This window comes from Amborella trichopoda, chromosome 6, assembly GCF_054954075.1.
Source record: "Amborella trichopoda isolate Santa Cruz 75 chromosome 6, AtrichopodaSantaCruz75HAP2 v2.0, whole genome shotgun sequence".
NCBI lineage: Eukaryota > Viridiplantae > Streptophyta > Magnoliopsida > Amborellales > Amborellaceae > Amborella > Amborella trichopoda.
The window spans coordinates 28404945-28477033 of record NC_142341.1 but is presented as its reverse complement, the minus strand read 5'-3'; the positions used below and the strand labels follow the sequence as shown (position 1 = coordinate 28477033).

Sequence of the window (72089 nt, the reverse complement as noted above, 5' to 3'; positions counted from 1 at the left end):
CAATGGACTCAACTATTCTATAAGACTGTATGCCTGTAACCATAAGAAACCAACACTTGACTTCATTCTTCCACTGAATCAAATTAGGAGGAAAATAAAAAAATATTTTTTCTGGTTTACACAAAGAAACAATTAAAAATGCAGAATTTATATGATATGATCATCTAAATATCAGCACAGATTGAACCAACAAAGAGAAAATGGAAAAAAAATTATTTTAATAATCCTGAACTTGTGAAGAACTGAAAAGAAAGAAAGCATGATTAGAGAGAGAACCACCCCAAGAAACAACAATGGCAGAACTCACCTTGATACAAGCAAAGAATTCTTCTATCTCTCCCTCTACTGGTTTCTCTCTTTGGATTCAACTCTTCGTATGTTTGTCTCTCTCTACTGGTTGTTCTTTCTGTAAATTCTCGTGTATATATATATATATATATATATATATATAAAATAGAGAGATAATTGAAAATTTGAAAACTTAAATTGAAATTTGAAAACCTAATCGTGCGATAGAATCCCTAATTAATTTCTTGATTGGATAAACGAAATTCATCTGATAGAATCCCCATATATAGAAAAAAAAGGAAAGCAGGATAGAGGGATAATTGAAATTTGAAATTTGAAAACTTAATCGTGCAATAGAATCCCCTAATTAATTTCTTGATTGCAAGATAGAGAGATAATTGAAATTCATTTAATTAATCCATATAGAGACGGTCATATGCCATTTTCTGAAACTATACTATGCTCCAACAGGTGCAATACTATACGTCTACTCCATCGGGCAAAAGAGAGCTTTTCTTTTTTTTTTAATCCGAAATTTCATAAAGCACCAAAAGCAAGAAAACTAGGAATTTTAAGTTTACAAAAAGCCAAAAAATATGAATTTTAAGTTTTCCAACACTTTGATATCAGCCTAAAAGAAGGTGGGCAATTCCTCTTTAAGCTTGAAGGATTATTTTTTTAAAGTGCATAGGGTGTATTCAAACTTTATTTATTTAATTATTACATATATATATATATATATATATATTTCGTTTATTTTTTTCTTTTTTTTTTCCTTTTTTTTTTTTTTTGAGGTTAAATTATAGATTTAAGAGCTCGGATCTACAAATTTTGGTTCCTAAAATTAATCCTAAATTGGATTTTACCGGAATAAGTAAATAGACCATATGCTCTGGCAAACGAAATCTTTTGGCTTCATTTGTCTACCCAACTCTCTCTCGTCCTGTTATTGTTGCTAAAAGTTTTTTAACATTTTGCATTTTCTGAAGGCACTATCATTACACGAAATAGGGCTTATTTTTTGTGATCCAATGAGTGTCAAATGGCTAAGATTGAATACCAGAAAGCAAGATTAGAGTTTTAATCAATGATTTTTTTTGTTTTTTTATAAACGCTTTCATATCTAAAAGGTTGGCATTGTTTTAAGAGAAAATTACATACATATTTATTATACTTTGCGTTTTTACGGATGTACCAAATAGTTTCTGTTATTACATGTATATCCGGTTTTTACCTTTTATCACTCAAATTTTTTAAAAAAGATGAGTTTACCCTTTTTGGGATGTTGAATAATTGAATTGGAAGGTTTTTGGGATGTTCAACATCTGAAAATAAGCTGAAAGTTTAACGTTCACATTCCCATTTTCGGGTGTTGAACATCTGAATTGAAGGATTTTTTGGATGTTCAATATCCGAACATGGTTTCGGATGTTAAACATCCGAAAATATCATATTTTCAGAATTTTCAGATGTTCAACATCCGAAAATATGACTTTGAATATTTAGAAAGTCTCTGGAATTTCACAGTCATTTTCGGATGATGAACATCCGAAAATATGACATTTTCGGATGTCGAACATCCGAAACCATTTTTGGATGTTCAACATCCGAAAATGTCATATTTTCGGATGTTGAACATTGTCCAACATCCGAAACCATTTTCACAAGGAATACAATGTATCGACATAACCCTTTAATTAGGATGTTCAACACCCGAACATGGGAATGTGAACGTTAAACTTTCGGAGTATTTTCGAATGTTGAACATCTCGAAAAACCCTCTAATTTGGTTGTTCAATATCCGAAAAAGGGTAAAGTCGTATTTTTTAAAAATTAACGTTATAAAAGGTAAAAAACGGACATATATGTAATAACGGAAACTATTTGGTAAATCCGTAATAATGCAAAGTATAACGGATATTTATGTAATTTTCTCTTGTTGTAAACTAGATATCTGAATTTTTCAATGATATTTGCATTACTTTTATTTATTTTGCTATTTTAAGGGTTTTCATTTTTAGTTAGGAAGTTCTTACATAATTTTTCTATTGATCTTTTCTCTAGTTCTTAATGAAATCAAAATCTATTGATCTTTTCTCTAGTTCTTAAAGAAATCAATATTTGTTTTTTTGGGTTGGTTCTCTAGTTTAGTAGACTTTATTAAGAAAAAATTATTTTTTATAAATATTATGTTTAGGTTACACTAGAAAACTTAGATTTTTTTTTTTTTTGGTTGGTTTTTGCCTATTTTCTCAACTTTGTATTTTTGAAAACAAAACTCGATCTTCTTAAGCAACGACATAATGTTTGGGTCACAATCGTCATGATTCGAATAAGACACCACATTGTTCTAATTGGTTCTAGATTTTATATATTGACTCGTTTTAATAGAGAGCAAGCTTTCCACGCTTCCCATGTAGTACAAAGCTTATATATTTTCCCTTATCCAACCGTTCATTCTAAATGGATGGCTGAGATCGTCCCAATCACAATGTCACGTCTCTATAATATTTAATTTTATTTTTTACAAACTATTTTGACACCAAATTTTGTGCGTCCACTCCTCTCTTAAACTCGTACTTGTAAAAAATATATAAAAAAACATCCTAATAAAAAAAATACCCTTGAAAGTTTCAAGGGGCATTTTGATTATTTCATTTTCTCTAAAAATTCTTTTTAATATTATTTTGTGCCCCATTGAGAAGATGGCACAAACCAAATTTCATATTCCTACAATTTATAAAAAATTAAAAATAAAATACTCTGAGGCGTCGAAACTGATCAAACGATGAGTGGCTCACTAGATCTAAATTGGATGGCTGTATCGGGAGGGAGGTGGGGGAGTATATATCTTCTATATTATAGAGGAAGTGTAGAAACCTCTTAAATATTCATATTTAATAGATAATATGGATGTCATTACTGAGTTCAAGTTATATTATAGTGGAGTGACCATGAAGTAATAGAAATAAAGTTTGTAAACCCTACTGTATGATTAGAAAACCAGTCCCTTTATGAGACATTGTGTATTCTCCTCTCCTGCTCGTATATTTGATTTTCATTGTTGTTTATTATCCTAAAATAAAATAGAGTCATCTTCTCTGATGTTTCATAATCTATGAATCTTTTTTGTATTTCACTGAGGCTTAATCCATATTTTTTTCCCCTAAATATAGAGAGAGAAAATAATCTACTTGAACACCATATGTTGTTGTTGTTAGCAATTTGGGTTTTTTTTTTTTCTGATGCGAAGGTTGGATGAATTATTGATTGAGTTGGATTCACATCGAGGTTTCTTCATTTCACCAGTTGTTGCATATTTTTCTTGAGCTTTATTCTTGATAGTCTATACTGTCGCCCAGTGAGATCACATCTATAACTAGATTTATTTTTTTTCGTCTGTGTGCGTTGTTATTCATGGATCCTAAGCAAGAATTGAAGATAGAAAGACTAAATGGGCCGAATTATAATACATGGAAAAGAAGATTAGCTTTGATTTTAGAGCATAAAAATTTAGATCACATTATTTCAACTGTAGTTCCTACTGAACCTACTGATGTTAGCAATAGAGCAGGAAGATCAGCTTATGCTAATTGGGAAAAAGAAAATAAGAGGTGTAGGAACATAATTTTGAGAAATATGGATGATGAATTATTATTGAGTTTTGATGACTTTAAAAATGCCAAAGATACTTATGATGAATTGGATAATACAATTTGTGGTGACTTCTATTAGTAATTTAAGAGTTTTGACTCAAGAGTACTACTCTTTTATGATGAAAGAAAATGACTTTGTGGTTGAACATGTTAGGAAAGTGATTTTGCTGGGCAAACAACTTATAAGTGCTGGTTATGCTTTTAATGATCAACAACAAGTTTTAACTATTTTGAATAGCTTGCCTAATTCTTGAAAATCTGCTCTGACTACTTTATTTTTAAACCGTAAGGATCTTACGCTTCAAAATCTTGCTGTTGAATTAAAATTTGGAGGGGATCGTATATCTTCAAGGAGGGCTGATGCACTTCGCATTACTCAATCTCAAAACCCTCAAATTGGAGAATCCTCAAGTAAAAGAAAAAATGACTAACCTTAAAACAATAATAAACGGTAAAATGTTGAAAATAAAAACAAGAAGCCTATGCACAATAGACTCAAGGGGGCATGTTTTATTTGTGGGAAGATGTGACACTTTAAATCCCAATGCCCAAACAAAAGGGAACCCAATACACCCAACTAAGGTCGTGGCTACTTGTGTATAGTAGTTGATTGTTTAATAGCTAATGTGTTTATTGATGATTGGTAGGTGGACTCTGGGGCCACTAAACACATATCCAAGTCTAGAGAGGGCTTTGTGGAACTTAAAGAGCTTAAAGTTGGTGAACATGTCATCTCTATGGGCAATGATGCTAAGTCTGATGTATTGGGTATTGGCACTTATAAAGTAGTCATCCTAAAGGGGAATTTCTTGCTCCTTTCTGATACTCTTTATGCTCATTCCATAGGTTGTAACTTGTTCTCAATTAGGAGACTTGATGCCAAGGGATATGAAGTTTGTTTCAAGGATGAGAAAGCTTCAATTGAGATTAATAAGAAAATCATTGTATGGGGGAAAACTCGAGAGGATATGCATTTATTTGATAAAATAAATGAAATTTCATCTTCTTCTGCTTACTTGAATGTGTGTGATGATGAAACTTTTTTTTTGTGGCATATGCGTTTGGGTCATATTAGTTGAAATAGAATTTCTAGACTTGTTAATGATAGCTTGATTCCTAAAATGATGAATTTAGATTTTAAAAATGTGAATTATGTTTATCTGGTAAAATGAGTAGAAAACCCTTTGGTAAGGCAATTAAATCTTATAATTTATTATCTATTATTCAATCTGATATTTGTAGGCCACTTAATGTAAAAACATATCAGGGTATGAAGTATTTTATTTCATTCATTGATGATTATTCGAGATTTGGTTATATTTATATGATTAGTAGAAAATCTGATGCACTTGAAATATTTAAAAAATTTAAATTAGAAGTTGAAAACCAATTAGATAAAAGAATGAAAATCCTTAGAACATAGCAAGGACGGGAATATTGTTCTAATTTGTTTGATATTTTTTATAAGGAAAATGACATAATACACCATAAGACCATGCCCTACACACCTCAACAAAAGGGTGTTGCTGAAAGATGTAACCGAACTCTTATAGATATGGTGCGGTCAATGATGAGACATGCTAACTTGTCTTCAATTTTTTGGGGCGAACCATTGCATATTGCTATGTATATTTTAAACCAAGTTCCCTCAAAATCCATAGAGAAAACACCAAATGAGTTATGGATTGGAAGTAAACCTCGATTGGAACATTTAAAAATTTGGGGTTGTGATGCTCATGTACTTATCTCGAACCATGAGAGATCTAAGTTGCATGCTAAAACTAGAAAATGCTCATTATAAGGTACTCTGATACTTCTAAGGGTAATAGGTTTTATGACCATGAGACCAAATCTTTTATTGAATTTAGAGATGCACATTTCTTAGAAGAACATATGAAAATATGCCAATTCTCTCTTATAGATATACATGAATTAGACAATAACAAAAGAGTAAATAAAAACATAGAACATTATGAATCTAATGTAGAAAACCTTGATATCTACATAGATAGTGGGAGTGATACATTTAGACTTAGTAATGCAGATGACAGTGAACCTATGAGAAGTTTTAAGAACAGAAGAGCACCATATTATTTAGAACCATATCAAAGTTTTGTTTGCATGGACACTTTTAACCAATACTATAATTTTGCTTGTCAAGATATTCTTGAACCTTCCAATTATAAAGAAGCTATTAATTCTGATGAATCTGATTTTTGGAATAATGCTATGAATGAAGAAATGGATTCTATAACTAAAAACCATGTATGGGAGTTGGTAGATTTGCCTAATAGTAGAAAACTCATTGGTTGCAAATGAATATTAAAAATAAAACTCAAGGTTGATGATAGTATAGATAAATATAAAACACGACTTGTTGCTAAAGGGTATAACCAAAAGGAAGGTATAGATTTTGTTGATACTTTTTCTCCAGTAGTAAGATTTCCTTTTGTTAGAATTTTGATGTCTATTGTGGCCAACCTTGACTTAGAATTACTTCAAATGGATGTTAAAACTACATTTCTCCATGAAAATTTAAATGAAGAGATATACATGTTACAACCTGAAGGATATATTGTTGAAGGCAATGAAAATAAAGTGTGCAAACTGTTTAAATCACTATATGGATTGAAGCAATCTTCTAGACAATGGTATTTAAAATTTCATGATGCCATTATGAAACTTGATTTTGTTTCTAATGAAAGTGATCATTGTATTTACATTAAGACTAGTGAGAGTAAGATAGTGATATTGTCTTTATATGTGGATGATATTTTGATTGCTGGAAATGATATAGATATGATTAATGAAACAAAATCATAGTTGAAATATAAGTTTGAAATAAAAGATATGGGGGTTGCATCATATGTTTTAGGAATTGAAATTACAAGAGATAGATAAAAATGATGCTCATCTTATCTCAAAAGCATTATTTAGAATCTGTTCTTAAAAAGTTAAAAATAGATTTATGCAAGCTGGTCTCCACCCTTGTTGATAAAGAAATTAAATTATCCATTGATTTATGTCCTACTAATGATAATGATGATATGAAAAATATTTCATATGCTCAAGCAATTGAGTGCATTAATTATGTTGTGTCATGCACTAGGCCAGATCTATATTTTGTTGTTGGACTTGTTAGCATATATCAAAGAAACCCTAGAATGATACACTAACAAACGGTAAAAAAGATATTAAGATATATCTAAAGAACAAAGAAATACAAGTTGCATTATCAAGGTTCTTCCCTTAGGCCTCAAGGTTACTCTGATGCAGATTGGAGTGGTGACTATGATGATAGTAAATCGACTTCGGGTTTCATTTTCACGTTTGGTAGAGGTGTTGTATCATGGTGCAGTGAAAAACAAGATTGTGCATGGAAGCAGAATATGTAGCTTGCAGTTTAGGATCACAAGAGGCTGTTTGGTTGAGAAATTTTCTCATGGATTTAAAATTGGAATGCATTAAAAATGGGCCTATAAACATGTTATGTAATAATCAAGCAGCCATTTTCGTTCTAGGATTCGAAAATAAACTCTAAATTTAAGCACATTCGCATGAGGTACCACCACTATGGGACTGAGATAAGTCCAAATAGGAATCCAATAATGATTCATAAATTCATATTGGTGGGTATATGAAAATCTCATGTGAAAAACATGAGGTAATGCCATATATAAGATGTCAAAGACACTTCAAGCTAGGTATATGGAATTCTCATGTAAAAGTATGAGGCAATGCCATGTACAAGAAGTTAAAGGGCCTTCAGGCCAAGTGGGAGATGTTGGAAATATGGCCTATCAGGCACTTTTATCCTGGGAATTTAATTTTTTAATAATGGTACAAAAGCCATATTGAATAGTATATGTGAAATCCCATGTGGTTGACATGAGGCAAAGCCATATACTAGGATCCATTTTGGAGCTTTTATATGATGTTGCACTGGAGGGAAAACCCAATGTCCCTGGAGGGAAAACTCAGTGATGTATTTAAATTTTTTGTAAGAATTTTTTTTATATTATAGATATACCAAATTATCTAATTTCTAAATATCTTTTATCAAGTTGTAGGAATGCTTGGCTGACGTTCTATTATGAGAGTCATTAGTGTACTAATGGCGGATTTAGCTCATTACATAGGATTAATAGTTTGGTGACAACTTGTTAATCCTAATTGACTACACTTAAGGAAATTAAGGCATGAGTTAAACTTGGATCTCAACTCCTATATACCAAGAATGTGAAAGTTACAAAAATATGGTTCTATATAAAAAGAGGTTAACCCCTTAAGTAAGATAGAGATGGATGGAAAATTGGTGATGGAGATTCACCAAGAGGACAGTCAAGGTAGCCTGTCACCGGAGGGCTTGGTATATAGGATTTGGTATGGAATCTTAAGTCCCTCGTGTGATTTAAGGATAGATCCGAGTAAGTTGTTTATCGATTTGAATTTTATTTATTTGTTATTATTTCTTTATTGGGACTAACAACTTCTTGTTATTTTGATGAATATCCAATAATCTGATAAATTTCCTACAAAGTTTTCAAGCCCTTCAGATCAAGAATAGAGATTAATGATGTTCTATTTGTTGAAGATGATGAACAAGCATGTATAGGCTTTGAAACGTGTATTACACATACTATGGAGTTACCGTCGAATCAATAGATCAAACTACTTGGATAAGATTTGTGACTAACATGTTCAACTAGTGAGTGTTGCCAAGACATCCAATCAATTTAGGTTTGGTTCAGTAAGGTAAGTTAGGAATAAGAATTAAACTTGAGATATAGCATTACTAACTTCAACTGCTAACCAGTCAAGTTGAAGCCTGATTTTTGAATTGCCAAGCTATGTTAAGATGTAGGTTCAACCAGCAATTAATGAAAGTAATTTTGATTTTTTTCCTTCTATGCTCAACGAGTTGGGATAAGACTCTAATGATGATGATGTTCTTTTGTATGATGAACTAGCAAAAGTATAAAAGAAATGCAACCAAATTTACCCTTTTTATAGTGTAAGGCCCCATTTGGGCATCTTAAAAATCATTCCAAATCATGTGCTTTTGTTGTCAATAGTAAAAATAAGCATTCTTCAACATCTACAATTTTTATATATTCTATTTCTTTTTTTCTTTATTCTTAAGGTCAAAATAGCAAAATTTTCTAAATAATTAAGATTCCAAATTTGAACATCAAGCATGAATGGTTTACATTCACCACTTCTGCCAACTTCTAGGGTTCACAACATTCTTTACTATTAAGTATGCTAATGGACTTGAATTAGCAAAAATTAAGACCTCAAAGTTATTGGAATAAGCCCCTTTGTAGCTGAGTCATACTTCAACTATGATTGTAATTGTAAAGTATGACATCTTCCATAGGCCACAAGGGTTATCAAAGTAATAGGAAGTTGTTTGAAGCATACAATTAGCAAGACCCCTTTTTACTGTGATCGTTTTGAAAATTTACAGCTTTTAAAAAATAATTAAAATTTCACCTTTTATAGGAAATCACCAAAAAAAGTGATAAAAATGCTCATCCTAACTTCTTTTTTCTTCTTTTTCTTATAAAAACCTTGGAAAAGAACCTCCCTATGTTCATGTTCTTGCAAATTCAAAATTGAAACTTCCATCCTTATTCATAGTATTTGTACCTATCTAGATATTTGTTATTACTTTAATTTTAGCTATCTTTTTTTTTCAATGATATTTTTGGCTCTGGCATTTGAACCAAAAGCAATAAATTACCAACCCTTTTGATTAGCCAATATATTGTTATTCCCCTATTTGCTATGTGGAATAAGGTGAGTAAGACTAAACATAATATTAACATGTTTGGTAGGTTCCTATATTCCCCTATTTACTATGTGGAATAAGGTGAGTAAGACTAAACATGATATTAACATGTTTGGTGGGTTCCTATCCATCACTCTGGGACATTGATAACCCTCATGGCAACCATTTCCTCATCATAACATGATATGCAACTGCTGTTTGTTCAATATTCTTTTGTTCCAAAATTTGAATATCATCATCCATTAACATTCAAACCTTATTCCAACTATTTAAGTTTAGTTTATACTTACCAAAATAGCAAGCATCTTAACCTCATTTTCCATTGGTTAATTGTTCATGCAGGCATGGCCAGCATTTGCCCGCATATTCTCTCTGTTGTCCATCTAACTTGAACAGTGGTCATCACTGTTGTCCAAGTGAGATGGGCAATAGAGAGAGAACATACATACCCACATGAAAATCGTGTCCTTTATTTTCTTAAAATAAAAAAGAAAATGAATATTATAAAAGAATAATTTAAACATAAAATCATTAAAATTGACAGTTAAGGATTGGATTGACTTTTAACAAAAATAGGAATCCTCAAAACAAGACTTGATATCTTCATACATAGGCCTATCCCAATATGTACTCTCAAAATTTAGATAACATAAATTTCCTCAAAAGAGTGTTTCCCTTCCTCAAAAATAGGAAGTGTATGTAGTGATAAAAATTGAATTAGGATGAATCATGGATAGCTACTCCAAACTCATATTTTTCCTCTCCATGGCAATTAACTAGAATGTGTGCTTATTTATATTATTTAAGGAAAAAGCTTATATAGAGCCGAGACTCTAAACAATCAAATTTGAGCCTACCTCAAAATTTTACTAGAAGAGGTTGTTTTAGAGTCCAAATATCCTCAAATTGATCATCTTGAAATCAAGATTCAAGGACATGAGAAAAAAATGGATTTCAAGTTTTGGAAAGAGTGTATTTTGTAAAGCATTTTTGGACCATCAATTTACAAGATTTTCAAGATTTCATCGATCTATCAATCTACAATATTTTTGAAGCTTCAAACTTTATAAATAAAGATGAAAATATATTTTAAGGCGATCACAAATATTTTCAGTATTGAAACTATATTTTTTGACACTATTTGAAGGTAGGCTCTAATTTGATTGTTTAGAGCCTAGGCTCTATACAAACCACACCCATTACTTAATAGTAATATATTATGTTATGAAGAATACTGACGCAATATAAACTTTACTCTCAAATAACACTTGACAAAATAACCGCGTATTAGAGAGAAAATAAAAACCATTAAAGAAAGTGCAAGCAGAAAGAACAAACTTGTAGATCCGAATATTCCACTATAGTCCTATAAGCACTAGTGAAAAAAAAATACCCACAAAAAGACCTCTCTCCTCTCTCTCTCTACACGATCTATAAAGATCAATTTATTTTTTATTAACCAAAAATCAAGCCCGTATTGCAATGTACGTACACCTTTTAAAGGAGTTTGCCTTCACCAAAATGATAACTCCATAAACTTGCTCCTTATCTAACAGTATCCAACGCTCCTTATCATATAGTTTTTCTTTTACTTCCTAAAAACCTTCTTAACTCAACCATATAAATTCAATTTCACGTACCACCTAATGATAAACCGTACTAAATGACCAAAAATGATACCTAACTAAACTAAATCTATCTTTAAGGCTCGTTTGGATCCTAGGGTAAACAAAACTTGATTTTGTATCATAACACTGCTATACAAACCCTGGTTATGCCAAAACCTGGTTTGGATAGCTAGTAGATAATACCCAAGTTATGTAAATCTCTCGTTGGGATCTTCTATTTGCATAGCATGGGTTTATGCTATTTAGGACCCATTTGGTAGGTATGAATTATACACATCTGGTATGCAACAAATATATAGAAAAAATTCCCTATTGTAAAAACATTTACCAAAATTTTAGAGAAAGAAACTATGTCCAATTTTAGAGAGAGACAAACTATCTTAAAATTTTTAGAGATTGAAAAACTATCTAAATCTTTAAATTTTAAAAAGAGAGTACTTGGAAATTTTTTAGAAAAACTATATCAAAACTTTTAGAGAGAATATCCAAATTTTTACAGAGAGAAACTATTTCAAATTTTAAGTTTTAGAAAGTATTTTAAAATTTTAGAGAGAAATAATATCAAATTTTAGAGACATAAACTCTTTAAAAATTTTTAAAGAGGAAAAGTATTTCAAAAATTTTAGAGAGAAAAACTACATCAAATTTTATAGAGGAAAATTACCTAAAAGTTTATAAATTCTCAAAGTTTTTAGATAGAGAAGCTATCTCAAATATCAAACTTTTAGAGAGAGAAATTTTCTCAAAATTTTTAAAGAGCGAATCTTAAAAATGATGTTTTAGAGAGAAACTGTCTCAAATTTTGTAGAGAGAGAAACTATATCAAATTTTAATTCTAGAGAAACTAATTTAAAAATTAGAGAGATGAATCATTCCACTATTACATTAATAGATTTTGCTAGGGGAGAAATACAGGGCAACATAATTATAAATTACAATTCATAGGAGGATTAACATGATAACACTATCTCGGGAGAGAGAACTACATCTTCATGCTTAAAAAAACGAAATACAAGCCACGGCTCATAAGAGCAGCATTCATCTCCAAGAAGCATCAAATGACTACATGAAAAACTAATGAACAATTGTTTCATGTGGGCTGGATCACATTTCTACAATGTACGGTCGAGAGGTATAAAGAGTCCATCGTAAAGAAGGATGCAAATAGGCGGTCCATCTAAAAACAATTGTAACTAATGGTCCAAATGTTTCTAAATATAATTATAATTTTAAGATTTCAAAATTTCTTTATTTTTTCATATGCATGATCTTCATGTTATAGATTATATACTCTCTAAAAATAAGGACAAATTATATTTAAAAAATATATTTATTGCCAAGCCCGCATTTCTACAATATGCAGGCTGGCCGCATGCTAACCGTGTCCAAAACTAATTGAGAAATAAGAAGACGATAAATGTAAACAAGAAGTCCAAAAAAGAGATAGAGTCCATTCAAAATGAAGATAAGTCCTCAAAGTTCTAGGTATAGCCAAGCCAAAACAAACAAACAAGTATCCAATATAAAAGAAAGTCAAGTCCACAAATGTTAAAAAGCATATGACAAATCCTCAATATCTCATATGCCATATTTCTTGTAAATCCAACCAATCATTTCTTCCTCGTCCATAGTAAAAAAACATGTCACTCATAGTGACATCGTAAGTGATTGCTTATAAAGCTTCTAATTTCAATTTTGCATTAAGCATTGGTATCTTACCCAATGCATCATAAACACTCTTGACATATGACCCTTTCTCGTCGCTCAATCGGTCCATAACATCTCCCAATCTTTCACCCATTCTATCCAGATGTTGCCGCAGTAGTTTTCTTCCTTTTTTGCCCTTCTTTGCTGTTGATCATGCCTTAGAAGTTGTAGCACCCCTTCCAATTGACGTCCTAGAAATCGAGGGCTCCTTTACCCCCATCATCTTCTTCATCAACCTCCTCATTCACTCCTACATCATTTTCCACATCAAATCCAACATTACGAGTAGCATCAGCTTCAACACAGATCTTATCCCCGATACCATCAGCAACATCATCCCCAATGATAATACATAAGTCCTTCAAATGTGTTACTAGTTTGCCTTGGAAAGGTTTCGCAACTGCGTGACTCTTTGGGATATGTAGGAAACATTATAATATACCACTCATTACGCATGGAAAACAAATTAATAAAAAATGCTTCAAAAGGAAGATGTATACCTTCCAGTAATCATCCAAAAAACAGATCTTCAGCATAAAACATTTATTGTGTTTTGTTCCTTGTAACTCCACTTTGGTTCTTCAGGTTTATATTTGTCTTTCAAGTTTCAATACTTGTATTCGAATTGTTCTTTCTGGACATTCATCCCAATCTCTTTATTGAATTTAACCTGAATTTCTTTCCATGCCTCTTTTCTAAAACCATTTTCTGTTTTTTTTCCTAGTTTTGGTTGCTCAATGAGCAAGTCCACAAAAAAGCATTCCATCCGTTGAGTCCACGCTAACTTTTTCGACCCGTGCATTGATTGGCTGCTCACCTCTTCAATATCCATCCCTAATAGAGCATGAAAAAAAAAAAGGAAACCATAACAACGTCCATAATAAGCCAATACGAAACCATAACAACTACCATAATAAATCACTATGTAATCATTAAAAGATAATACTAAAAATAAATAAAAAACAAAAAATAATAGAAACCCATACGGCAATAATTGAAGTCCATTCCATAAACATTTGATATGATATCGTCATTATCCTACATAATTGTTTATGAATTACATACACTTGAACCGATTTCTTATGCATTAAGGCCAAAAAGTACTTTTCCCACATTTTATTCGCAACATCAGCTCGGAATTTGTCTCACTTATCTCTCTCTTTGTGGCCCCTCCCATAGTTTTCAAGATTGGTGTTCCAACCGATTCATCAGAATCATCATCCTCACTACCATCATCACTGTCTTCTTCCTCAATACCCTCTTCGTCCATAATGAAATTATGGAGGATGCAGCATGCGAGAACTATCTTCATTTGTGTTTCAATTGGGAAAGTAGATGTTGTTCTCAATATGGGGCATCATGCTTTCAGAACTCCAAAGGAATGTCCTATAGCATTACGTAACAATAAATGCCCAGTGGTTGAACATTTCTTGTGCAGTATTAATGGGACTTCCTCGTTGGGCCTCGATCTAGTTCGGTCTTGTGACCTTGCGGGGAACCAAGTTCGGGTTCGGCCCAAGATTGCTCTCTCGAGAACCGTGATTCGTGGGGTACACGTGCGGATAGGTACCAACTAGTGAGAGAGGATTATGAGGTATGAGGTGGGACGTACCTCACGGTAGGTTCATGACACACTCGGACATGTGCAGGCACTCTCTTAGATCATAACGAAGAGGCCCCTAGCCTGAGGTTGATTCGGCATTGGCGTCCTTGCCTTGCACTTTGCGGTTCATGAACACACACACATAAGGTTGCCATAAATGGGTTAGAAGGCCATGACATGCCATTAGATATATATATATATATATATATATATATATATATATATATAGAAAGGTGGAATGATATGAGCCTATTTGTCAATTCGACAGCTTTTCGATGTTGTCTTGTCAAACATCATCGTTGCATATGAATATCGCCGAAAAATACCCTTTCTTTCAACCTCGAAATACAGTCTCTTTGGTCACTTATCACGTATGATGTTTACTTTGGATCGAAGCCCTAGACGTCACGGCCCCAACAGACCCATTTTCAAGTTGACCCAAGGTCGAAGCTTCATGATATGACCGTTTTATTGAAGGAATCTCCTCTTTACAAAAAATTGTAAAGCATGAGTTTTCTTAAGTGGTTTCTCTCTAAGATTTCTTCCGTCTCGGGTCACATCATGCGTTGTGCCATATATCAAAACGTGTGCGGCGACGAGACGAAGATCCTCCTAAAATTTGAGCTCGATCTGACTTAAGATGAAGAAATTATGACCTTTCAAAGTTGATCTCGAAATCATATTACATAGTTTCCATAAATGAAAACTGGTTCACTAAGAGTGCATCAGAATAGTGTGTAACCCACCCTTTTGGGTAAGTTGGCCACTGGATGGTTTAGAAGTTTTCGAATAAGTTGAAATTTGGTATCTGAACGTTTTCAGATCTTCTAAATCTAATGGAAATAGTTTGGTGTTCATCTGAAGCTCTGGTGATAAGGCTGCAGTTATGATGTGCATTTTCAGCATGCTTTAGGCTGAACTTGAAAACTGGTTTTATCTTTGATCTACCTTAACGTCTTCGGATTGCGACGAAACTTGGCGAGTGTCTTTAGGGAGTCAAGTGCTACCTCTTCATGATTTTTGGGGCCCATCTATTGCCTTCAAAAAATTTGCTTTGGATATGGGTTTATTTCAACAGCGCTTCCATGATCCGCAGGCATTTAGGCGCCCGCAGGCCTAGGTCACGATTGGCTTCCTCCTTATACACATCGGGGATACAAGTGTCGAAAACTGCCTTAAAAAAGCTTGCCTCTCCCAATGTTGTGCTTCAAGAGAAGTGAGAAGGACAACATTCAGAATCAAAATTAGTCCTTCAGCTTTCATTTTTCCTCTCGCCCACTGGCATCAGCATGACCGAAAAAGGGGAATCATGCTAAGCTTCTTCCTTGGGGGATGATCGAGGTGCTTCGATGATTGGGGGCCTTAGTGAAGGGCTTGTAGACCCAATGGTATCAAGACTTTTGGGGGGATAAGAGACTTGAATTACTGGTGGGGGCCTTGCTTAAGGGCTTTCTTCCCACTTCAGGAGTCCTTTTTGGTTCCAGCAAATGGGGGCCTTGCTTAAGGGCTTGTAGACCCAATCAATCAGAATCAGGGTTTGTCTATCAGTTGGTGTAACAATCCTAAACTTTCAAAAAAAAAAAAAAAAAAGCCATTAATACATGACAATTCATTTAAACATGATGGTCCTTAGGGACCATCGTTACTTTTAAAAAATTGTTTAAAAAGCTTTGTGTTTCCTTGCTTGCCACGTCCACTAAAGTACGTGGGCTTTAGGTGTTTAAAGCGTAAACTAACGTTCACACCTGTAACGTAATAAAAGCTTTAAATGTTTAAAGCGTAAACTAACGCTCACACCTGTAACGTAATAAAAGAATAAAATAATATGTTAATAGAATTTAAATTCAGAGAGGTGAAGACTCCTACCTTAGAAAACTTATGAGATTTTTCTCTCTGGTCAAAACACAGTGAACTCCTCTCTCGAGCCGAATTTTTATCGGAAGCTCCCTCTCAAATATTTGTGTGTAAGTGACATCATCTTCCTGAAAAATAGTCTGTTTATAATAAATAGTGATATTTCCATCCAGGATCTTTATTTTATAAGTTTTGTGTGTAAGTGACCTCATTGTCTCGAAAAATAATCCATTCTTTTTAAAAATCAAATGAAATAATTATTTCTGCTTATTATCATGAATTTTAGGCGCGATAAATTTTATGCGCACGTGACCTCATTATCTTGAAAAATAATCTTTTTAATAAAAATTGTGATATTTAATCTATGTTAGAAATTTTCAATGCTGTAAATTATGAAAAATAAATTTATTTATTTTTCTTGTCTATTGTTAAAAATAAATGTGATATTTCTGCTTTTAGTAAAATTGTGATATTTCTTTCTACTGTTTTGAATATTTAGACATTGTAAAATTCATGTGCAAATGACTTCCTTATTATTTAAAAATTGACATTTTTGCAATTGATTATAGTATTGTTGTGAAATGTTTATTTGTGAATTGATATCCCATAAATTGTGATAATTCCGTATTCCTGAACGTCTATAAGAGTTTTTCTATACATATTAAATTGGCAATTGTGCTAGAATTCCTTTACAAACAGCTACCTTTCTAAATTTGAGCCCAAAATATTTGATTGGTTATTTTTGAAATGTTATAGAGACTGACTGTTATTAATGGTTTAAGTGAAATTCATATTAATGATTTCAGTGATATGTTGAGTACATGATCTTGCTGCTTTTGAATGTTTAAAGAGATTAAGAAATAATTTAAGTATGCAAGTGGACTCATCCGGTTCGCCGGTGAGGTATAAGTGGACCTATCTGGGACGCCGGTAGGGATTAAGTGGACTCATCCGGTACGCCGGTGAGGTATAAGTGGACCTGCAAGGATTAAGTGGACCTATCTGGGACATCGATAGGGATTAAGTGGACCCATCAGGACGCTGATGGGGTATATAGGTGACCTACTTGGGACGCCAGTACGGTATTTTGTGAAATCCTTTGAATTATGCACTGTCGTTAAAAGTGTTATAAGCATTTCAATTTCTCGGATTATACTTAATTATGCATTTATTGAAAGAGAAACTGTTGATGCATTTCTGTTAATAGATCTCATTTTGGAAAATATTGATATGTTTCAATCATGATTATTTTTAGGATGATGATGATCACTTACTGAGTAGCCAAACTCATCAAACTATGGTAAACATTTTTTCAGGATAATTGCGGATTCATTTTGAGTGCTAGTTAAGATCAACCTTGGAAGATATTGTTGTTGTGCTAGCTTTCTTTTGTTACTTTGCAAGACCTCGCCACTGTAAATTTGTCCTATCAATAGATGTATATATGTTTTGTCTGTCACATCTCAGGAATAACAGTATTGTAAATTCTTGGGGTGTGACCATTATGGTATCAAAGCAATAGGTTTAAGACTCTTAGGAAATTTAAAAAAATGTACTTAAAATCACTTTTATTGTGTGTACAGACCGGGACAAAGTCAATATCCAGAATAGCTGAGGCTAATATGGAAGGAATTCACAAAGTTTTGGAAAATATGGTTACTCTAAGGCAACATCAGATGGAAAACAACAATCCACCCAGGCAGTCAGTTACAGGAAATGGTGTGAGTAATATCAAACAATTTAAGAAATTGAACCCACCTTCTTTTAAGGGTGCTGTTAACCCACTGGAAGCCGAGGGATGGATTATGCAATTGGAGAAAATATTCGAGGTAATGGAATGTCCTGATGATAGGAATGTGGCCCCGGCAGTCTTTATGTTAGAAGGTGAAGCGCAACACTGGTGGCGAATGGAAAAAGGAGTATTGGTCAAAGAAAATAAACCCTTGACCTGGGAAGTATTTCGAGAGGCATTTAATAAGAAATATTTCCCATATTTTAATCGAGACCAAAAAGAAATTGAATTTTTGGAATTAATTCAAGGAAACCGGACAATAGCACAGTACGAGGCCAAGTTTACTGAATTGGCCAGGTTTGCACTACATATGATTAACAATGAGGTAAGAAAGGTGAAAAAATTTGAATGGGGTCTCAGGCATGTTATCAGAAGCATGATATCAGTCTTGAAATTGAGAACTTATGCTGAAATAGTGGATCGAGCCCAAATTGTCGAAAAAAGATCTTGAAGATTACCAAAAGATGAAAAATCAAAAAAGTCATGTTAGACCTACATCATCTAATCGACAACAATTTGAAAGGCCAAACAAGATGCCAAGGCCCTCGCCATTTCAAAACCCAATAAAACCATGTAGAAAATGTGGAAAAAACCATGGATCAAGCCCTTGTTATTGAAATACGGGAGCTTGTTTTAAATGTGAAAAATTGGGACACCAGATTAGATAATGTCCTAGCTTACAGACACAATAGCTTTCAAAGCAGGGAGAGATAGCTCCAAAGCCTCAGATGAAAGGAAGAGTATTTGTGATTACCGAGCAAGACGCTCAGGCCTCAAAATCAGTGATCCAAGGTACTCTTACTATCTTCTAAAAAATAGCTCATGTTTTGATTGATCCTGGATCTACTCATTCATTTGTGTCACAACACTTTGCATGCCACTTAAAGGTAGAACCAGAACAATTAGAATATATTCTAGAGGTAGCCACAACGATGGGAAATTCAAATAACACCAATATAGTGTACAAATCTTGTGTAATAAAGATAGAAGAAAACGAACTGTTGGTTGATTTAATAATCCTGGAAATTCAAAATTTTGATGTAATCTTAAGCATGGATTGGCTTTCTACATACCATGCAAGTATTAATTGTTATAAGAAAATTGTTACCTTTAGTATTCCGAATCAACCAGTATTTTACTTCAATGGTGTCAAAGAAGACTCCCCATCATATTTAATCTCTTGTATTCGAGCTAATCGCCTCCTTCGAAAAGGGTGTCAAGGCTTTCTTGCCTATATCAAAGAAGATAGGAAGGAAGAAATAAATTTGGATACCACTCCGGTTATTCGAGAATTTCTCGACGTTTTTCCAGAAGAATTGCCAGGATTACCGCCTGACAGGGAAATTGAATTCTCCATTGAATTATTGCCAGGGGTAGCACCAATTTCTATGGCACCTTACAGAATGGCTCCTGCAGAACTTAAGGAACTGAAACAACAATTGGAAGAATTATTCGATAAAAGTTTTATTAGGCCGAGTGTGTCACCTTGGGGTGCTCCAGTACTGTTTGTCAAAAAGAAAGATGGGACTATGAGACTGTGTATTGATTATAGATAGTTGAACCAAGTGACATTGAAAAATGCGTATCCATTACCTAGAATTGATGATTTATTTGATCAATTACAAGGATCACAAGTGTTTTAAAAAATTGATCTTAGATCTGGATACCATCAGCTTAAGATTAAAAGTGAAGATGTACTCAAGACAGCTTTCAGAACAAGGTATGGCCATTATGAATTTTTAGTCATGCCTTTTGGATTAACCAATGCACCGGCTGCATTTATGGATTTGACGAATCGGATCTTTAAGCCCTTTTTGGATAAATTTATTGTGGTATTCATCGATGATATTTTAATTTATTCCAAGAATCAGAAGGAACATGAGCAGCATGTAAGAATGGTATTGCAAATATTAAGAGAGAAGAAATTGTATGCCAAACTTAGTAAATGTGAATTTTAGCTTGAACAAGTGACATTTTTAGGACATGTCATATCAAAGGAAAATCTATCAGTTGAACCTTCAAAGGTTGAAGCCATTGTTAATTGGAAACAACCAAATAATGTGACTGAAGTTCGAAACTTTTTGGGATTGGCAGGATATTACAGAAAATTTGTAGAAGGATTTTCTCGAATCGCAACCTCATTGACTCGATTGACACAGAAGAATGTCAAATTTGAGTGGACAAGTGAATGTGATGAGAGTTTTCAAGAACTAAAAGTTCGATTAACTTCAGCACCTATTTTAACTATTCCTAAGGGGAGTGGGGGATTTGTGATTTATAGTGATGCTTCACATAAAGGCTTGGGCTGTGTATTAATGCAATATGGGAAAGTAGTGGCATATGCATCCACACAGTTGAAAGAATATGAGAAAAAATATCTAATTCATGATTTGGAGCTAGCTGCAATAGTATTCGCTTTGAAAATATGGAGGCATTATCTATATGGTGAGCAATTCGAAATATACACGGATCATAAGAGTTTGAAATACCTCTTCTCTCAGAAGGATTTAAATATGCGGCAGATAAGATGGATGGATTTCTTGAAAGATTATGATTGTACAATCCATTATCATTCAGGAAAAGCTAACGTTGTGGCCGACGCTCTAAGTAGAAAATCTACGGGAGTCTTAGCTCATCTAATGATCCAAGAAATGAGATTGTTAGAAGAAATAGTGGATTGGCATCCAACTCTGTCCATTAATGGTGTGGTAAGTATGATTGCCAATATTAAGGCAGAACCCCAATTAATCCAACAGATTCGATTGGCACAAAAGAAAGACCCTCAGCTTATAACAATTATAAAAGAGGTGAAGTAAGGAAAGAGAGATGAATTCTCTATATGTAGTGAGGATTTGCTAAGATTCAAAGGTCGGGTTTGTGTTCCGAATGATGAGAGTATGAAGAAAGCTATCTTGGAAGAAACACATCATTCTCGTTATACGATATATCCCGGAAGTATTAAAATGTATCAGGACTTGAAGAAAATCTTTTGGTGGAATAATATGAAAAAGAGGTAGCATTATTTGTGTCTAAATGCCTAACATGCCAGCAAGTAAAAGCTGAACATCAAAGGCCCGCTGGGTTGTTGCAGCCTTTACCCATGCCAGAATGGAAGTGGGAGCACATCTCTATGGATTTTGTCTCTGGCTTGCCTAGAACAATTTCAGGACATGATAGCATTTGGGTCATTGTGGATCGGTTGACCAAAGCTACCCACTTTCTATCGATTCGCACGACGTACACTTTGGATCGACTGACCCAATTGTACATTAAGGAAATAGTGCGGTTGCATGGAGTTCCGGTCAGTATTGTATCGGACAGGAATACTCGGTTTACTTCTAAATTTTGGGCTAGACTACAGTCAGCCATGGGGACAAGATTCACCTTTAGTACTGTCTTTCACCCCCAAACTGATGGACAATCAGAGAGGACCATCCAAACCTTGGAAGATATGCTGAGGACCTGTGTTATTGACTTTACAAGAAGCTGGGATGACCATTTACCACTGATTGAGTTTGCTTATAATAATAGCTTCCAAGCCAGTATTCAGATGGCACCACATGAAGCCCTGTATGGAAGGAAATGCAGGTCACCCATATGTTGGGACGAGGTTGATGAAAGAAAGCTTTTGGGGCCAGAAATTGTCCAGATAACCACAGATAAAATAGCATTAGTTCGTGAAAGGCTCAAGACAGCTCAGTATCGGCAAAAAAGTTATGCCGATAACCGAAGGAGAGATCTTGAATTTGAGGAAGGTGATCAAGTTTTCCTAAAAATCTCACCAATAAAGGGCATTATGAGATTCGGCAAGAAAGGAAAGTTTAGCCCACATTACATCGGACCATTTGAAATCTTGGAAAGAATCGGAGGTGTCGCTTATAGACTTGCCTTACCACCCGAATTGGCAAATGTCCATAATGTCTTTCATGTATCTTCACTACGAAAATATCAGCCCGACCCATCTCATATCTTGAAATATGAACCTTTACCGATCAGGAAGGACCTATCCTTCATTAAGCAGCCAATTTTGATATCGGATAGAAGGGTGCAAGTGTTGTGCAAGAAGGAGATTCCTTTAGTCAGTGTATTATGGTAGTATCATTTAAGAGAAGAGTCGACTTGGGAACGAGAAGACGATATTAGAGAAAAATATCCCAATCTTTTTCAGTAATCAGGTACACAAATTAAGAGGACTAAATTCTTTAAGGGGAGAAGAATGTAACAATCCTAAACTTTCAAAAAAAAAAAAAAAAACCTATTAATACATGACAATTCGTTTAAACATGATGGTCCTTAGGTACCATCGTTACTTTTAAAAGCTTTTGTTTTAAAAGCTTTGTGTTTCCTTGTTCTTGCCACGTCCACTAAAAGACGTGGGCTTTAAGTGTTTAAAGCGTAAACTAACGCTTACACCTGTAACGTAATAAAAGCTTTAGGTGTTTAAAGCGTAAACTAACGCTCACACCTGTAACGTAATAAAACAATAAAATAATATGCTAGTAGAATTTAAATTCAGAGAGGTGAAGACTCCTACCTTAGAAAACTTATGAGATTTTTCTCTCTGGTCGAAACACAGTGAACTCCTCTCTCGAGCCGAATTTTTATCGGAAGCTCCCTCTCAAATATTTGTGTGTAAGTGACATCATCTTCCTGAAAAATAGTCTGTTTTTAATAAATAGTGATATTTCCGTCCAGGATCTTTATTTTATAAGTTTTGTGTGCAAGTGACCTCATTGTCTCGAAAAATAATCCATTCTTTTTAAAAATCAAATGAAATAATTATTTCTGCTTATTATCATGAATTTTAGGCGCGATAAATTTTATGCGCACGTGACCTCATTATCTTGAAAAATAATCTTTTTAATAAAAATTGTGATATTTTATCTATGTTAGAAATTTTGAATGCTATAAATTATGAAAAATAAATTTATTTATTTTTCTTGTCTATTGTTAGAAATAAATGTGATATTTCTTCTTTTAGTAAAATTGTGATATTTCTTTCTACTGTTTTGAATATTTAGACATTGTAAAATTCATGTGCAAATGACTGCCTTATTATTTAAAAATTGACATTTTGCAATTGATTATAGTATTGTTGTGAAATGTTTATTTGTGGATTGATATCCCATAAATTGTGATAATTCTGTATTCCTGAATGTCTATAAGAGTTTTTCTATACATATTAAATTGGCAATTATGCTAGAATGCCTTTACAAACTGCTACCTTTCTAAATTTGAGCCCAAAATATTTGATTAGCTATTTTCGAAATGTTATAGAGACTGACTATTATTAATGGTTTAAGTGAAATTCATATTAATGATGTCAGTGATATGTTGAGTACATGATCTTGCTCTTTCGAATGTTTAAAGAGATTTAGAAATAATTTAAGTATGCAAGTGGACTCATCCCGTTCGCCTGTGAGGTATAAGTGGACCTATCTGGGACGCCGGTAGGGATTAAGTGGACTCATCCGGTACGCCGGTGAGGTATAAGTGGACCTGTAGGGATTAAGTGGACCTATCTGGGACGTCGATAGGGATTAAATGGACCCATCAGGATGCTGATGGGGTATATAGGTGACCTACTTGGGACGCCAGTAGGGTATTTTGTGAAATCCTTTGAATTATGCACTGTCGTTAAAAGTGTTATAAGCATTTCAATTACTCGGATTATACTTAATTATGCATTTATTGAAAGTGAAACTGTTGATGCATTTCTGTTAATAGATCTCATTTTGGAAAATATTGATATGTTTCAATCATGATTATTTTTAGGATTATGATGATCACTTACTGAGTAGCCAAACTCATCAAACTATGGTAAACATTTTTTCAAGATAACTGCGGATTCATTTTGAGTGCTAGTCAAGATCAACCTTGGAAGATAATGTTGTTGTGCTAGCTTGCTTTTGTTACTTTGTAAGACCTCGCCACTGTAAATTTGTCCTATCAATAGATGTATATATGTTTTGTCTGTCACATCTCAGGAATAACAGTATTGTAAATTCTTGGGGTGTGACAGTTGGGGACTTTGCTTATGGACTTGTCTACCCAATCAGTCAAAATCGAGGTTTGTCTGGCAATCGGGGGCCTTGCTTAAGGGCTTCATTCCCAATCAGTCAGGCTTTCTTTTTAGCCTTCTTGTGGGGGGCTTGTTTAAGGGCTTTCTTCCTATTTTAGGAGATGTTTGTACTTTGGATAGATAGTCGAGGGCCCTTAATGAGGTGTATGAATGCTACGCTAGGGTTTAGAGTGCCTCTTTGGGCCCCAGTCTACTGGATCCAATCAAGGGTTTTTTGTTGGCCATCCTAAAAAGTCTAGACCATCGATAGGTGAGAATCTTGGCAATGCGGCCTCTTTGGGGTTTGAAGCCCCAGTCTTACTTGGTCTAGTCAGGGGTTTTTTGTTGGCTATCTTGGAAAGTCTAGACCATCAACAACTAGGAACCTTAGGGAAATTGCTACCTTGGTTGTCGATGGAGGTATTGGTCTTGCTTGATAGTCAATTTCCGTTTGGGAGCATCTTCGGCTGGTCGACATGACTTTCTTGTTTTTGGTGACTTATGGAAAATGAACTCTTTCAGCATGGAGTTCCGGCTTGCCATCTTGTTGATTCTTATGACTTTTGGATTCTTCTCATGGATTGACCCAGACCGTTGGAATTTTCTTAAGTTTATTTTGGTTTTAGTAGAAAGGTACCCTCTTATAAGGGTTATTGATTCCCAAGCTATTGGGATTTTCTTCTGGATTGCTGGCTGACGCCGCCTGTGGGGGTGAGCGCTACATCAACCTGCTTATTGGTTCATATGCCCTTTTGGGTTTTCACCTAAACAAAGAGGGAAGCGGTGCCGTAGAATGGTTTTCACCAACTTCCTTATTTTATTGAGCTCTTTTACCCGTGACTTCATGGTCACGTCCGCCTCCTTTTCCGTTTCTACTCATGGTGCCCTTTCAGGTTTCACCATGCCTGTTTTTTCTTTGCCGAACACTCTAAATATGGTTTCATCACCATGCCCGTCTGCCATTTTTACTTACGGTTCCCTTTTAGGTTTTCACCATGCCCATTTTTTCTTCTTTGAGCACTTTTACTCATGGTTTCATGATCATGCCCGTTTATGTTTATTTATTATATACACATATAAATAAAACTGGGGCGGTAGATGGATGATGATGGGAGTGGATGGCGGTCTTTTGGTGGCCATGGAGCGAGCATGGGGTGGCTCGACTTATTGGGGAAAATGGCATAAGACCTTTAGTGAAGGGTGAATGGAGTTTGTACGGGAGGTGCGGCTCATTGGGGTTGGAGTGAGTTTCTTGGTGATGAAGTTGGTCCACTGGGGAATGGCGAATTTCATGCATGATGAAGCGAATGGTGAGGTGAAGGTGGTTTGATTCGCTGGGGATGGTGAGCATGGTGGTGGTGTGACTCACCGAGGATGGCGAGCATGGAGGAGGTAGACATGGATGCCGCACAAGGAGGGAGAAATGCACGCCCGAGCTAGAGGAGGCGTGCAGGTGCAAGTGTGCAAAGAGGAGACAAAGAAGAACTAGGAGAGAAGAGCGAGGTTTCGATGCGCATGAGTGGGGACGTACGTACACGTGATAGAGAAAGGACCGTATGCACGTGGTGGAGAAGTATGCGCAAGCTGGCTTTGAAAGGGTGAGAGTACGTGTGCGTGAATGGGGCACACACGTGTGTGAGATAAAGATAGAGACGTTCATGTACGTGTGAGGGAGTGGTGCGCGAATGCATGCGCGTGAGAGGGGGAGAGAGAGAGAGATTTGGGCTCGGGCACGAGTTAGAAAGCCCAGCCCGGCTCATCACGACGAGGGGAACGTGCGCGCGTGCCTGGCGCATGTGGAGATGACCACGGGCTCGGGCTCACAGCCCAGTCCAGTCCATCTGCAGCGAAAGGGGGGCACACGCAGGTGGTTGCAAGCGTGAGGTTCAAAGGTACCGGTCCCGGGGTAGGAGGCCCAAACCGGCTCACTGCGGCGAAGGGGAGGAGTGCGCATGACGGCTTGAGGGGCGAGACCCGGGGCTCGGGCTTGGCGCAGGCGGCCCAGCCCGGCCCACTAAATGAGAGAGAAAACAAGGTCCTTCGGGCCCTAAATGGGCTCACTGGCCCGACCCGTAGGCTCTTTTTTTTGTGGCGGATGCAACCGTCCCTGATCAGCAAATTTTCTGCATACCCTGGCACTGGTTTCTCCCGATTCTGATGCCGTTTGAGTTGACTGTTTTGCCTCTTACCCATGTTTTGTCAGAAGAATGGGTCCAAGGGCAGTGAAATCTTTTTGCTTAATGCCTCCCCGAAATGTCCTCCGTCTTTATCGAAAATGACACAAAAATGCTCATGGATGAATTTGCAATACTGAATTTGTGAGAGACAATAATGGGAAGGGGAAAAAGGACCTTATTGAGTGGGGTATATGAAGGTGAGAGGGGGCCCACTTTTGATCATTCTCATTCATTTTTTAAATTTTAGAGAGGGAAATTGGGAGAGCAGTCTAGAGTGGGGCGCAGGTGGTCAGAGGGTTGCGAAAGCAGGGTTTTCTTCTCACGCAGATGGCCAGGGCATTTGGTACCAAAGATTTTGGTGAGCTTTCTGCCTTCCATACTCTTTTCTTCCATCCGTGTCTTCCTAGTGCCCATTTTAGCATATGTAAATGCCTTTTAGCACTTAGGCACACCTTAAGCATTTTTGCACATTTTCAACACTTAAATAGCACTTTTGATGCTTTTTAAGGATTTTTGGCACTTCTTGCATATTTTAAATGTTTTTTATGTATTTAAAGTGTTTTTTGAGCAATTTAAGTACGTTTTGAGCATTTAAAATTCCTTTTAAGCATTTTAGGCATTTTTTAAGCATATTAAGTGCATTTTGAGCATTTTAAGCACTTTTTTAGCACTTTTAAATGCCTTTTAAGCCTTTTTTATGCTTTTAGAGTGCTTTTACCACTTTTTGGGCACTTTTAATGCTTTTTAAGAACTTTTGCTGCTTTTTAGGTATTTTTGCGGCATCCGTTTCCTTGCAAGAAGCAAGGGCACGCGCCGCTAGCGCATCCGTTTTCTTACTTGCAAAAGTTGGTTTGTTTTTTTCCCAACAAGAAAACGCCGCACAACGGCTTTTGCGCTAGCGCGCAGCAAGAAAACGGATGCGCTATCGAGCGAGTGAAGTATACGTAACGAGGCATTAGAGCAATGAGATGCTAAGCAGAACCAGACCAAACCTTTTCGCACTCTGACGGGCGATCCAGAATGAGACTTTTTGCATTCACCCCGTATTTTTGGCATGTTCTACCCGGTCAGGATCGGCCCGGGATAGAAAGTCCTTTTATTAGCACAACTGGATAACGAGGAAAGAAATGGAAAACACAGAATGAAGAAGCTAAGAAAGTCAGGCAAGCAGTCCAAGTCTACATCAACAACTTCTTCTTCTTGTCGTAAAGGGATCTATGGAGGGTTAGGATCAAGGGTCTCCTTGACACCTGACTAGAAGGGGACACTGCAGGGGTTCATCTGGCTTGGGTATGTCCCACAGTTCAATTCCTCGAGCATCCTCCAGGGTGCCTTAGATTAGTTAGGCACCTTTTTATGTCAAAAAGTCTAGTTTACAAGGGAGATGCTGCAGAATTTTTTCCAGGCCCTGTGTCTTCTCTTCTTTGACTTCTCCATAAGCTTTTGCCCATTCCTGAGCCATCCATGATTTTTGGTTTTTCTTCCTCTGTGCTTCTTCATTTCATGTGCCTTGCCAACACGCATCATTCAACTAGGGCGGCTGACAGCCTTCAGATGAGGAATCCTGTAGGAAACAATACCCCAGAGGACGCCATCGTCATTGCCGATGATGAACCACCTGTGGCGGTGGTTTAGGAGGACCTGGGGCATGCATTCAACATTAATCCAGATGAACCCTCATGTTCATCACGACCACCATGGTTAGGGGGGGGAGTAAGGACGTTGCCTCACTCTGGTAGAGGGGTTAGAATACCTGAGCGCCGATATTAGCGTAATGGAGTACGAAAAAGAGCTTATGAAGGTCGTTCACAGTCTTATAAGACGATCCTCTCTTGAGGAATTGATACAACTTCCTGACCTTTTAGAGAGGACCGCGGCAAATTTGACGGCTTTTGGCATGCCCAAGGCTTTTAAGCTTAATAAGATCATGGGGGAACTGACACAAGAGGTAGGAGAGGTATTGAAACTAGAAAGGCTGATCTCCCCGGAGTTGAACCCATTTAGTTGACTTTTACTGGGACCAACCCTCTATCTTTGGCTATGCTGAAGGCCTCTTGGTGAAGTTGAAGAGCGACTTGGCATATCGGGAAGGATTTCATCTAACTCTCGAGGCTCATTCGCTAAAGGTGGTTGAGGCTGCCGCTCTTGGTGGTATCTCACTTCGTGACAATGAGGTTGGTATGATTGTCCTCATACGTCATATTGCAGAGACAGAGACCCTACTGTCTCGAGTTTACAAGGATTGAGTGACCTCCCATTGATTGATTTGGAACCAGGCACCTTCCCCTTACTAACCAAGCATGCAGGTTCCCTCAAAGTAGCCAAACTGAAAGATAGACTGGGGATTAGACAATGTGTATTCACCAAGATAAGCGCTCACAAGGAGCGATTAGCGGATCACCCTTACTTCCCCTTGTTTTCGTTGTTAGCGTTTATCCCCATTTTTATTCCAATATAAGCCTTTTAGGCCATTTTCCTTTGAAGATGCATGTTTAGTTCCTTGAAAGGTGTCGTGAGTCCCCAATTTGTAACCCCCAGCCTGTAATGGAATGAAGTATTTTTATTTCTTGCTTTAGATGATTTTGCATGGGTTCTTCTCTTCTCCATGGCAGTCACTTTTTTGCTTCTGCTTCCTTCAGAGCGGCACGTTACCGAGAGCCTCTTTTGTTGACACGTCTACCTTTGACTTAAATGCCCTTTCGGGTTTTCATTCAAGCCCTTAGGATGTGCGTCATTTTTGGTTTTCACAAAACCTCGTGAGATTATTTTAGTAGTGCTTTTACCCATGGCTTTTACACCATGTCTTCCATTTTCTCATTTTTAATAACGATGCCCTTTCGGGTTTTCATTGTGCCCGATTTTTTTTATTTCTGATGTACTTGACTCATGATAGCTGATGATGCTATCAAGCCCCATCATTTTTTTTTCTCTTTTATTTTTGACTTTCTTACCCATGACACCCTTTCGGGTTTTCGTCATGTCCTTCTTTTGACGAGGCAACTTTTAGGGTCATGCCACCGGGACCGTAAGAGTAGACTATTTTAAGGTCCTACACCAAGACCTAAGGGCATGTTTAGGGTTGTGCCTCCAAGACTACATGCTAGGGGTAGTACTTTTTCAGGTATCGATCTTTGATAGGAGGCATAGCTTCCTTTCCGTCAGTTTGAGCCAATACATAAGGTCCATTAGGGAAGGCGTTCTTAATCACAAATGGCCCCTCCCATTTTGGTTCGAACTTGCCTTTATGTTGCCCATGCATGATGATGGGTCTTCTCACAACTAAGAGCAAGTGTATCTTGACTGCCTTGTCGAATGCTCGCCTCATCTTGCCCGGATGGATTTCTAGGTTTTGTTGGGCTTCGAACCTCTTCTCGTCAAGTGCATCCAACTCTTGAGAGCGAAGCTTGACCCGCTCATCCTTGTTATGCCATGATGTATGGCAATGCGAAGTGAAGGGAGTTGAACTTCGAGAGGTAAGACAACGTCACTTCCATAGACTAGGGAGTAAGGAGTGGAATCTGTAGCATTTCTCGTGGTGGTGCGGCAAGTCCATAAGACTTCAGGAAGTTTCTCATGTCAGTTCTTCTTTGTTTTTGAGACTAATTCCCACAAGTTATCATAAAGGGTCTTGAAGGCTTCGGCCAAGCCATTGGCTCAAGGATTGTAAATAGTGGAGTACTTGCACTCAAAGCCAAACTGGTTAATCAAGCAATCGATATATTGACTCCGAAACTGAGGGCCATTATTTGACATAATTCGGTCGGGGATGCAAATCGATAGATAATGTGCTGTTGGACTAAGTTAGCCACCACGAACCTGAGGACAGGCCTAAGAGGGATTGCTTCGGCCCATTGAGAGAATTGAGCTGAAGCAGCCAGAATAAAGACATGCCCCGAAGCTGAAGGTGGATCAATGGGCCCTAAAAAGTCCATGCCCTAATGTGCGAAGGGTTATGAAGCCATTGTGGGGTGGAGAGGTTCCGGAGCTCGATGAATGAAGTTGACATGCATTTGGCATATGTGACATCTCTTAGCATAAGTCAGGGAGTCCGCGACCGTGGATGGACAATAATACCCCAGCCTTCGGATCCGCTCATAGTGCTTGGGGCCAGATTGATGCAGTCAACAAATCCCAGTCTGCACTTCCTCGAGCACTTGCCCCGACTCTTTCGTGTTGATACATCTGAGGAGGATGCCATCAAAAGAGAGTCAGAAGAGGACATCATCTTCAAGTAGAGTGTTCCTTGTAGACATCCTCAGTATATTGTTGCGCTCGATACGATTGTCCAGAAGCCGACCATGCTTGACAAAATTGATTATGGGCTCCCTTCAATCTTCAACCTGCTCAACCTCTGCAAACATTGGGTCAAAGAATTCTACTCTTCGTTCATTGGACTCATGGAATGGGGCTTGCTCGACGTCTTTCCCGAAGTCAACTTCAAAGCCTTTTCGAATACGTAAAAGGACTTATATTATATTTAACCTCATACAAGGCACAAAATGTACATCAGTAAGTGCAAGATAGACTGCCCTACATACAACCTACATGTTCCTACACCTAATACATCAGAAGACATGTTGTTCTCTAAGTAGATCCATTTCTCCCTAGCTTTTATTTCTTGACATCCTTAGAAAGGACTTTTGAACTTGTAATATGATGATTAATGTCTAACCAACTCACCATACTTTGATGTTGTGGCCTACAGGCACTTTGAGACTATACAAATGACTTAATGCCTCTTGCTCCCATTGTTGCTATACTTCTGATTTTTTGGTTTCATTTCTATGGGTAGAGATTTTTGAATGACCTGACTGACCGTACATGAAGCATTTTGGCGGTCCTTATTAGTCTCTTGGTTGTGGAGCATAGTTCCTTTATTTTTGAACCTATTGTTCCTCTTATTAATTTTTGTTTGAAATTTTTGGTTCTTAGGTTTAGGGTTGGGCTTGGGTTGGCTAGATGTGGGAGGACTTTGTAGAATGAGCTCACTTTTCTTTATCTTTGTTCATTTGTGCTTGCTCTAAGGATCCTCCATCAAGATGGAATACTATTTAGAATTGTGGAAACATGCACGCACTCGAAAACTTCATTTGCCAGTAGTGGATAGGTCCGTAGCCATGACTAGCAATTAATTTACATGGTCTACCGCATTCTCACCCTCCTTCATATTAAGGGTGTTGTATTGTGCTAGGAGCAGTTGGAGGTGAGTCTCCGATTTTGAGTAATATTTGTTCTTTATTGCCTCTAGTGTGTCATAATTTTCAAAATACCCTAATAAGATCGTCTTGCATAAATGTCAACATTAATGTCTCAGCTATGAGGTCATATTCATACATTTTTTTCTAACTTTCTTTTTTCTGCTTCAGTTGGTTGATCAATAATTACTGGTGGGTCTTAATTTAGCACATATAAAATTTTATCTTGAATGAGGGAATATTTTATCTTCCTCTTCTATATGCCAAACTTGGTCCTATTCAATTTTCTAATTTTGAAACTTTGAGCTATTACAATTCTGCTTACTAATTGCTAAATTGGTGACTAGTTTCTACGTTATAAGAAAATGAAATTGTAAAAAAGAACTACATAGAAACTCCCAAAAATTACACAATATGTGTAGTTTATCTGCACAAATATTTACCCAAAAAATTGCCACTTCACAAAAACTTCTAAATTCTAAATATAATTTGATGCTTAAAAAAAAATTTAAATTCTCTAGCATCAATCAAAACATATAATCTTTAAGCAACCCAAACTGGAAAAATCAACTATCAACAAGATGTTAACAATAAGTGGTTGACTCTGATTGCTCAAAGAACAATTGTTTCATGTGGGCTATACCGCATTTGTATAATATGCGGTCCAAACGTATAAAGCGTCCATCTTAAAGTGGATGCAAATAGGTGGTCCATCTAAAAACAAATGAAACTAACGGTCCAAATGTTTTCTTAATAAAATTATTATTTCTAATTTTTAAAATTTATTTATTTTTTCATATTCATGATCTCCAAGTTAAATATTATATACTCTCTAAAAATTAGGATCAAATTCTATTTTCAAATAAGTTTATTAAGGGGCCCATGTTTCTACATATTCAGGCTTGGCCTCATGCTAACTACATGTTTCTACAATGTTTCGCCACCACCATGGACATAATAGGTCTATGGCAGTCAAAAAATGCACTCCGCTCGATTTTTTCTAACAGTGATGAGCCAATTGGCGAAAACACTGTTCATTTTTGCCCATAGACTTGCATGATGCTTCATATATATATATATATATATATATATATATATATATATATATATATATATATATATATATATATATATATATATATATATATATATATATATGAAAAAGTCTTCTTAACGCCTATAGGCGAAAATGAACAGTGATTTTGCCTACCCTCATCACCGTTCAATGTTCATCACACGGTCACAATTGTTCAGTAATATTTTATTTTTCAATTTTTTTTATAAATATGAATGACTTGAAATTTGGCTCGTATGTACATCTTAGTGAGGGGCACCTAATAAAAATATAAAAAACATAATTCGTGAAAAATTTTTTTACCAAAGTCAATGTTTTTCATGTAAAATATTTTTTTGATATTTTTCAAAGATTTGCCTATTTTTGATGAACACACACTCCAAATTTCAGGTCATTCAAATTTGTAGAAAAAAAATAAAAAATAAAACACTATCAGACAATTTTGATTATGTCATGAACTTTGGACGATGATAAGGGTAGGCGAAATCACTGTTCATTTTCGCCTATAGACATTTTGTAGTGTGTATATATATATATATATATATATATATATATATATATATATGGAAAAAGCTTCTGTGAGTCAATGGGCTCACAAGAAAAAATGAGCCCAACGACCCAAATTAAATCTGGGCCGATTTAACGATCACAAATCCTTGATAGTGTTTGAATTTTAAATTTTTTCTAAAAATAAAAATCACTTGAAATTTTAGACATGTGTTGATAAAAAATAGGTGAATATTTGAAAAATATTTACATGAAATAAAATGATCAAAATACCCCCATAAATTTTTGAGGGTATTTTGGTTATTTTTAATTTTGTGGATTAATATTTTTATATTTTTATTAGGTGCGGCTTGATGACAATAATATTCACCTAAAATTTCAAGTAATTTAGATTTGTAGAAAAAAAACTAAAATTCAAACACTCACGGTTGTCAAATCGGCCCAGATTCAATCCGGATCATTGGGCTTATATTATTCTGTGAGCTAGTGGGATCACCCAAGCATCTTCCTATATATATATATATATATATATATATATATATATATATATATATATATATATATATATATATATATATATATATATATATATATATATATATATATATATATATATATATATATATATATATATATATATATATATATATATATATATATATATATATATATATATATATATATATATATATATATATATATATATATATATATATATATATATATATATAGGGAATGGATGCTGTCAGCTCACTGGCTGACTGTTACAGTATCAACCAATGGCCAGGATTGAATTTGGGCCGATCTGATGGTCACGACCTTATTTCGTATTTAAATTTTCATTTATTTTTTTGTAAATCCAAATCAATTGAAAATTTAGGCGTACATTCTACTCATCAAGGCATACCTAATAAAAATATAAAATAAATAATTTAAAAAATATAAATCGATCAAAATACCCCTGAAACATTTTAGGGGTATTTTTGTCAATTTATATTTATCGAATTATTGTTTTAATATTTTTATTAGACTCTACTATGTTTCAAGTGATTTAGATTTATATAAAAAAATGAAAATTCAAATACGAAATGAGGTTCTAACTATTGGATTGGGCCCAGATTCAATCTGGGCCGTTGGCTGACACTATAGCTGTTCAAATTAGAGCCTACCTTCAAATAATGTTGAGAAATATAGTTTCAATACTGAAAATATTTGTGATAGCCTTAAAATATATTTTCTTCTTTATTTATAAAGGTTAAAGCTTAAAAAAATAGTGTAGATCGAGAGATCTATGAAAACTTGAAAATCTTGAAAATTGACAGTCGAAAAATGCGTTACAAAATACACTATTTTCAAAACTTGAAGTCTATTTTATTTCTCATATCCATGCATCTTGATGTTGAGCTGATAAATTAGAGGATATTTGGGCATCAGAACAACCTCTTCTAGTGAAATTTTGGAGGTAGGCTCGAATTTGGTTGTTTAGAGCCTCGGCTCTATATAAACTTTCCCTATATATAGAGCCGAGGTTCTAAAGAATCAAATTCGAGCCTACCTAAAAAATTTCACTAGAAGAGGTTGTTTTGAGGCCCAAATATCCTCAAATTTATCATCTCGATATCAAGATATATGGACATGAGAAAAAAATAGATTTCAAGTTTTGAAAATAGTGTATTTTGTAATGCAGTTTTAGACCGTCAATTTCCAAGATTTTCAAGTTTTCATAGATCTCTCCATTCACACTATTTTTTAAGCTTTAACAAAGATGAAACATATTTTAAGGCTATCAAAAATATTTTTAGTATTGAAACCACATTTCTGGATACTATTTGAGAGCAGGCTCTAATTTGATTGTTTAGAGGCTAGGCTCTATACAAACCGCACCCATATATATGGTGCAGGTGGCATACAAATGCATCCGTAGGTGTAGAGGTAAGGTGCACCTTCAAATTTTATCATGTTATATAATTTTGATCTAAAATGTTCTTAGGATTATCTCAAAATCTATTTTTAAATCTAATTATAAAATTTTAAATTTAAAAAAATGGTTAAAATCAAGTATATTTATAAATATATGAAACTCTTGAAAATGGATGGTGTAGATAATATGCTATAAAATGCATTATTTCTGAGACTTAAAATCTTTTTATTTTTCATACTCATACATCTAGATGTCGTGATGATCAATCAAAGGATTTTTCAACATTAAAACTACCTTTTTCGATGGATTTTCGAGGGGCATCTGTAGTTTTACATTATAAGGTTACGTTCTTATATAAACTTTTTCCATATATATATATATATATATATATATATATATATATATATATATATTTCACTAATGACATATATCAAAAATCTAACTATAAGGAGAGCTATATACAAATATTTTGTGTGCATTCATCTTGGATACAAATATTTAAGTAACAGTTATAAGTAGGTAGTACGTGCATAAGCAAGTTATTTATCAAAGAAGACTTAAGAGCCTCACGTACAAAAGAACTTGTAGGATAGGCGAGCCCCGCCACTCCGCCCCCTTTTCTTATTATTATTTTTTAGGGAAATTATTGCTAATATACCTATATTTTAAAGAAATTGGAAAAAAACCCAACTTTCCAAAACCTCGCCCACACCCTTTTCTACAAATTTTAGCATTTTTTTGACGAAAATGACCTTCACGATAGAAATACTATCGTAATTCTTTTTTATATTTACGAATTTAAGTACCGTTATCATTTCACATTACATTACGGTATTTTAAATACTGTAATAAGATGAATTTATATTATGGTACTTAGAGTATTGTAATATCAAAACTTTACATTATGGTATTCTTAATACCGTAATTACTGCAAGGTTTCTTGAAGAACACTGAGGAGATAGTTGCTTGAAGAAGCCATGAACCATATACCACAACCAGGGTCCGGAAGGGTTACGCATTTGGTTAAGGCCTTTAAGACGTTGCTCTCAATTCCACGAGGAGAAAAATGATGGATGGAAAGAGGGTTCGAAAGTCAAGAACTGGACATTACCAAGCTTGCAACCACCAGTTGCTGAGCCCACATTTAATTCCCACTCTTAATTTTCTCTCTCATCTTCATGTTCTTCTTTTGGGGTTTCCAGTTCAAAAGTCTCAGATGGGGAGCTTCGTTCTTCGATCGCAAGCAGTGACTGCAGGTTAGTCTCAATGCGTGGATCTCTTTTTTATCATTTACAATTTACATTTTTTTATTTGCTTATAAAATTGTTGTTTTGGTATAATTGAAATTTGAATTCCATTTTATATGCTCTTTTTTTTTTTCTTCTTTTTTCTTTTTTTTTAAAGGTTCCGATGGTCGTGGGGCCATTAGAATAAAAAATAGCACTAATGGATGTAAAATTGTGTCTGTGGCTATTTTGTTTCTATGGAGATTATATGATCAAATTTAATCTCCTTTTCCTATGTTTTTTTTTGTGTTTTTCTGCTATTTCTGAGGTGCTCGTCTGATTGGTGTTTTCATGCTTAGTGGTAATTGATATCATATTTGGTTTCAAATAATTTTTAGCTTGACTCTGGTTCTGCTTTTGATCTATGGAAAAAATCATCTCCATTTAATTCATTGAATTTCTTTTGTTGGGCTGAAGTTGGGGAAGCAGGACTTCAGGAGGAGGGCGAAGGAGTCGCAAAAATGTAAATCTCTCTCTCTCTCTCTCTCTCTCTCTCTCGCAAAAATGTAAATCTCTCTCTCTCTTGCAAAAATGTAAATCTCTCTCTTGCAAAAATGTAAATCTTTATATTACGGTACTACGAGAACCGTAATTCATTGTAAAAAAAATACAGTAATTAAATTACCGAACAAATTTTCCTCATTAATACGTTATATATATTATCGTATAGACGCGACTAAACATTACGATATTTAAATTACCGTAATGCTTTTTACAGTAAAAAGACTACCGTAAAGGGTAGTTTCGTTCAAAAATTGTAAAAATTTGTGAAAAAGGGTGTGGTCTAGGTTTTGAGAAGTTGGGGTTTTTTTTTCTAATTTTCTTAAAATATAGGTATATTAGCGATAATTTTAGGAAAAAGAATCAGAGGAATGAAATTTCGTAAATATGTTATCAAAGAATACTTGGATTCAGCAGCCTGTTTCTCCTATTGAGATGGTGAGGGATAGAAAATATACCCTACTTCCACCTGTTCACAAATTCCTTTGTTTTTTTGTTATGGTACTAAGGTACCTAAATGAAATCACCTCTTTATGTATTTAAAGAAAAACAAAAGAGAGAGGGAAAACGTGAGTTAGGGTTTAAATCTCCTTACTGTCCATAGAGCAAGAAAAAAAATGGGTGAAGAGTTCGTTGGGTATCCTTTTTGTTGTCGTTAAAAAAAAAGTGGAGAGAGAAAGCAGATAGATTACTAAAAAAAAACAAAGAAAAAAGAAAAAAAAGGGAGGCGAGGATTGTTGGCCTCACAATGCTTGATTCATGGCCTGGCTTGGCATTGGCACTTAGAATTTAATCTTGACCGTGATAATAAAACAATGAAACTTTTTGAGAGAAAGAAATAAGGCCCAAAGTTATCTCTTTCTCAAAAAAAAAAAAAAAAAAAAAAAAAACAGGTTTGCGTAATATGTATCTAAGAGAGCATATTTGTTGTAAATTCAAGAAATGTTACAAAGAGAAGATATAAACACAAAAAATAAGGAGAGATGAAACCTAAATCGTTTTGATATCAATGAAAGCAAAATTTTGAATATGCGAGGACGGGAGGCAAGCCAATGAAAGCAAAATTTTGAATATGCTAGGGCGGGAGCCAAGCCTAGATTTGAGAGGTGATGTGTTATGATACTAGTGATAATAGAGCCCGAATTTTGATTCAGGAATCCTTTAGAGAGAGAGAGAGAGAGAGAGAGAGCCAACTTTCTAAAAAGGTAGGAGCTTTATAATTTTCACCATGTCTTTTCTTGCTCCCTAAACTCCTTTATATATAGGAAATCAGAGGGTCCAAAGTTCTATTGTTTTCAATAGGCCTATGAGAAACAACATCCCAGGTTTTAGAAATGCTTACCCTATGTCATATGACCATTTGAAAAAATTCCTTAGAAAATAATTAGTTATATATATTACATTTAACAAAATAGTTTAAGAAAAAGATAAGCACCAAAAAAAACAAAAATAATAATATCCTGGATAGGTAAGGCAAGTGCTACGACCGTTCAAAGATCACTTCTTGCTTTTGCACTCAACTCGCTTGGTCTTAATTAAATCCCCCTAAAAATTATTAGTGATATACATATTACATTTTAAAAAATAGTTTAACAAAAAAAAAAAGAACTCCTCCCATGAAAATAGGATAGTGGATTAAGGCCCATGGCCACACGCACCAACTGTAAGGACTCAAACTTTTTCGGCATATGGTGGTGCACCGGCGAGTCGTTAGTATGGTGAGCTCGCAGTGCTGCCGCCATGCGGGATGCTGGCGTGTGCGTTGTCGCCATCCGCGACATCGCTGTGTGCGTTGTCACCACGTGTGATGCAACCATGTGCATTGCAGCCGTGCACAATGCCGTCGTGTGCGATGCTACTGTGTGTGTTGCCACCATGCGCGTTGCCACCATGCGCGATGCCGCCGTGTGCGATACCGCCGTGTTCACAGCCACCGAGAGCGACGCTACCGAGCATGCGACAGTCTAGGGGAACTCTTTTTCTCTCTCATAATTGCTTGCATGTTTCTTGGGCACTATGTGGCACTTGCATGTGCCATGTGTTTGCCAAGTGTCACCTGCATGCCATCGCCCCCTACTTTTGCTTATTTAAACCCCACCTTCTCACCCCGTCATGAATTTTGCTCTCTCTCAACCACATCCTCTCTCTCTCCAACTTAGAGCTTTGAACTTGAACCCATTGGAGCTTGGCCTTTGAAGAGAAGCCTGTGTGGAGAATTTGAAGATACACTTAGTTCTGTAAGTTGATTTAGTTCCATGTTCCATACTTTTGTTTAATTAGCTTATAAAACTGTGAAATTTCAAGCATGATTATAGAGATGACTGTGAATATAGATATGATTGTGAACATGGATGTGATTGTAAATATGAAATATGTTTTTCCAGAACTATGACTCCTTTTGTATAATTGTTTGAGCATAAAAAATGTCTCTATTGACAGTGAAATTTTGTGGAAAAATGCATCTTTGAATCTATTTTAAGATGGAAAAGACCTCATGTGGCCACCTCTTTTGGTTTGGAAATTATCAGTCATTTTCTGAAGTATGCCATAAATGTGAAATGAATCACTAATCAAAATATGTCAGAATGAGCTCAAACCACTTCTAAATGAAAGATATATGAATCTATTTTGAAATTGGCTTTAGAAATATGATCAAATTCTCTGTGATTCGAAAGTTATGTTCGTTTTTCTACAAGGATGCCACGCTGGATTTTTTGCTGAATTTTTCAGAACTATCATGTATATTGTATGACATTGTTCACTAACCAAAATATGTCAGAATGAGCCCAAACCACTTCTAAATGAAAGACATATGAATATAGTTTGAAAATAATTTGGAAGCAAGATCAAATTCCTGGTGGTTTGAAAGTTATATACATGATTTCCTTCTAAGATATCATCCTATATTGTCTGTTGTGAAAGTCCAGAAGTTTCACTCAAGATCACTAACAGTTTGACAAGCTTTACGCCAATATTTAAGGGTATTTCCCTACTCGAAATTTGTGTTTTCATGAGTCTATATTGTTATAAAAGTAGTCACAAGTCCAAATTATGTTTGCATCCTATGACACACCTCCAAAGGTGGACCCTGTACATTGTGACAAAACCAGAAAAATAATTTGAAGATATCTTTTGAGCTTATGAGCCTGTTGGTCAGTTTATATGCATGACACGACATGATGATGTCTCTCAAACTAATAAGAATGATAATATAATTATATTCATGGCACGTCGATGTTTTATGTGAGCATGGAAATGTGTTGCTAATGAGAAATGTTTGCATGATAGTATGACATGCTCTGTTGTGTTATGAATGCATGATAATGAGATAAGCTCTGTGATGATATGGGAGTATGCAGTAAGAAATGCTCTGTTATGATATGTGTAAATGATTATATTACATGCTCTATAGTGATATGTGTGCATGGTTTTAAGACCTGCTAAGTGCTGTGTGATAAGTGCCATGTGATAAGACCCATGTGGTCAGCTATGCGATAAGTGCTATGTGATAAGACCTGAGTAGTCAGACACTGTGTTAACAGTCGAGATATTTTTCCCTTGAGTCCCTATGATAGGACAGGATTTAGGATGAGTGTGTGTTGGGAGGGTCACGTCCCCCCAAAATCAATGTAGGCACTATGCATTGGGTCATCCTTTGGTAGTGTAATGCTCTCTCGCCAGAAGGGCGTAAGGAGATGGTTGTATCTTGCAAGGCCATTGCCTATCAAAAGCCTCAAAAGCATGCAGGAGACTGTGTGTGTGTGTGTGAAACCATTATGAAATGGGTTACCCATTTGTCATTGTTTTCCCTCCTGAGTGATGATAGAAGTTCTAAGCAATGGAAGTAGCTTAGCTTGATGGATAGGGCTTTTACTTCGGGAATAGGGTAAACTAGGGAGCGAGTTATTATAAATTTGTGTCACTTGCCTAAATACGTCAATTCTGTTAAGACTTGTACAAATGAATGACTAATTGACCTCTGCTCTGTATCATATGTGATTGATCTGAATTGTCATTGTTTTACTATGATTTATGCACTACACACTGGTAGAGACAATTTTAAGACATGGCTCATGTTTTATAAGGATTACATAACACCCTGCATATTGTTATAAAAGAATGTTCATAGGTAGGATGGCATGACAACTTGATCTATCTACTGGGCTTGACAACTCACTCTGTCATCCTTCATCTATGTAGAGTGATAGCCACGGGTGGGGGACAAGCGGTTTGGCGATCGTGGCTGACAGTTGGAGCTCCGTGCTTTTGTGGAAGTTTTTTATTTCAATTGTATATTTTGGATGGCAATAGCCATATAGTTCTCGTCTATTTTTGAATTCATGTAAATGATTTTGGGCCTTTGGAGCCTTCAACATATTTGTAATACTTTTGGATCTCTTTTGTATATATATATATATATATATATATATATATATATATATATATATATATATGCAGTTTGGAACTTGGTTGTCCAATTCTAGTTTGTGATTGAGCGTACTCCCACCTGAGTGACATTCGCTACCTTTGGTCGTGGTCCTGCAGCTTGTTGCCCTCCGACAAATACGGTAGGACGGTAGGGGGTGGGGTCATGACACCAACACTGTCTCACCTTTTTCATTCTTGAAGAATTTATTAGATTGCACCGTATAGTTGAACTGTTTTGAAGAATATATGAGATGAAACTTAGATTTGAAGCATTGAATATCTCACTATATTTCTTTTTTGATCTAATTTAAAATGGGCTATGATTTGCCTTTATTAAACTTCGAATTGCCCATCAAATAACATTGGGTTTTAAAGTTTTTCAAACTCACATTTAAACTATAAGGCGATTCAACTTTTAAAATACATTTGATAATTATCTTGTGTTTATGATTATCAATACTAATTAGTACATTTTTATGACCAAAAGCAGGGTCATACCCATAATTGCAGGAACCTTCAAGGTAAGACTATGGTCCTACTTTAGGAGCTAGATCATGCAGTTCCTTTAAGGGATCTTAGACCGAGCTCGATTTAGAGAAATAAAAATCTCATTTCGTATAAAATAGGATCTCGAACTATATGCTTGTGGGATCCCTCTATGGATAGAAGCTACATTATTAACTGATTACTAACCCTCCTATTGGTATTATAGATTTATTTCTTTAGAATATGTTAATCTATGATGCATATCTCATCACAGTATAACATAATTCTTGTATTAAAAAACTATATTTAGTATCATAATAAAGCAATTTATGATATTATTAACCTCTGTTATTGTAATAAACTTGAGCTATACCTACGACATTGTAAATAACCTAAGGTGTAATTAATTGATCTCATTTTATATATAATAGAGCTCATTTCTTTCCAAGTCAAAACATCAATTTGACTAACATAGGGAGAAAGGATCTCCCTTGTATCTATCTTAAGTTATTACTTTTTAACTTGTTAAATGTACAGTCGCCGATTCTAACCGAGAGAACTTCCACCCTAAAATAGTCTGGTGCTCAAATCCGACTCCTGAGGCCCCCCGATTCCACCTTCAACAGCTATGAGCAGAGTTTTAGTCACTTTGAAACACTCAAATAACCAAAATGACCGAGGGTGCCGCGTTACGAAGTAACCATGAGAAAAGAAAAAGAGTCGCACGGCAAAAGCGACAAAGCGAAAGGGCGGCATGGGGATTTTACGAATCGGCGCAGCACGAATGAAGCTTTTTATTTCAGGTTCAGAGCCAACTCAAGTCAGACTTCAAAATGGGAGGAGAGAAAAAGAGAGGGCATCAAATTCAATGAACAACATGAGAGGGGAGCGACGTCACCATCACCGCCGTCCGACCCAAGGATTCTCGGGACTGATCTCCGTCGACGTGGCGGCATCTCCACTTACTAATAATAGAATGGAGCGGGGGCCTTTGTTTCTATCCTCTCTCCATTGGTCCACGTGTCCCAGATTCGAGATAGTACGCGAGCTTTTCCAACCCTAGAGGTCCCATACGTGTCGCCCCCAAGCCAACACAAGGACACTCTATCACCCCCCATTGGCTAAGTTTTCCACCAATAGAATGGAAGTAAATACAATCCTACCGGCTTCACGTGGGCCAACGGCCGGCATCTCCCCTTCGAACACGTGGTTTCTCGCCCAATCAGGTAGCGTCAAGTCACATCTACACCTGTTCATCGTAACAGTTGGCGGGACCGAGGCTCCGCTATTTTACCTACGGGATGGCGTTAATGCCCGCCAGGTTGAGGTGCGACCCTCCACGTGCCACGCCAACCTTACGAATAAATACTCCACTTCCGCCACGGTGCTCCTCCTCATCTCAAACCCTCCGCTCCCCACCTACCTGACTGACTCTCTTCTTATAATAACCCCTTTCCTTTCCTTAAGCGGTAATTTCTTCTTTCGTATGTACCCACCATAATATCTTTTTGAATTCTCACTACTATATAAATGAGTGATTTGAGGGTTTTTCTTAGTTGAAGGACGAGCCTTTTTTTTTTTTTTTTTGTGGTTTTTCTGCTGAGGAGTGTGATGATGAGGAACAGGTCGGAATTAGGGGGGTGTTGTATAGCCTCCAGGTATGTCTACAGCGGTGGTGGCGTGATTTCTTCCCCTTACATGGTGTCGAAAGCGGAGCAGATCATGTTGAGGTACCGGCCTATCGCTCCGAAGCCAGCAGCCCAGAGTGCCTCCTCCTCGTCCTTGACGGCTGTTGGCAGTGGGGCTGAGGTGAAGCAGAACCCCGCTGCTGTTGGTGGAAGAGGAGGCAGAGCCAAGAGGAGGTGCAGTGAGATCAAACGGTCCCGAAAGAGGGCACGAAAGCCTCCAACTGCTACTGCAATGCCTGAAGAAGGGATTTCAACCTCTCTTAGAGCAGCATCGGTGTCAGTATCGGGGTCGGCATCATCGGAGAAGGAGAGCTGCTCACTTATTACGCTGCCTCTCATGCCAGAGAGGACGCTCGAGAGGAAGGAGGTGCCACATCAAACTATGACGTGTGAGCCCCGTGGTTTGTACTCAGTGGATCCAGCTCCGAAAGCAAAAAGTCAGCAACAAGAGGAACTGGAGGAGGAGTTAGGCTCCTGCTCTCGAATGGGGGTGGTGGTGCCGCAGCCAATGCGGCGTGTGGGGTCGTCTGTGACCCTGGAATGCATCACCAACGAATGCATCTTAGTCTGCAATGGCAGTGAGTTCAGCATGAACAGTTTGGCGCCAAGTGCAGAAGAAATGCAGAAATTGCTCGAATGGGATGAATCACCCATCCTCGTATCAGACTCATCTAATCGGGTGGTCTGGACGAACCAGGCCTACCTCCAGCTGGTTGGTCGGCCACCGGAGTGGTGCGGTGGGGGCGGTAGAGGTGAGATGGTGGTATTGTGGACGAGAGAGAAGCTGCCACTGAGTTCTTCATCCTTCTCATGCAGGGCCAAGATACAGTGGAGCAGCAACACGCTTATGGTCCCATGTGATGTTTGGAGGGTGTGTAGTGAGCCTGCTGCAATTTATTATTACGCTTGGAAACTAGATCTGAAGGCGGCCCTTTGCCTTGGAAGATGATCCTGGCCCTCGAACAAAGTTCTGGTGTTTGGGGTGTGGGATGGAGTTTATTTTGAACCCCAAAGTAAAGTGAAGAAACTTGTGTGCCATGGAAGAAATTCCAAACTGTAAATAAAATATGTACAAGTATCGAGTGATTTTTTTATTTTAGCTGCTTTGTTCAGGAGGGAAATTTCATGTAAATATGCTTGTCTTATTTGTTACTAATCTAGGGAAAAACGCAGTTATGGGCTGGTTCTGTTTCTCGTGCAAACCATTCGGGATTCTTGGTCCAATTGGTAACAAACTTCTAACGATCGAAGTCCTTGGACCACGAATTTAAATATATAATGAAAAGTAAAACAAATTAAGTAAAGAGTGAAATAAACAATATGGAAAGGGTAGAAGAATGAAAAACCCCTGTTAACACCACCTTAGAAAAGCAAAATCAAGGACTCCTTTTTTTGGCAAAGAGCAAAACTACGAAGAGTCTCATCGTATTTATTTGTGGTGAAGGTGGTTTGGAATGTATGGGGACGTTCGTACGGTTGACGGATGATAATGTCATTGTAGTTTTTAAGTTTTACTAAAGCATGGCATTTCGTGGTTAATAATTTTCTCCAGTTTAATAAATTTATTTGGATATGTTCTTAAATTACTATGTAAGATTTAAAATTTTATATCAAAATCTATAGATAAAATCATCCGATGACGAGTTATTTTAAACGTTTTTTTAGTGAATTTCGTTCACTTTTTATTTTTAATTTTTTTTTATTTTTTTTATTTGTTTTAGAGAAGTTATTATCTTTTTTATAAAAAACATATTTATTTTGTAACTCTTATATTTATAGCTTATAGGAGTTGATATTTAAGCGTAATTTCTGCTTTAATTCTCTTAAGTACAGTTAATTAAGATTAATACGTTGTCATCAAACTATTAATTTTATGTAATGAGTTAAATTTATCATTAATCTATTAATGATTTATATAATAGGATGTTATCCAAGTATTTTTACAATATGCAAAAAATCCAAACATATTATTGGGTTTTTTGTATAATGATATTGGGTTTTTTTTTCCACTGATATATCTTATTAAAGTTAAAAAATAGATCCATGTATATGGTATTGTCCCATGTTAATTACATTATATTTTAGATCTACTTCAATATAATTTTTATACTATTATTGAAGAAATGAATTTTTAGAAAAAAAGCATGATAAGCCACATTTTCAAAAAAAGATGGATGTAAATGGGCGGTCTATCGAAAAACAATTGTGACTTTAACTGCCTAAATGTTTTTTTAATATAATTATTATTTTTATTTTTTTTAAAAAAAATTCATATTCATGATCTCTATTTTAAAGATTATATATTATCTAAAAATTAAGATCTAATTATATTTTAAAAATATATTTATTATTAAGCTTACCGCATAGATATCGTATCCTTTTGTGTCTAATTTTTTTTAAAAGTAATCATTGTTGTTGACTTTTTTTTAAAAAAACAACTTTCTAGCCACACGAGTGCACTAGAGAAGGGCTTTTGAAATATCGATGAAAAGTGAAAAAAACTTTATATCACACCAACAAATACATAGTAATGATTGCGACATTTTCCGTATGCAACCCACCTTTGCGTTGTAGTTTAGTCAATTAGTTGTATCCTAATATTATGCGCAGCCCTACTTTGGAAATTTAGTTACTCAACTTTCTCCCTTTCATCATCATTTTTTTCTTCCTCTCTTGCACGTATCTAGATATATCTTCTCAATTGTCTAAGAACTTAATGAAGAAAAGATATTCCACCAACAGAGTTATGTGCTATCCTCAATAAGATGTAGAGCAAAATACAAGTAGTATTTACAATCTTGACCGATGTTGTAATTGAGTATTGAACTTAGGATCTTAAGATGGGAAACATTGTTATTCAAATTTCAAGGGTGCATTCCACGACATTTCTTAAAGAAAAAGGCCAATGATTAAATAACTCTTTTAGTGTCCTTAGATTTCTCTTTCTCATAAGTCTTACTAAGGTGGTACCTAAAACCATGATGTAGGCTAATGAATCCATGTATAGTAGGGTAACCTACATCCATAAGGTCATACTTTCCTACACCAAATATAGACAATATATCAACGACTATTATTCAAAACTTATAATGAATAATAACTCAAAATAGTATTGCCTTGAGGCACTGTTAATGGATGCTTGTCCCTCTCAATTGCATCATATATGCACCATGACATAAGCTAATGAATCTATGTGTAGTAGGGTAATCTGCATCTCTAAGATAATACTTTTATACACCAAATATGGACAATATATCAGTATCTATCATTCACAACTAGTTATGAATAATAACCAAACAGTTTTACCTTGAGGCATTGTTAATGAATGTCTATCCCTCTCCATTGCATTATACAAAATTCTAGCGTCTGCTGCAGAACCTTCCCAACCTTCTAGTATATATGTGAAGCACATGTTAAAGTTAACTACAAACAAAACATTATGAGATAACTCTCCCTTCCAATTATTGTCTTTACAAAAAAGTGGGAACCCAATTAGGAATGTGGGTCCCATCAAATGCTCTAACATAATACTAACAAGATATTCCCTAATAAGCAATTATAAACATTACCATCGTATTTTTTAAATATTAGATGATCTACGCAATGTTCACCATACAGGGCCAGTCACAATATTATATTTAGGACTTTGTTGAAGTAATAGCTTATAGTCTTCCAAGAATGCTGAAATTGAATTTGCATCACCCCATTACGCTCATTATGTGTAAATTTATTTAGGAATATGCCAACTAATTACTCTACCATCATGTATTGTGAGTTATGAAGTAGCCTGCCATCTTTTAAAATTCCACACAATCATGAAAAGACATATGTATCCATACGCAACAAATTGAACAATTGTTCTGATGGGCCTCTAGTAAATATGAAACAAATGCAACACTGATGAAATAATAAATGTGAACAAGCTTCCTTAGTATCTAGAATGTATAACAGTATCAGACACAATATAAGGTGGCTACATATTAAACATAATATGTGACATATATATCTATACATATAGATCAGATGGATCCATATTGACAGTTTAACCTGCATTCAAATTCATAAGAGGATTATTAAAAAAAGTACTCTAAGAAAAAATATCACATTGTCATCCCAAACATCCACATCAACCATCATCCACATGTTTACGATGAAAATAAGATAGATCTTTCGATGAAGATCTCTAGATTTTGAATATCTTAAACTAATTAAAAAGATGTAAATAAAGTGGTAGAGAAAGTGCGATAGGTTGAATTCAGATTTGAGGCCAGATTTGCCCGAAAACGAGCAGATCTACTCTCAGATTTGTGGCAGAGCCAGCATGATCCAGAGCATTAAAATAGGATTTTTAGGACAAGTTAACATATAAAATAAAAGATGCAAATCAATAAAATGAAGTAGAAAGAGAAAGGAAGAAATAATACCAAACCGGGCCGGATCGCCCAGGATTCTCGAGCCTTCTGAGGGTCGCCCGTATCAGAACCGGTCCTCTTTGCCTCTCTGATTCGGATGTTGACCAGTAGATCTCTGGTGTAAAGGGTTAGATTTAGGGTTGTTCCCTATTTCTAGTTTTGATCTAGGGTTTTTGTACCCTAGGCCTAGGTTTTCTCAGTCTTGGGTGTTAGAACTTTAGGAAGCTAGGATTTCTATATTCTCTAGGGTTTTCAATCTAGAGATTTTTCTAAAGCTGTCAGTCTTTCTCGGGGTATGGAGGAGAATTTCCTTAGTTTTCTAAGGTTTTTGTGATCTCCAGAGGTTGAATATGAATTCTGAGATTTTCTCTAATTTTTGGGATTTGTTTTAAATTTTTAAGAATTTTCTAAGAGTTTTTCCTATTTTTGGTATTTTTGGATAATTTTCTTAATTTTGAGAATTTCTAAGGTTTTTCTGATCTCTTTTTCTCTCTCCTTTTGGATTAGGGAGATGGGGTATAATATTTAATTAGTGGTTTTTTCTAAATTTTTTGGAGTTTTTTTCAGAATTTTTAAGATTTATTTTGAAGTTTTAGCCTTATCGAATTAAAGAAAACACGTTTACTGCATCATCAAATGTGTTGACTGCATCATCAGCTCGCGTCTGGGCCTGTTGGGCCTGTTACCGCTTGGCTCGTGGCCCGACAATTAGGTCTCATAAGGACTAAATTATCATTTGTTATATCATTTTATCCGTAGGGCCGATTCAGGCGGTTTTTAGACCGTTGGAAAGCTCTTGGGCTCTAGTTCAAATTGAGATAGGATTTGGGTAGTTTGGGGTAATTAAATTGGATCTACTAGGATAATGTGGTCTTAAGGGTTTAGAAAACCATAAAATTTGCTAGATTTAAAATATGGTGTCTACAATTGCCCCTCTTTAGCACTCCCAATTCTTTAAGAGACAAGTGAGTGGTAAAGAAGTAGACATTTTGGAATTCCCAGTCCTTCAACGTTAAAGATAAAGCAAACATTTCAAATTTCTTCCTGAGGTCACGTGGCTAGGGGGCATACCAACTATCCCTCCAAGTCATTACGCTCACTGAGCTCACCCACCTAGGGCATTTTTCCTCCTAGGGTTTTCGGCATGAGATGTCGGTGAGTTACACAAGCTTGAAACTTGAGTTGGATTTTCTAGCCATGACACTTAACTTCAGGGGTTTTTGTAGTTTGAATTTTTACCCCTGGCATTTTTTTTGATCTCCTTAGGGTTTACTAAAGCTGTCTATAAAAAAAGGCTTTCTATTGGAAGAGACCTCTTTGGCTAAATCCGAAGTGAGAGATGAGGCAACAACACTGTAATTATTATATACAGGTGTCCAAGCTCCTTCGTTTTTAAAGACCTTTTTAGAAATTTTTTGAAAGTAGGGGGACATTTGAAATAAAACCCGCAATAAGGAAAGATTACGATTTTAACAAAGAAATTAAAGTTTTTGAATAACACAAGACATATAGTAAAAATTTTGAAAGGAGAAAGATATTTCGAAAAACAAGGTTGGTTAGCAGTTTTAACTATTGTAACCATAGAGCCCTCTAAGCAGTTTAGTGTCATGTAGCGATGGACCATACACCTGACCCTTTTACGTCAATACGGGGATAAATGGAATCCATCGAACAGAGTGGTTGTGCCCTGGATACACCCGACCTTTTTATGTCATACGGGGTTAGGCAGTACCTGTCTCGGCTCTTTCACGTCACACGAGTTTGACGTTTTTAGATTCAACAGGGTCGTTGTGCCCTGGATACACCCGACCTTTCACGTTATATAGGGATAGATGGTACCTGCCTTGGGCCTTTTACGTGGCACGAGTTTGACATTTTTCCATTGAAACAGGGTGGTTGTGCCTTGGATACACTCAACCTTTCACGTCATACAGGGATAGACGGTACTTGCCTCAGCTCTTTTACGTTGCACGAGTTTGATGTTTTTCCATTGAAATAAGGTAGTTGTGCCCTGGATACACCTGACCTCTCACGTCATAAGGGAATAGACGGTACCTATCTCGGCTCTTTTACGTCGCACGAGTTTGACGTCTTTCCATTAAATAGGGTGGTTGTGGCCTGAATATACCTAACCTTTCATGTTATATGGGGATAGACGGTATATGCCTCGGCTCTTTTACGTCGCAAAAGTTTGACGTCTTTCCATTGAAACAGGGTGGTTGTGCCTTGAATACACCCGACATTTCATGTCATACAGGGATAGACGATATTTGCCTCGGCTCTTTTACGTCGCATGAGTTTGACGTATTTCTTGTCTCGACTCTTTAACGTTGAACGAGTTTGACGTTTTTCCTGTCTTGGCTTTTTAACGTCACACGAGTTTGACGTTTTTCCCGTCTCGACTCTTTAACATCGCACGAGTTTGACGTTTTTTTCCTGTCTCGGCTCTTTTAACGTCACACGAGTTTGATGTTTTTTTTCTGTCTTGGCTCTTTAACATCGCACGAGTTTGACGTTTATCCTGTCTCAGTTCTTTTATGTCGCACAAGTTTGACGTTTATCCTGTGTCGGCTCTTTTACGTCGCACTAGTTTCTTGTTTTTTTGAATTGGACTTTGGGACATCATACGCACACACGAGGATGAGCTTGCCTCATTCCGGCTCAGGGGATTCAATAGAGATAAAATTGTTCCTAGACTGGCCAATGTCGTCATTGGCGAGGTTCACCCATTTTTGATATGTGGTAGTTGGTAGTTATACTCATACAACTATGGAGTACCTGCCTAGTTTCAAACCTTTATAATAGGCGTAAAAAGTTAGCTTCGGGAACGAGGTCTGATCGACTAACAGTTTAACCTCTTTTAGTGATGGAGGAAGTCCTTTCTAAATAGAAAATTGAGGGTTTTAGCAATTAGATTGAAAAAGCGCTTTTAAAAGGGACGGGCCTTATAGTTTTGCCATATGTAGCCCCTTTGATGGTCATTTTCTTTATTATATTATACCCAAAGATGATGAAAGGATTACCTTGTGGGATCGTGAGAACTCAAAAGTCTCGAAGTTGTCTTTTTAACTTTAGAGCTTTCATCCTGTGCTTCGTCGGTCCATGAAGAGTTCTTTGGATTCTTGCTGAGTTTCCATCTTGGAGAGGTCCCAATGTTCTTCCAGGATTCGTTGAAGTCACTTTGATTTTCCATTCATATCATTCTCCCGCATCTTTCTGAGTTGGTTATGTTGGGAACCTGCAGGGTTTTGGAGGAGTCTTCGTCCTTAGGGTCTGCTTGTGCCGTATTGTTGGAACTTGCAAGTACTTGTTGGTACTTTAGTGTTTTTGAATTCGAAGCTCTTTCTTGGAGTTTTTTTTTTTTACCTGTAATGCCCTTTCAGGTTTTCATCACGTCCATTTTTTTATTTTTTATTTTTTATTTTTATTTTATTTTTATTTTTTTGATGCCTTTTCAAGTTTTCACCACTCTTTTGAGCCCGTTACGGGTAGTATTTTCTGAGATACATCCCATTGATGGGGTCATTGAGCTCGCACGCCTCCTGATTCTTGATCTTGTAAGAATTGCCTGTGTGCACTCGGGTGATCACGAATGACCCCTCCCAATTAGGTTTGAACTTGCCTAAAGGGTGTGGGTTCTTAGGAGTGTGGAAGATTTTCTTGAGTACCATGTCCTTTTCCCTGAACTGTCGAGGACCAACTTTACTTTGGTATTCTCTCTCGATTCTACACTGGTAAGCAACAATATTTTGTGTTACTCGTAGTCGTCCTTCATCCAAATTAATGAGGGCAACAATTTGTGCTTTGATATTTTGTTCCTCAGTTGAATCTTTATGAATAAGCACTCAGAGAGACGGTATCTCAACTTCAATAGGTAACACTGCTTCCATACCATACACCAATCACTACGGGGTCATGCCAGTAGGAGTCTTCTCAGTTGTCTGGTAGGCCCATAGCGCGTCATTTAGATTTTCGTTCCAATCTTTGCCACCTTCTATTATTCAGTCTATAATTCTGGGAAGTCCTTTGTTTGTAGCCTCTGCTTGTCCATTTCCTTGATGGTAGTAAGGTGTGGAGAATTTCTACGGTATCCCAAAATTTTTGCACACCTTAGAGACCTTTTCATTTTTGAGATTAGATACATTGTCAGTAATGATTGACTCTGGAACACCGAACCTGAATACAATATTGTTTTTTATGAAACGGGCAACATGTTGTCCCTCAATTTTGACAAATGATGCGGCCTCTACCCATTTGGTGAAATACTTTGTAGCCGTTAATATAAAACGGTGGCCGTTTGAGCCTTTCGGTGAGATCACTCCGATGATATCAAGACGCAAAGGGCCATACAGGAGGTGTTGAGTTGAGTGGTACGGACGGTGTATGGATGAGGTCTTCATAAAGATGACATTTGGGACACCTCTTTACCAACTTCCAACAATCTTCAACCATGGTGGTCTAGTAATAGCTTTGGTGCCTGATTTTTTGAACTAAGGCGGCTGCTCTAGAATGACCTCCTTCATTGTGTAACTCTGTCAATACTTGATCGATTTCTAGCTGATCAAGACACCGTAGAATGATGCCATTGAAGCACTTTCTGAACAGGAGATCACCTCTTACTAAGAATCCTATAGAAAACCTTCGAAGGGATTCTTTATCATTTTTGGTGGCTCCTTCAAGGTATATCCCATCTTTCAGCAATGGAAAAACATTGTGGAGCCATGATTTTACCTTAACTAGCGCATCTGAAGCAATGAGAGATACTTCCCCATCGTTCTCATTTTCTTGCTCTACTTGGTGGGGAAGGATCATGTTTGTTCCTGATATAGAATGGCAGTGCGGTGATTTTTAAAGGAATATCAACCATTGAAGCAAGGGTTGCAAGGGCGTCAACGAGCCGATTATTTTCCCTAGTTACATGCTGGAAGGTGATTTTCTTGAAATATGGGATCATCTTTTTCACTTTTTCTTGATAGGGCTTGAGCTTTTCTTCTTTCACCTTCCAAATCCCTTGAACTTGGTTTATGACGAGTAAGGAGTCATCAATCACTTGTATTTGTTGGATTTTCATTCCCATGGTGTTCTCGAGCCCGGCTATTAAGGCTTCATATCGAGCAACGTTATTGGTACATAGGAAATTCAATCTGATGGCGGTTGGTATTAAAATCTTCTCGGGTGAGCATAGTATGACACTTATACCTGACCCGTATTCATTCCATGCACCATCGAAGTATAACTCCCAATTTGATTCCACAATTGTGAAGAGGTTCTCGTTAGGGAGATCCGTGTTGACGGAAGTGTTATCTGACAGTGCATGTTCAACTAAGTGGTTAGCAATGGCTTGTCCTTTGATCGATTTTTGAGTAACATATTTGAACTCGAACTAGCTCAATAGCATTCTCCACTTCGTCAAATATTCGTTCAAGACTGGTCTCTCCAATAGGTACTTGAGTGAGTCTATTTTTGAGATGAGCTTGACTGAATGAAATAAGGCGTAGTGTCTGAACTTCTGCATAGCCCACACAAGCGTTAAGCAATGCTTCTCCACATCCGTGTATCTTGTCTCATAATCCACCATAGTCTTGCTGATGTAGTATATTGTTTGTTCTTTTCTATTATCATCGTATTGTCCTAACATTGCCCCCATGGTCTTGTCTCTCACTGACATGTATAGGAATAAGGGTTTATCTGAATTTGGAGGGCTAATGATGGGAGGTTTGGTGAGGTACTCCTTGATTTGATCAAACGCTTCTTTGCACTCTTTATCCCAAAGGAATGAGGTATCTTTCTTGAGTAGTCTATTAAATGGAGTGCACTTGTCTTCTAATTGTGAGATGAAAAGCCTTATGGCTTGTATCTGACCTTGCAGCCCACGAATTTCTCTGATGTTCCAGGGAGAGGGCATTTCAGTGATGGCTCGTATTTTGGACGGGTCCACCTCAATGCCTTTTTGGATTACTATAAAGCCTAATGATTTACTGGATTCAACCCCAAAGGCACATTTTTGCGGATTGAGTTTGAGTTGATGTTTTCGGAGCCCTTCGAAAATGGTTCTCAGGCTGGTGATATGATCAGGCCTGTTCTTCGACTTGACCAGAATGTCGTCGACATAGTCTTTCATGATGGTGTGCATTAAGCCGTCGAAGATGCTAGTCATTACTTGCTGATAAGTTGCCCCTACAGTTTTGAGGCCAAAGGGCACGACTTTGTAGCAGTAAGTTCCCCATTGCGCGATGACCGAAGTCTTGGTCTAGTCTTCTTCTGCCTTGAAGATCTGGTTGTAACCTGAGAAGCCATCCATGAATGACAACATCTCGTGCCCCACAATGTTGAAAATTGTCCTTTGGGCATACCTTGTTGAGGTCTCTGTAGTCAACACACACTCAGATCCTCCTATCTTTCTTGGGTACGACCACTACATTAGCCAACCATTCTGAGTAATCGACGGGGGTAATGAACTTCGCTTTGAGCAGCTTGTCGATTTCTTCTTTAATTTTGAGCTTAAGGTGGGTCTTCTGACGTCGAGGAATATTAGGTGATGTTGCACCAATGCGAGATCTAGCCCTGGCATATCATCGTATGACTAGGCGAAGACCTCACGATAATCCTTGAGTCCTCAAGAGATAGGGAGGTTCCAATCTTGGTTAACCTTGAGTCCTTCTCAGTTCTTAGGTTTATGTTGATTGTCTCTTCGATGATAGTCGTTGGGTCACCATTGAACCTCTTCTTGAGTTGCTCAACATGGGAAGTGAGTTCGTCAGGTTGAGGGATTTCTTCATACTCTTGGCTCTCTTGCTCTTCATCTTGGTCATCCAATTCGTCATCTTGGGTATTGTGCATCATTGTCGGGCTATCTTGAGTGTTTGCCTTTTTTGAAAATTCTTTTTCATTATTATCATTTTTATCATGTTTTGATTTTTCAACGGTTTTTGAAATAACACAAGAGGTGTCCCTTATGGGACTCGCAAGAGAAATATTGGGGACTGGATGCACAGGGTGGTTAGATGGCCACCTTGCGCCTATCCATTTTTTGGCACTGGGACTTGAAGGTGCCGCTGGTATACTTCCAGCGATTCTCGAATAGAGGAGCGATGGACCAATTCTGTTCCTAGGTTTGAATCGGTGGTTGAGCACGCTTGGTTGTGTTAGAGTCAATTGTGCATACTTCAAATCCTGGTCAGTAAAAAGGTCTTCAATTCACAGTTCTTGTGTGTGCTGAGATGTAGAAGAGGAGTTATTCCCCATTGGGGATTCAAAGATCACATTAGGCCGTTTTGAAGGATGGACATCGAGAGGATCGAGGCTTTGAATGCCTCCAGATACAAAGCCAGGATAGCTTGAAGGCTTCATCCGGATGTGCAATAAGGTGAGAGAGCACCCGAGACCTCTTCAATCTCCATTTTCAGTTTTGGCATCGAATGATTTAGAAAATGCTTCCGTTACGCCTTGCCCTTGACTACCCAAGCCTTGACTTGGTTGGAAGCCTTGGGAGAAGAGCATGTGCCAAGCTTCGAGGGACCCGAAACCGTATCGATGTTGACATTGGATAATGTCATCCATCGATGCAGAAGTTTGCAAATTTTGAGGAACAGGGCCACCGGCCTCTAGGCGTGAGGTGGCACAATCGTCTCGCTCGAAGGAAGCGAGTGGGATTTCTCCGAGCTCGACTCCTGCAGCTAGCTTCTCGTTATATATACTAGGATTGATAAAAGCAGGTGGTTCAATGCATACCTTTGCATCACCATTTTTAGTTGGAAATTTGAGGCATTGATGGAGTGTAGAGGCGACCACAAGGTTTTCATGCAACCACGATCTTCCTAATAGCATGTTGCAAGAACGTTTTATGTCTAAGACATATAACTTTATCACTTGGACGGTAGGGCCGATCTTGAGTGTGAGAAGCAGTATGCCTTCAGCTTGTCTTTTGATTCCGTTGTATGCAGCAATAGTTAGTTGACACAGCTCGAAGTCATCTGGGATTTTGCCTATCTGCTTCACTATTTTCATAGGGTATATGTTTAAGGATGCCCCATTATCAACAAGCACTCTTTGTATCTCATATCCTTGCATGACGATGGTGATGTGCAGAGGTTGGATATGAAATCGGTTGAAGCTGGCTGGGAATGTCATCGTCTATGAACATGATTGATGTTGGTACCATCAGTTGGTTGATCATTCCGCACAACTCATCCGGCTATGTGTTGCTCGGGATGTGTGTCTTAGCAAGGACCTTTTTGATGTGGCTCTATGTGCTGATGAATTGGTGAGTAGCTCCAAGATGCATATTGGAGCCTGGATCTTCTTGAGATGAGCTGGTAGATCGTAGGTGGTTGCAGTTCCTTGAATTTCCTTGTTTGGCTCGTGATCTACGACCCCCGCTGGTTGTTTGGTTTTCGAGGTATTTCCCATTCTTTCATCGAGAGTATCGGCCATCAATTGAATGAGTTTGAACACTTGGCCTCTTCGGGTTAACGAGTCGACCTCGTCAGCTTGAAGCTCGATAGGGTCAGCTCTAACAAGAGTAATGGGAGACTTTGGGGTATTGGCCCCTTGTTTGGCAGATGATGCATTTTCATTGGCCTTGACCATATCAATGTCGAGTGTGTCATCTTCGTCATATCGGTCCCATTTGGGAAGCTTATTGAGGTTTGGAGATGAAGGGCTTCCTCTGAGGTGGCTCAAAAGATCTTCTTTGGGTTCTTGAAAGTAATGATCACAAGCCAATATGAACTGACTGTGATCCTCTTCTTTGTCTCCACACTCAATCATGTGAATAACAACGTTCCCTTTCAAGTTGTCTTGAGTTCCTGGCTTTTCGGTCGTTGTGACCATATTTTTAGGGGGAGGATTTGTGAAGATACCCATTTTTTTATTAGGCTCTTCGATAGGTTGATTTCTAGGTGCGACTGTGATGTCCCCCCTATTGATTAACCCTTGAATCACCTGTTTCAAATATATGCAGTTTTGAGTATCTTGAGTATGGTTTTGATGCTATTTCCACCACCTGCTCTTATCAGTGACTTGAAATGGTGGTTCAGATGGTGGCGGTAGATAAACCATATTATTAGCCAAGGGCAATTCCAACACTTTTTCTAATGGGTCTTTGACAGGGGTGAAATTATCCTATCACCTTTGGTTATTATTTTGAGCATTAGCTCTAGGCTGACCCCTTCGATTTTGATTCTAATTGTTGCGTTGAGCAGCTGAACCTTGGGATGATCTGTTAATGACGATCTCATTAACCTGACAGGAAGCATTCCCTTTGTTTTTGTTCTTATTTTGGGGAGCTGTTTTTGGCTTGCTGTCGGGCTTGGTGCTGAGGGGTGTCCCTCTGGCCCTTTCATGTCGTGGCACCCACTTGATCATGGAGTCGAAAGATTAGGGGATAAGACCTTGACTGAAGAAGGTCCTATTCTCTGGAGTAGCATTCTCTAAGACTATGGAGATGTTGATTGGGTTTGTAAGTGAACATTCTATGACCCGCATTGCCGCCTCGCAGAATTGACCGATAAAATCCACGAAGGATTCTCTTGGGTCTTGTTTTGTTGCACTGAGTTCACCCAGAGAGAGAGGTCTTGGTGTCGACCCACGGTAGTGAGAGACGAATAGGTTGAACATTTCATCTAAAGTGATGTGTGGTCGAGCGGACATTGGTCTCCGATGCCAGTTCAAGGCCTCACCGGTCAATGTTTGTGAAAAGATGACCTTCAGTTGGTTATGCTTGTCTTGTACAACACGAATGGAGAGGAGGTATGCGTTGAAATGAGTATATGGATTGCTCTTCCCATTGAATTTGTTTCTAAATTCTGGGACGACAAATCCCAGGAGAAGGTCTTCCATGCCTCCAAGGGTCTTATGAACATAGGCCTTTTGGGGCAGAATTTCATGCATGCCCATTCTTACAAGCATATCCTACATTGCTTTTAAGGTACCTTCTTGTTGAGTATTTGACATGGAAGTAGGCCCACTGGTTGGTCCCAAGCATAGACTAATAAGTTGAAACATGGGGTATATGTTCGCCTGCATGGGCCTGAGATTGATGAGCAACAATCACCGGGGCGGTTTGATACATTGGTGCCTGAGGGGCGTACTGACCCATAGGTGTCGCCATCTGTTGCGAAAATTGCATGGTTTGTTGGACTAGATGAACCAGAGGAACCGATTGAAGAATCAGCTGACTCAGCTAGACCTTTGAGGGCAGCTTGGATGCCTATTTCGCCTAAGGGCTAGTTTGAGTCAACACCTCTGCTTTGTAAAGTGTTCAGGACATCATGAGCTATACTATGGTGGCTTGAGGTTGTGTTAAATCCCCTAGACCTAGGTGGGTCTTGGTTTTGAGATCGCTGCACCTCAGAGTTATCTTGGTTTGAGTTACGGGAATTAGCTTAGATGTTGCATGAATTTCTTCCCTCAGTCGACTTCTACTTTGGTTGCCTAAAATCCCCTGTAGGACGACGCCTGGTCAGAATCCCTGACTATTCAAGGTTTTTTGAGTGGAGCCGGCTTTTCGAGCCACACAGATTTCAGGAATAGGAGTGGATGCTTGGGACTATGCCTGTAATTGAAGACTTGAGCGTTGGATGACGGATTGTCCTGAGGTCTGTATATAACTCCATGGGATTGCAGCATGCGGGTCCCTAGGTTTGGGTAGGTTAGGCTTAGAGTCGGCTATGGAACAGTCATCATGGTCGTCTTGAGTGACTGACATGGTGATTGCTTTTGGTTGGGTTCAAAAATCTAGACTTAGGTAAGATCTAAACTCGAAGACTTAAGGCAAACCTAGCCTGACACTAGGGGATAAAACCATAGCTATGACCTAGGCTAAGACTAGATTGAAACCTAGACTTACTAGACTTTATGGATTTTGGTTAAGATGTGACAACCCAGATTATTCCTGGCGAGGCGAAGTGCACGAGGCAGAGTGCGTGAGGTAGTTGTGCACAAGGAGGCAAAGAAAAGTTGTGTGCCAAGTAGCAATGATTTGTTGAGCCCAAAATAATGTTGTCCCCATGTTTGCTCTCTCTCTCTCCTTTTGCATGCCACTTGTCAATTGCATGCATCCATCTCATAATGTTGTCCCCTATGTTTGCTCTCTCTCTCTCTTTATTGCATGTCACTTGTCAATTGCATGCTTCCATCACATAATGTTGTCCCCCATGTTTGCTCTCTCTCTCTCTTTTCATGCATGTCCTTTAATTTTGCATGAATGCCACTTGTCCCATGCTTCCCTTTCCTATTTTTTTAAATAGAACCCTTACCATCCATCCCAAGAGCTTTGGCCCTCTCTCTCTCTCCCATGTTTTGCTCTCTCGCTCTCTAAAATACTTAGAGCTTCAAGCTTTGAGAGCTTGACCTTGAGGAGGAGCTTGGTGGAGGGTAAACTTGTGTGAAGTAAGTGGACCTCTACCCCCTTGCACCAAGTTGTATGAGGCATGAATTAAAGAAAGAATAAAGTTAAATGGTGAATAAATTGAAGCATGATTTTTGGCATGTGATTACATAGGAATTTTGTTCAAGGAATAGAGTTGTATGTGTGTTGTTGTGCTCTGTTTTTCCAGGAATTTAGTCCTTCTTTGTGTATCATGCTATGCACCGTTGTGATATCAGTTGAGTCTGAAAATTTGTGGGTTGTTGCTCTTGTGAGTATAATTTAGACTGGTTTTCGTCTCATGTCGTTATCTTGCATAATTTATAAGTTGCAAAATGATCCTTGATGAATACCATGGCTGGACTGCGAAAATCCAGGGACTGTTCGTATTTTTGTAAAACCTAGTTGACCAACAAATGATATCAGAATGGCCTCAAATTACTACCATTAGAAAGATCTCTAAGTCTAGTTTCATTTTAATGCTTATATCTAGATGAGATTCTTAATATATTGGATGATATGATGTGAATTATGCATGCACATCACTGTTAGCATACTGTTACAATTTCCAGAAAAGTTATTTCTGTTGTACTGAGACTTTGCTTGACTTATTGAAGTCTAAATGACACAAAACTGCTTCTTTTGAAACGATATGCGAGGTTAGTAAAATGTTTGTTTTTACCCATTTTTGAATTCTTTACAAAAGTGAAGTTATATTTCAAAATGGGAAGGTCTATCATTATTGACTGTTTTCCTGGATTTTTCATTAATACCATTGTGGCTACTGATTTCAGCTAACCAAATGAAGTTCATTTCTGGAAAAACCACAGCCATTTGAAAATACCTTTTATTAGGATAAAATTTTCATGTAGAAACCATTTTGAAATTCCTCCAAGATTAAAAGTTGTTTATCATTTTACGAAAACATATCACGGTGGACAGTTTTGGTAAAAGCACAGATTTAATGCCTCTGATGTTACTGAGTTTGACTAACCGAAATGGTCCGTTTTATTTCAGACCACCGCCATTTGAACAATTTATGAGTTAGCTACAATTCACATGTTGAGAATTTTTTGAAATTCCTTCTTGATTTTGAGGCATGGACAAAATTCCAAAGACATGTCATTGTCTTCATTGCACAATAGATTTCAGAGGAAGAGTCTCTGCTCTTGAGCACTTTTGAAGGGACAAATAAGGTCCAATTACTTTCAAACTATACCTATTTGGAAGATAGTTGTGTCTAGCATAAAATTGTTTTTGGAACTATCTTTAATTCTAAATGAATCAAAAGTTAGGACCCCAATTGTGAGTGCATGTACGCTTGCTTGATAATGAAGGTATGCTTTGCTATGACATGGAAGCATGATTATGATGAATGCCCTATTGCGATATGAATTGCATGATCTTAATAATGCTTATTCTTTATGTAAATGGATACCTATTATGCGAATGATGGTATCATGATGCTTGTGCTATATGTGAATGGATACCTACTGTGTGAATGATGGTTTCATGATGCTTATGCTATATGTGAATGGATACCTACTGTGTGAATGATGGTATCATGATGCTTATGTTATATGTGAAAGGCCACTTACTGTGTGAAGGATGTGCTGGCAGGTGCGATTTTCCCTGACTCCCCATGGTAGGACAGGACTCAGGATATGAGTAGTTGGGAGGGTCGCGCCTGCCAGATCGATGTGGGCACTACACATTGGGTCACCTAATGGTAGTGTAACTCCCTCTCGCCAAAAGGGTGCAAGGACAGGGTAGTGTCTTGCAAGGCCTCTGCCTATCGAAAAATCCCAAACCGCGTTGAGGATGCATGTATGTGTGAGGGCCTTACAAAGTGGGTCTTCCACTTGTAATGATCCACCTTCCTGAGCGAGGGTAGAAGTCCTAAGTTCAGGATCAGCTTAACTTGACTGATGTGGCTTCTACTTCAGAAGTAGATAGATCTATTTGCATGACTTATTTATGCTTTCTGCATGAGCTTTTAACTGTAATTGTGATTTGTTGTCTCTAGTACTCTACTTTAAGTAAGGTGATTGTGGATTGTGAATTATGAATTATGCATTATATATATTGAACTGCCTTTCTCACATTTCTGTTAAAGTGTGAGGAGCATGTTGAGGGACTTTATTTGATACATGTGTACATGTACGTATGTGTGTGTGGCGTATTTTGTTATCACTATCATGCTAGTTGAAATGCAATGGTGTAGATCTGCTTATTAGGAATTTAACTCATTCCATCTTATTTCATAACTAGAGAGCGAAGAGTGTTGATACTTGTTCTTAAGGTGGGTGACTATTGAGGATTTGAAGCTAGAAGTCGAGAGGTTAAAAATCCGTCCTTTGAAGACTTTCATTGTATGTTTTGGGATGTCTCAGTAATGTGTGGTGTACCTCATTTTGTGTATTTTGGGCCAGTAGTGCCTTGAAGGAATTGTAAAGACTTTTTAACATTGATATGAATGAGTTGGTTGTACCTTTGAATGGGTCTTTGTTTGATGAATGGTTTTATTCTAGCTTTCTTTCATAGTTTGCTCTCGATTCCGCATTTTCATGCGTTGAGCCACTCCCACCTGGGTGACGTTCGCGACCTCCGATCGCGATCCCGCACTTTGTCGACCTTCAGCAGGGTCAAGGGGCGAGGTTGTGACAGGTTACGACCCTGAACTAGGGTAAGCCTAGTTTAGCTCTAGAGGAAAATCTTAAGCTTAAACCTATGCTAGAACTTAGACTAAGATTGAGACTAGATGGTGCACAAGTCTCGGCACGGACAAAGAGTGGGTCTAGGTTTGGAGGGGTAAGCAACCCTAATGTATTTTTTTTTTATTTTTTATCTTTTTAATTTTGATGACACACAGTTAAAATAAGCATGGTGAAAGTACTGAAAATATGATTTCGGTCAAAATTAACAAACTAAAATAAAATCAAAACGGCAGAAACATAACAGATCTATATGAAGCAAATTTTTTTTTTTATATTTTAGAAACTTGAATTCTGGTCACACTGGCCCATTCAGGTGTGAGCAAAATCCAGGTAAAAAATTGGTCAAAAGGGAGCCAAAAGACCCTGTAATGGTCCTTTGGGGTCCTAGAAATTTTTTGGGACACTTGCAGTTGGGCGACACGGGTGGTGTCTCCCTTGCAAGGTGCGTGGGTGACGCGGCTGGTGTTGCCCAAAACATTATTTGTTTTTTTTTTATTATTATATTTTTATCTCTTTAATATTGATTAAATAAGACTACTTTGTACTTGGAAGAAGTAGGATATACAAATATTTATGATGAAATAAATTAAAATAAAGTAAAATAGAAAAGCCATGATTGAATTGAAAACTATCTTTTTTTTATTTTTAAAAATTTTATTTGGACCTGAATCTATCTTTCCAGTCACAAAAGAGTCTCTAGAACAGATCCACAAAGTTCCAAAAGTTTTTGAGACCTTTGAATTTGGGTGACATTGGAAGGGTCGCCCAAAAAAAGCAGGGTTTCGGAGCACCGAAACCTGGATTCTGGTCACACCTGAATTTTGGGACCTTTTGTGACTAAAAAAATTGAAAAAAAGTGAATAAAAATCATATTTTGAAGCTTGAATCAACCTTGAAATAACCCCACGGTGAGCGCCAAACTGTTTACAATGAAACTATGACAGATATTCCGATGAAGATCACTCCAATTTTAACACCTTAAACTAATTAAAAAGATGTAAATAAAGTGGTAGCGAATTTGGGACAAATCAAATTTAGATATGAGGCCAAATTTGCCTGGAAACGAGCAGATCTACTCTCAGATATATGATAGAGCTAGCATGATCCAGAGCATTAAAATACAATTTTTAAGATAAGTTAACAGATAAAAAATAAATAAAAAAAGAAAAATATTTAAAGGAAGAAGAAAGAGAGAGGAAGAAATAATACCAAACTGGTCGGATGGCCCGGGATTCCTAAGCCTTCGGGGGCTCGTCCGTATCAGAACCGGTCCTCTTTACCTCTTTGATTCAAATGTTGACCAGCAGATCTCTGGTGTAAAGGGTTAGATCTAGGGTTGTTGCGCTCTAATTTTGGTTTTGATCTAGGATTTTTGTGCCCTAGGTCAAGGTTTTCTCAGTCTTGGGGGTTAAGACTTTAAGAGGCTAGGGTTTCTATCTTCTCTAGGGTTTTCAATCTTGAGATTTTTCCAAAGCTGTCGGCCTTTCTCGAGGTTTGGAGGAGAATTTCATTTGTTTTCTAAGGGTTTGTGATCTCCAAAGGTTGAATATGAATTATGAGATTTTCTCTACTTTTTTGAGATTTTTGGAGATTTTCCTAAATTTTTAGGAATTTTATAAGGGTGTTTCCTATTTTTGGTATTTTTGGGTATTTTTCATAATTTCAGGAATTTCTAAGGTGTTTTTGGTCTTTTTTTCTCTCTCCTTTTGGGTTAGGGATAGGGGGTATTTATAAGATTCAATTGGTGATTTTTCTTAAATTTTTTGGAGTTTTTTCTGAATTTTTTGGATTTGTCTTGATGTTTTAGCCTTATCTAATTAAAGAAAACGTTTACCACATCATCAGATGTGTTGACTGTATCATCAGCCCGAGTCTGGGCCTGTTAGGCCCGTTACAGCTCGACCGGTGGCCTGACAGTTGGTCTCACAGGGACTAATTTGTTATTTGTTATAACATTTTGCCGGTAGGTCCGATTCAGACGATTCTTGGATCGTTGGAAAGCTCTTGGGCTCTACTTCAAGTTGGGATAGAATTTGGGTGGTTTTGGGGTAATTAAAGTGGGTCTATTAGGATAATGTGGTCCTAAGGGTTCAAAAAATCATAGAATTTGTTAGATTTAAAATGGGGTATCTACACCACGTAAACATCAAGAAATAGAAGGAAAAAATAAAATTATCCACATAATTAACCACAGTGACAAGATGATACAAGGAGAAATAATAAATCAAACAAATAGAAATATAAAATAAAAAAGATTGAGAGAATATACCCTCTCTCACGGTCCAGAAAATATCCTTCATTATCTAAAAGCTACCCTTTAGAAAATATCCATCATTATCTAAAAAACTATTTCCTATAACCATTTAAACTTATCTATAAAATGATAATCCCATGCTTTTATCTAATCAAAAGAAGCTTCCCTAACCTTTGCCTACACTTTAGAAGATAACCCTCACTAATAGAATCTATCTAAATCCTCTTTCACCATTTCTCTAAGACCGACTTAGTCAACCTAAATCTTCCCCACATTTCACCCAATACAAGAACTGACTTAATGCCGTACTATGCTCCCCATAAAAAAATTCCTAATTAATAAAAATAAACAATAAAAAATACAAATTTGAATTTTTTCTGCATCAATCTCCTGAGATTAAGAGAAGCTTAACCTAGAGCATGATTCAAAGTGGATCCCCTACATCAACATGTTGGATCACTTGTGAAATGTGATCTTTTTCTTGAGCTTCATCCCCTTCCATAGCCAAGTGTACTTTTGTCTTCTTTTTTGGGCATTCATATACACGGTTGGTTGAGGTGCCTGGGTCGCAGGCCTCACGAGTGGTCCGTGTGGCCTTACGAGGGTCCCCTCCCAGACAACCGCGTGGCCTCACGAGTGGTCCACTCGTGCATCTATCATGGTTCACTTTTGTGTGGATAGGCGTGTCCCATTTGTGAGAGGATTTTAAAGAACGGTGAAGAGATGGATTAAAGCGCCCACCTCACTGCAATCGGGTTCGTGGGAAAAGCCCAGGCAAAAAATTCCCTCTTAGATCACTTCACGAAAGCCCTCCGGCTATCCAACAGCATGGTTTGGAAGTGAATCCCTCTCAAACATCAATGCTTCATCTCGATTCTTTATTTTGGGAATTGCTAAGATGAAAATATTCCTCTTTTGTGGGTTCTGTGAGTGAGGGGCTCTGATATGGTTTGGAAATGAGAAAGGAGAAAGTCCTCTCACAACTTGAACACTATGTGACGGGATGCTTGAGACAGCAAGAGAATTCGAATTCTAAAGAGGATGAAGTCAGGATGACTACAACTCGAGTAAACAGGTACTAGAGAAATAATGTCTCTTACAATCTCAGTTCATTGTGCGAGAAGGTAGTTAGAGCAACAACCCCATAATTAAGCTTTTAAAACACTATCTTATGACCCTCCCGGATCAAGTGTTTTATGTGATGAGTAAGACAGTCAATGAAATAAAAGGCTAAATGTGGATGGCTGAGCGCGGGTGGAGAAATGGATGTGGGCGAGTCAAATGTGAAAAGGCCTGAGCGTTAGTAGGCGAGTGTAATGTGAGTGAGTGGACGTGTGTGCAGCTGAGCCCGAGTAGACAAGTGCGAGTAGACGAGTGGGTCGCTCGGCGCAAGTAGATGAGTACACATTAGAGCGAGAATAGATGAGTGCATGTTAGAGCACGAGTAGATGAGTGCACAGTAGGCTAGGGGTAGACGAGTGCAAGTTAGAGCACTGGTAAAGGAGTGCATAGCAAGGAGCGGGTAGACAAGGGCACAGTTGGGTGCGGGTAGACAAGTGCATGTTAGAGAGCGGGTAGACGAGTGCACTGTTGGGCCCGGGTGGACAAGTGCACATTAGAGCATGGATTAGAGGAGTGCGCATTAGATCGTGGGTAGATGATTGTGCGTTAGAGCGTGGGTAGACGAGTACGCAGCTGGGCGCAAGTAGACAAGTGCGCATTAGAGCATGGGTAGAAGCAAAGAGGGAGTTAGGCCTTCCCTATGTGAGGGTAAGTGACCTCAGGGGACAAATAATGAGAGAGGAGAGAATGTGAGAGAAAGAAAGAGAGGGGACTTTTGTATGTGTGCGCTTAGGTGCATCTCCATGAGTTTGTGAGAGAGAAGGTTTGGGTTGAGGTGTAGTATGGTGTATGGGACGTGGTGTACGAAAGGGGCTAAGGTGGAGTAGGGAACGGGTTATGATGTAGGGTGTACGAAATAGGTTGGGGTGGAGTAGGGAATGGGCTGTGGTGTATGGTGGTCTAGGGGTATTTTTCTCTAAGAAAATGCTTCTCTCTGGGCTCTTGTTGATCTTGAACTCACAAGCAAATGAAAAACAGTTAAACAAGGCACTCCAATTGCTCAAATATTATTAGAATTTCAAGACGAATTCAAGGACCAACCTTCCCCCCCTGATCCCCCATTACAAGTGACATGGGTTTCCTTATATAAAGCAACCACTAAACAGGGGTAGAATTCTCGAAAGTACCCCAAATTTTCCAAAAATGCAGAATTAACAAATTAAAATAACTATCCCAAATTTGGACCAAATGACCAAACTGCCCCTAAGCACTTTTCTGCAAATGACAAAACCAACCCTCCATGAAGGGACTCTTTCCATGGCTAGTCCTCGAGAGCTTTTTTGGACACCTATGATGGTAATTCAGGTGATCAATCATCCTAGAATTGATGCTTTCATTGTTGTGAGTGTTTTGATACCCTTTGATTGCCTTGAAATAAATTTTTCAAGAGGAACCCAAAATCCGACAAAGTTCATAAACTTTGCAAATCTTTAACCATCAATGTAGCTTGATTTGTGATGTTCCAAGTCTCGTCATAAATTGTAGAGGACACTGTCAGAATCATTTGTCAGTAAGTTTCATTTGTTTTGGTTTGGAATTGAGCTTTTTCCAAATTCAGGAGGTTACAGAAAAATGGGTTTCTGGCAAACAAAAAACACGTGCCTTTCTTCAACCTCCAAATTTGCATCATCTGGCTTCCAATTATGTATAAAACTTGTACCAAACTATAGCTCTTTGATAAGCGGTTGCAACGGACCCATATTTGCGATGATCCGTCATCGTAATCTTGAGCTATGGCTTTCTAAAGAATAGGATCTTTTCTTATGAATTTCCATGTTTCTAAGCGCATTTTCTCTCCTGATAGTCTCTAACGTTGGGTCGTACCAAGATGCGTGCCTTATATCAAAATGATTGGGTCATCAAAATCTAACTCGTGTCTAAATTTGAGCTTGATTGGATTAAAAACGAGCAAGATATGATCATTTGAAAATCCACCAAAAATGAGAAGACACAGTTTCCATAAATGGAAACTGGTTCGCTGAGGCTACACTGCAAAAGTGTAAAACCAACCCTTTTATGGTAAATTAGGCTCAGAATTGTCCCGGAGGGTTCGATTGAACCGAAATTTGGTACCTAGGGGTTTTTCGACGTTCCAGATTCAATGGAGGTGGTTTGGTACTGTTTTGACAACCAAAAAATAGGGTTGTAGTTGTAGGGTCCACTTTCAGCATGATAGGAAGCGAGACTTGAAATTCGAGTTTTTTTGTGACATTAAAACTTATCAGAATGAGAAGAAACACTGTATAACCCAAACTACCCATTTCATACATTTGAAAGCTGTTCTGACACTTCTTTAGAGGTTGCTCAGTTTTAGGTTTATGTTTGCAGTGTTCCCATAGCCTGGCGATGTCTTGGGTCCCAGCTAAACAAAGTTGCTAATGGATCTTTCCTTATTCGTATCGAGGATATAAGAGCATTAAAAATAATGTATAACAACTTGCCCCACCGAATGCTGCTCTTCGAGAGAAGTGAGAAGTGTAACATTCGAAATAGAATTTCGTCAAGGTTCATCTTTCGAATCCTTATTAAAACACTTTTATTGCCTCTCAAAAATATTTTTCTTCTCGATCATTGGCATCAACATGATCCTTGAGGGAGACCCCATTCTAAGATTCTTTCCTGAGGGATGACCAAAGTGAATTCTAGCAATCTGAGGGCCTTGTTTAAGCGCTTGTTTCCCAATGTCACTAGAGTCCGTTTTCTGGGGAGTGTGCTGATCGGGTGCCTTGTGGAAGGGAATACCATGCCGGCTCAACAACACTTCTTAATGATCCAACTGATAGGTGCCTTTGGGGGCTTGCTCCAATCCAGTGGTAGGGGAAGAGTTGGTATAATTTTCACCTAGTACCTTCCAATTTTTTGTCTCTAAGTACGTGCCTTTTTTAATGGCTTGCTCCCACATTAGAAGACTTATCTTTTTATCTCTAAGTGAGTGCCTTTTCAGGGTCTTTCTCCCACATTAGAAAACATCTTCTTTTCTCTCTAAGTAAGTGTCTTTTTAGGGGCTTTCTCCTACATTAGAAAACATCATATTTTTTCTCTAAGTGAGTGCCTTTTCAAGGGCTTTCTCCCACATTTAGAAAACATATTCTTTTTTATTTAAGTGAGTGTCTTTTCAAGGCTTTCTCCCACATTAGATAATATCTTCTTCTTCTCTAAGTGAGTGCCTTTTCTGGGGCTTTCTCCCACATTAGAAAATGCATTCTTCTTTTCTAACTGAGTGCTTTTTAAGGGGCTTTCTCCCACAATAGAAAACTTCTTCTTCTTCTCTAAGTGAGTTCCTTTTCAGGGGCTTTCTCCCACATGCCTAGACAGGGGCTCTTTCGCCCACATTGCAAAACATCTTCTTCTTCTCTAAGTGAGTGCTTTTTCAGGGGCTTTCTCCCACATTAGAGAACTTCTTCTTCTTCTCTAAGTGAGTGCCTTTTCAAGGGCTTTCTCCCACATTAGAAAACATATTCTTTTTCTCTAAGTGAGATCCTTTTCAGAGGCTTTCTCCCACATTAGAAAACTTCTTCTTTTGTGCAACAGCTGAGTGTCCCCGAAACAATTTATCCTAGTACAACTGGATCTTCTTTTTGAGAAGGGGTTGGTCTGTTTTTTACCCAGTACCTTCCAATTTTTTCGAACTTGTTGATGAACTTTGTTGGAGTCATCTTTGGTCAAGAAATGCATCAACCTGTTTATTAGTTCAAGTGCCCTTTCAGGTTTTCACTTGAACTGGATAGAAGTGGAGCCTTAAAAATGGTTTTCACCAACTTCTTTTTATTGAGGCACTTTTACCTGTGACTTCGAGATCACGTCCACCTTTTATTTCCATTTTTACTCATGGCACCCTTTCAGATTTTCACCATGCCCAGTTTCTTGTTTTCATAATACTCTTACTCATGGCTTTGTGGTCACGCCCATTTGTCAATTTTACTCAAGGTGTCATTTCGGGTTTTCACCATGCCCGATTTTTATTTTTAGTAAATTTTATGGCTATGTCTGTCTGAATCTCTCACTTTTACTCATGACAATCCTCATCGTATTCTTATCATGCCCAACTTCTGTTCTTTTTAAAGCAGCTCTTTTCCTTGACAATGCATATGACAAAAGTGTTATATTTGTATACGGCTCACTAGGGTAACAAATACCATAGGTGAGGCTTTTATTGAGCCAAATGGCCATCACTGGGGATGTAGTAGGTTGTGCAAGGTGATGAATGATTCACACTTACTAGCTATGGGGGTTTTAGATGGCTCAATGGTTTTAACTGATTCATTAAAAACTCCACAGAGATAAAATTGTGGACTTGCACCATGGGGATAGTAACCTATTGACAGAGGTGACCTACCGCTTGGGGAATGGAACATTATTCCTTTAGGATGATGGTTTTATGGGCAGTAGTCATCCGCTGGGGGATAGTCTACTTGGGATAGTGGTTTGTTTGTTCATTGGAAATGTTAGTATATTTTGTTTATTGAGATGGAGGGAAGTCGTGACTTACTGAGAACTTTGCTTCATCAAGCATGATAATCTGTTGGGGACAAATGAACTACAGTCCATTAGGAATGTTAAGCCATTGAGAGCGGCAGTCCACTTGGGGGCTGATGGACTGCTGAAGAGTAGTACTTCATTGGGGATGTTGGTCCTTCAAGAATAAGGACTCGCTGGTGATGATGAACCATTGGGGTGATAGTCCTTTTGGGAGCTAATGCTTCATCGAGGATGGTATGCCAGTAGGGTATGCTTGGGTGTAGATCCATGGGAATAATGGGGTTTCAAAGTGGAAGCCCAAAATGAGCAAGGGCTGTTTTATAAGGTTTTTGATGGATGCAGGGTTGCTGCATGGATATTTTCATGGGTCCCAGAGCCTTTTGGTCGATCTCAATGATTGACTTTGAATTTTCAATGTAAGGGTATACCTCAATATATTCCCAATGGGTTAAGATATATGAAGAACGCGACTTTGTTGAGGATTTGAAATCATTACATATAAAAAATACCCATAGGTTTCAACAAAAAACAAAATTTATTGAATTGAATCTCAGGTCATATTGGATTGATGAATTCATGGCTCATGGTGAGTTAGTTTTGAAAATAGGGCTATTGGGCTCAGAGGTCTGGCCTTGGGTTACCCACTGAGGGGTGAGTGTGTGTAGGTAGAACAAAGTTGTTTACCTTGTGTAAAGTGTGCACAAGTGTGTGCTGAGCTCATGGCCAAACCATGGGCTTGTGTGAGAAACAAGAAGAGAGTAACTGTTCCCATGCCCAGACATAGGCTGAGGGGCTTTGATGAGAGCAAAATTGATAGATCTGAGCCTAAAGTTTTAATTTGACGAGAGAGAGAGAGAGAGAGAGAGAGAGAGAAAGAGAGAGAGAGAGAGAGAGAGAGAGAGAGAGAGAGAGAGAGAGAGAGAGAGAGAGAGAGAGATGAGAATTTTTGACTGCCCTGCTACTAGGTATGGGTACAAGGATATTTGGAAAAATGCCAGGAAGGTCGAATGTCGGTGTGATTGACCCATGGTTAGAGACAAGCAGAGGAAGATATGTTAGGGAGGCGAAAAAAAATTAGATGACTGACCCGCGGTTAGACATATACAGAAGTAATGACGACAAGGAGACGAAACGCCAAGAGACTGACCCACGGTTAGAGGAAGCGACACCAGGGAAGCAAAAACGCTAGGAGATTGACCCGCGATTAGGGGAAGTGACACCATGAGGAAAAACTGCCAGGGGAGTGACCCGCGGTCAGAGGAAGCGATGCCAAAGATTAGACATGAGCAAAGGTAATGATGTTAAGGAGGGGAAAAGCCGAGAGACTAACTAATGATGTTAGAGGAAGCGACGCCAGGGAGGCAAAACTCTAGGAGACTGACCCACGGTTAGAGGAAGCGATGCCAAGGAGGAAAAATGTCAGGGGAATGATCTGCGGTCAAAGGAAGCGATGATAGGGAAGCGAAACGCTTGGAGACTGACCCCCGGTTAGACATAGACATAGGCAAAGGTAATGATGCTTGTAGACACCCCATTTTTCAAAACTGACAACTTCTATGATTTTCCAAACCTTATATAACCCTTAGGACCACACTATCTCATAAATCCCCCAGACCATAGGCCACCATAGTCCATAATGCTTTCCTTGTGATCCAAAATCCTGCAAAATGCCCTGTTTTAGTAAAACAATTCATTAAAAATAGTAAAACACCTCGTAGATCCCCCCAAATTATGGTAGGCAGCATAACAAGAGCCCATAGATCCCCCCAGACCTGGAATTTTACTCTTTTAGGGAGATTTGGTCTAGGCGACTCTCCCAATGTCTCCCGGGAGACGCTCTTAGTGTCTCCCGAGTGATGCACCCAGTGTCACCCAGCCCAGACTTACCCAAATCGGCTGATTTTTGACAGGTAGCATCCCGACATCCCGAAAATTAGCTCAGAATTATAATTTTATGATTTTTGGCAAATTTGGTTAGGGCGACACTGGGAGTGTCGCCCAGGTGATGCTGCCAGTGTCGCCTAGCCCAGACTGACCCAAATCGGTCGATTTTTAGCAGGTAGCATCCCTACAGCCCCAAAATCACCGCA

General features: G+C 37.5%; 1 protein-coding gene and 1 long non-coding RNA gene across 2 annotated transcripts; both read left to right on the top strand.

Moving 5' to 3' along the window:
• The first annotated feature begins 26804 nt into the window (after positions 1-26804).
• LOC148781686 (uncharacterized) lies at positions 26805-41391 on the top strand. Its single transcript, XR_016057001.1, has 5 exons — positions 26805-26918; positions 36194-36514; positions 36962-37007; positions 39205-39282; positions 41246-41391. It is a non-coding gene; the product is annotated as an uncharacterized LOC148781686 (long non-coding RNA).
• A 1849-nt stretch (positions 41392-43240) lies between these two features.
• On the top strand, positions 43241-44834 carry LOC18440059 (uncharacterized). Its single transcript, XM_006850212.4, has one exon. The coding sequence runs from the start codon at positions 43571-43573 to the stop codon at positions 44594-44596; it is 1026 nt and encodes a 341-aa protein (XP_006850275.2). The 5' UTR covers positions 43241-43570; the 3' UTR covers positions 44597-44834.
• Positions 44835-72089: the final 27255 nt, after the last annotated feature.

Excerpts from the sequence above, each read along its gene's own strand:
- LOC18440059 (XM_006850212.4), top strand. The coding sequence starts at position 43,571 with ATGATGAGGAACAGGTCGGAATTAGGGGGGTGTTGTATAGCCTCCAGG.